This window comes from Triturus cristatus, chromosome 6 (assembly GCF_964204655.1).
Source record: "Triturus cristatus chromosome 6, aTriCri1.1, whole genome shotgun sequence".
NCBI classification, from domain to species: Eukaryota; Metazoa; Chordata; class Amphibia; order Caudata; family Salamandridae; genus Triturus; species Triturus cristatus.
Window position 1 is genome coordinate 307,138,350 of NC_140589.1, and position 72,089 is coordinate 307,210,438.

The following is a 72,089-nucleotide window of genomic DNA, read 5'->3' on the forward strand; positions in this document are numbered from 1 at the left end:
GTCGAGCAACTAATTAGAGTAGCCAAAACTGGGCTACAGAGGAAAACTAAGGTAATGCTGAGGCCAAGGATTCGCTTACCTAAAAAAGTGACAAACTTCGAGCTAAGAAATCAGCGGCATCCGCATCTCGACGGTGAACGGGAATAACCTGAGCGTTTTCCTTATAAGGACTACCACGTGGGCAATGCGAGTCTAATGCAAAAATAGAAGAAGGACTTAAATTGTTCAATAGAAACTGCTAGTTAGAGTGAAGAAATAAAGAGAGGACAAAAACAGCCTATGTACGCTTCTCAAGGTAAACCAAAATATGGGTAGCCATGTTAGAAATGGTTATTAAACTGAAACAGAATTATCTACATATCTCGTACGATGACAACCAAGTATGAAAATAAAGTAAACCATCACAGGAAATACAGCATATACAGATAAATATCTATGCTGGGGGATGTGTAAAAAACACAAAATCAAAAGAAGAACTACAATGTTCAATGAGAATTACTAAAGAAGGAACAAGAACGGTCTATATGCGTTTCTCGACCAAAAAAGTGTATGGCCATATATATAAAAGAATATATATATTTAAGAGCCAGAAGAGACTTATTTGCATACCTCGTATGGAGCCAACTAGATGGATGATGATATATAGTATCACAGAGAAATGCAACATATGAGACTAAATATGACTGCTTGCCAATGCTGAACTAGAACATAAACTACAGAAAGGGCTACAACCACTTATCAATCTAGAGTACCACGAGGTGTTCATAGGGCCCTACATAATTGCATTTTCCCACGGAATATGCTCATTCAGACCCCTTTCCTGAGTTTGAAGAGCATATATCCAGAACACTTCTCTTTTGCGTCTGAGGGCATCAATGTTGCCAACCCTAGGTGGATGGATATGTTCCAAAATGATCCAACGAAGGTCAAGGATGGTGTGTTTCTTTTCAATCCAGTGTGAAACCAGGGGGGCCCCAGGGTGTTGGTTGGAAATGGCCGACTTGTGTTCACTGAATCGAACTCGAAATTCCCTGCCAGTTTCACCTACGTAACCTTTGCTACATGGGCAAAGGATAAGGTAGACCACATGTTTAGTACGACAATTCGTCATGTCTTTAAAGGTAAAAATCCTTTTGTCCCACGTTAGTTTGTTTGTTACAATGGCGAATTGGAAAGCGTGACAGTAACCACATTTGTATGTGCCCATAATGGGTCTAGTGCCGGTAATAGATTTCTGGACGAAAGAGTTGTTAACAAATCCTTTAGATTTGACCAGCGAATTTTTCAAATTCTTATTGCGTCGAAACGCAAAGATGGGCTTAGGCAGAGTCTTTTTGCAGTGATCAGAGTTAAGAATGTGCCATTCGCTGCTGATGATTTGTCTGATCTTATGGTCAATATTCGAATGGGTGGTAACACAGACCAATTTGTCTTTAGTTTTAATTTCTTTGTTCTGCAACAATACTGTTCTATCGTAGTATTTGGCTCTTTTGTAGGCATCCTTAATCAATTTAAACGGATAGCCTCTATTACAGAGTTTTAGTTTGAGTTGTTTAGCATGCAGGTCATAATTCTGTATGGTGGTACAATTCCTGCGAAGTCGTATGAATTGGCTGAACGGGATATTGTCTTTTTGACTACGAGGATGATAACTGGAGTATTGGAGAAGAGTATTTTTGGCTGTGGGTTTCGTGTAGAGGCTGACCTCAATCTTCTCATCAACAATTTGAATCCAGATGTCAAGAAATTCAATTTTAGTTTTACTAATATTAGGACTAAATTTGAGATGAGCATCGCAGAGATTAATCCAAAGGATGAATTCATCTAACTGTTCTTCTGGGCCTCTCCAAATGAAAAAGATGTCATCAATAAATCGATGCCATCTTAGAATGTTCTCACTAAATGGGGCTATCTCATTAAATATAAACTTAGCTTAAAATTGTCCCATATAGATGTTGGCTACATTAGGCGCACAGGCCGCGCCCATGCTTACTCCTTGTATCTGTTTAAAAACTTCACCATCGAATTCAAAATAGTTTTCTTTTAGAACAATAGCCAAACATTCTAACAGGAATAACCGATCACCTGGGCTATTGTTATTAGTAAAGGTTTGTTTAACCGCTTCTAAAGCTCCTATTTGTGGAATATTAGTATAACGGGCTTCTACATCCATAGAGACCAAGAAGTCGGTATGATAGTTGAAATGGGTGCCCTCAATTTCACCAATTAGATGTCCCGTATCTTTGATGTACCCCCGCAGATTGGATGCCAGAGGTTGGAGAAATATATCTAGATATTTGGATAGGGGCTCCGTAAGTGACCCAATGGTAGATACAATAGGTCTAAATGGAGGTAGAGTCAAGTTTTTGTGTATTTTAGGAACCCCATATTAAATGGGTATTCGATGAAATTCTATATTTAGGTAGTTGAATTCTTGTTCACATATAGATCCTCTATCAAGAGCTTTCTGGGTGATATCTAGAATATCAGCTTTAATTCTTCGTTCCGGCTATGACCTGTATTTGATGTAATGTTCTGGGGTGTTAAGCATAGCCTGGATTTGTTGTTTGTATGTGGAACTATCAAGTACCACAATGCCTCCTCCCTTATTAGCAGGCTTAATAGTCAACTCTGGATTGTTGGCCAATGATTTAAGGGCATGGTATTCCGAGTAGTCTAAATTTTACTCAGGTTTAGGTACAAAGGTAAGCAGTTTTTGTATTTTGGAGCTAACCACTTTCTCAAAAATATCGATTTCGGTCCCAATCTGATCTAGAGTAGGTGTAAAAATAGATCTAGGCCGAAGACCAGTATAGTTATCATCAATTTGAGTAGGTCTATCCTCAAAAATCTTTTAAGTCTAATCTTACGGAAAAAAGACTGAATGTCAGTTGTCATTTTAAAGCGGTCAAGATAGGTAGTAGGAATAAACGTAAGTCCTCGAGATAACAGTTTGAGGGCAGGTGTATCCAATTCTATTTTAGAAAGATTAAAGACTGGGATCGTTTGTGGGCCTTTAGCGATGTCCTCATCAGGGAAACCAGCTAGTCCCTTCAATGTAATTTCCTTAGAAGTAGAAGGGATTGAAGTAAGTGCTCTGTTGGTAGATACATCCGGAGCGGTGTTCATGTCATATGTTGGTACTATTCTCTCCAATATTGATTCCTACGGGTCTGCAGGAATTGGGGGGAATTCTCTGATTGTTGATAAGAACCCCTCTCTGGGTTTCTGTATCGTGCTCTCATTTGGCCTTGCCTGTTGCCTTAAAAAATGGGTATTTCTTCTAGGGCCCTGAAAGTTGGTTCTTCTTTGTCCATAGTTGCCAAAAGAGCTAGGGCCACTGTCGGTATCTGATCCCGAGGTGTCTGAAAAGGTGATAATTCTTTTATTAGACCAATATTGCCGCTCATTTTGATGGGGATGGTCTTGTTCATTTCTATAATAGTTAAATGCCAAATAGGGATAGACTCTCTCCTCACTGAAATATCTAATGTATTTTCTTAGTTTTTCCGTTTTTTTCTTTATTAGATATTCAGAGAAAGAACTAATTTCCCCATTGATTTCTTCAAGCTTCTTTTTGGCCTCTTTTATTGGGTTATTTTTCTTTAACGTCTCCTCCATTTCTGCAATCTCTCTAAGTAAAGTTTCTACCACCTCTCTGGCCGTTTCAATGATAAGCATCATCAGATCTCTGGAACATCTATTTGCTATGAGGGACCATCTTTCCAAGAATTTCCTCACCTCAACAAATAGCCCTGGTATGTTCCTTACTCGGAGTCCATTGGGGATAACCCCCGCTTTCAGGTACTCCAACATAAATTCCGCATGGGACTCAGTTCTTCTGGTCTTTTTTTTGAGATTGAGCAATTTAAACCAATCATCATTTGAATTATTCCCGATAGTAAATTGTTTATCGGTAGTAGAACTGCCTCCCAGTAGTTTGGAAAAGTCTTCATCCGTGAACCCAAAAGTTTTAATTTTATCCATATTTAAATGTAAAAGGATAATAGTGAACAAAATGAAACAAAGGAATCAAGAATCTATAAGAGATTAATCTTTGAGGTGGTTAAAAAGGTACCCCAACTAAACAAGGAAAAGGAAAAAGGTTAGTTAAAGGATGAAACAACAATACATATATATTAAAAGAAAGAAAGTCAAAGGTGTGATAGACTCCAGCTTATGGAAAAACGAGAAACCCTCACGGCAACGTGCCGGGGAAATCTATGAACTACAACAGAGGGACCCTGAATATTTAAATGTGTGAGCAAGAAATCAGGGAGTTAAACTATACAACAACAAAGGACTTCCTGCACCTATATGCTTCAATATTAGGCACTATGTCCATATGAATAAGGCAATGCCCACAAAGACGGTGTACAAAAATAAACTACTTCATTTATTGGATAATTTTTTCATTTTTTTGTGAAAGACATAAAGATGTCCATTTTATATTAAGTGATAGATTGAATAGAATACATATAAATCACAGTATTAAGAAAACATATATTTTTTAAACATGTCATCAGCAACATACACCATAGTAACATTAATAAATAACATTAGGACATAACACAGATACAAAAACTAAAACAGTGAAGACAGAAAATCTCAAGAGAAATTTTAAACAAAAAAATCTAAAATACAAAGCAATTTTTTTTAAACAAAACAATACAACATAAGATAAAACACAAGACAAGCGCCAACGCGCGTTTCGGAGATCCTATATACTCTATATAGGCTCCTTCCTCAGGGCTTGTGAGATAGGTCTTTCAAAAGGCGACAAGTACTAGACACACTTAGTTTTCCAACGTCATATGGTGAGGGTGCTGGCAATAAATTCAGTATTCACAACCGTATGTCTGTGGGCAGAAAAACCAGGATAAGTACTTTTACTATATATTTATATAAATATGTGACTGGAGTAGAATGGGTTAGAGAGAATAAAGACTAATAAACAAAAACTAACCCAAGGATGAAAAAGTATTAAAATCACCACATCGTGAAAGAAAAAATGTGCAGAGCCAAGAAAAAGAATCAAGAAAATAACCTCTGTGAAGCAAATTAATAAGCAAATACCTACTTGAAGAGTAAATCTTTCAATGAAGGCAACAAGACTGAGATGACTTCATAACGGTCTAATTTTTAAAACTATATAAAAAAATCAATAATGAATATTTAATGATAAGAAACCAAATGATAAACTCAGCTACACTTTACAATACATTAAGTAATAGTTTACACACTAACAGTTGGGGCCCTTAATGATTAGCTACGAGTCGTAAAAGAACAGAAGCGCACAAAGTGATAAATGGATAGTGAAAAATGTTCCACTAGTAAAAGTAAACTCAATTATCATGAAGAATGGAGGGGAACAAAGACCTCACAGGAAGCACTGGCCCGAAGCAGACGGTGAAACTCGTACACTGTTGGACATACGTATCGCAGGCAGGAAGTTTAAAGAAACCTAATGTATCTGGATCCAAATACGCCACTTACCAATCTATAAATAACATGGAGGTTGAATCAGTGTCTTTGCCAGGCGGTAAAATAAAGAATTCACCTATATACTGATGGTGAAGCATGAAGGATTCTATCGAACTATGGTCATGCACTAACACGTTGCTGGCATTGCCTGAAAATACAAGGTTACATTGTGTTATGAAGGGTGTTCTGTAGTCTAAATCAACGAAAACCCAGACCAATATACTCAAGTTCACTTACAGGGGCCCGAAGTTCATCATTCCAAATACAGAGTCCTTATGTGAAAGTTATCCTCAAGTCTCCATCGGATGGACAGCAATATTATTTAAAAAAAAAAAAATTATTGCATCCATAAAATGAGAAGACTAACTAAGATGACTCATAACCAGAGCTAACCAAAAAGTACACGATAGGCCCGTGTTGCACTGAGTATAGTATAACATCGCTAATAGAGTGGACTGGTGACTTACATATGGCCCGATATGCGTCTATGGAAGCTAGCGTCCGTGTGATTCCAAATATAGAGTCCTTAAATGTTGTTCTTCCATGAGCTCCAGTAGTTTAGAATGGCAATATTATTTCTAGAGGAACGACAAAGTTACAACTATAAAAGTCGAGCGACTAATTAGAGTAGCCAAAACTAGGCTACAGAGGAAAACTAAGGTAATGCTGAGGCCAAGGATTCGCTTACCTAAAAAAGTGACAAACTTCGAGCTAAGAAATCAGCGGCATCCGCATCTCGACGGTGAACGGGAATAACCTGAGCGTTTTCCTTATAAGGACTACCACGTGGGCAATGCAAGTCTAATGCAAAAATAGAAGAAGGACTTAAATTGTTCAATAGAAACTGCTAGTTAGAGTGAAGAAATAAAGAGAGGACAAAAACAGCCTATGTAGGCTTCTCAAGATAAACCAAAATATGGGTAGCCATGTTAGAAATGGTTATTTAACTGAAACAGAATTATCTACATATCTCGTACGATGACAACCGAGTATGAAAATAAAGTAAACCATCACAGGAAATAAAGCATATAAAGATAAATATCTATGCTGGGGGATGTGTAAAAAACACAAAATCAGAAGAAGAACTACAATGTTCAATGAGAATTACTAAAGAAGGAACAAGACTGGTCTACATGCGTTTCTTGACCAAAAAAGTGTATGGCCATATATATAAAAGAATATATATATTTAAGATCCAGAAGAGACTTATTTGCATACCTCGTATGGAGCCAACTAGATGGATAATGATATATAGTATCACAGAGAAATGCAACATATGAGAGTAAATATGACTGCTTGCCAATGCTGAACTAGAACATAAACTACAGGAAGGGCTACAACCACGTATCAATCTAGAGTACCACGAGGTGTTTATAGGGCCCTACATAATTGCATTTTCCCACGGAATATGCTCATTCAGACCCCTTTCCTGAGTTTGAAGAGCATATATCCAGAACACTTCTCTTTTGCGTCTGAGGGCATCAATGTTGCCAACCCTAGGCGGATGGATATGTTCCAAAATGATCCAACGAAGGTCAAGGATGGTGTGTTTCTTTTCAATCCAGTGTGAAACCAGGGGGGCCCCAGGGCGTTGGTTGGAAATGGCCAACTTGTGTTCACTGAATCGAACTCGAAATTCCCTGCCAGTTTCACCTACGTAACCTTTGCCACATGGGCAAAGGATAAGGTAGACCACATGTTTAGTACGACAATTCGTCATGTCTTTAAAGGTAAAAATCCTTTTGTCCCACGTTAGTTTGTTTGTTACAATGGCGAATTGGCAAGCGTGACAGTAACCACATTTGTAGTATATATATAGTAAAAGTACTTATCCTGGTTTTTCTGCCCACAGACATACGGTTGTGAATACTGAATTTATTGCAAGCACCCTCACCATATGACGTTGGAAAACTAAGTGTGTCTAGTACTTGTCGCCTTTTGAAAGACCTATCTCACACGCCCTGAGGAAGGAGCCTATATAGAGTATATAGGATCTCCGAAACGCGCATTGGCGCTTGTCTTGTGTTTTATCTTATGTTGTATTGTTTTGTTTAAAAAAAATTGCTTTGTATTTTAGATTTTTTTGTTTAAAATCTCTCTTGAGATTTTCTGTCTTCACTGTTTTAGCTTTTGTATCTGTGTTATGTTCTAATGTCATTTATTAATGTTACTATGGTGTATGTTGCTGATGACATGTTTAAAAAATATATGTTTTCTTAATACTGTGATTTATATGTATTCTATTCAATCCATCACTTAATTAAAAAATGGACATCTTTATGTCTTTCACAAAAAAATGAAAAAATTATCCAATAAATGGAGTAATGGATGAATAAAAAGTGGAGAAGTGTAGCTCACTGGTTAGAGGAGGCATACCCTGAAGCAGAGGTCAGACCCGGGACCAGGGTTCAATTCCCGACGCGGCAGGGTCCGGAGCCCAATTGTCCACGGACTTGATAATTCTCGCTTCGGTGCCCACTCTAAGCACGAGTTCACACTATGCAGCTCTGGCCAACAAGCTTGCTTAATCTCCACAACGGCCCCCCCGCGGCGGGATGCCTGGCTTTCACCTTGGGGATGCCCAGTACGGGTTATCTCACAGGGAAAAACCAGGACGGGTTCCCAATGCAAGCGCCAAGATGCCCAAGGGTAAGTTGAGCGCTATATAAGAACACATAATAATAATAATAATAATAAATGAAGTAGCTTATTTTTGTACACCGTCTTTGTGGGCATTGCCTTATTCATATGGACATAGTGCCTAATATTGAAGCATATAGGTGCAGGAAGTCCTTTGTTGTTGTATAGTTGAAGCCGATTCTTGCTTGGGTATCTGCTCATGTGTGTAAGGATTGTGATGGGAAGGTCTGATGAGGAGGTACTAACTAGTTACTTACCGGTAATATTCATTACTCCGAGTCTTAGACCTAACTGTCACAGACCTGACCCCATCCCTCCCTCCCTGTTGCCGCTTCTTGTGCTTTTTGGTACAGGAATGTTGGAAGGTAAGGTCGGGGGTTATGTGCCACAGGATGTAGGTGTGGCCTGGAGGATAGGGATGGGAGCAGGGGAGTATCAGCTTGTAATGTCTTTGGGGAAGAGCTATCACTTATGTGTGTAAGGACTGTAACGGGGAGTCTAAGATTCGGAGTAATAATTATTACCGTAAAGTAACAGGTCATACCTGCCTAACCAATCCTACCATCTCTCTTCACTCCCCAAGCCATATTAACCTATAACACTCCTCATACAAAGATGGCAAAAGGCCCATGGAGTCCATAGAAAAATAGAAACACTCAGGGGCATATTTACAAGGGCTTTATCTCCGCTTTTTTGGCTTACAAAGACAAAAAAGCGGAGATAAAACCAGCTCCCTATTTACAAGAATATGCATGTTAGCACCCTTTTTCCCAATGCCTCACTTTGCATCTCCAATGAGATGCAAAGTGGGCGTTACTGGGCGTACCCAAGATGGACTACCTAGCAAATATCGCTGATGTTTACATCGCGATAGTTACAAGGCAGCCCACATGATTTTAGCACACATTAGTGTCTGCTAAAATCCTGACTTAGCCATCCCTAACATAGGGGGTGGATTATGCTGATACGACCCTGTGGAAAACCAGCGATGTTCTCTGCAAAAGGGAGATAACATCGCTATCACTGGAATTTTTATCGCCCTAGAGTAACGCGTTGTTAATAACGTGCTACCAGGGCGATAAATACTAAAGATAGCTTGCGATAATATAATTATTGTTAAGCACGGCCAGCGATAATTATCGCTAGCCGTTGTTAATATGCCCCTCAGTGCTGGAATCAGTCTAACTCACAACTGAACTAGCAGTCATTTGAGTAACCTAGAAAATCTTAATGCCCATTATTTAGATAAACATGTGGGCCACTGGCATGAGGCCACCTTTAAAATGTCTGCCCTTACAATGCCACTAGTAACAGTCCTGACATACCACTCGTTTGCACACTTCAGTACAAACTCATATTCACCCATAGCTAATCTCTCTCATGCTCCACCCCTATTGCAATCTTGGTGCCTACATGCTGCAGCTCACAGTCTCCCATCTTGCGAATAGAGGAACCAGAACACCTAAGTTGACTACTTACATCCAGGACTTGATAGACTTTATTTTGAACATGATCAACAAGTGTATTCTGAGCATTGAATTCTTGGTGTGTTTCCTTTGAAATTAATAGACTTGAACACCAGAAAATATGATTTGTATTTCACATCGACTGAGGTAGTCTACCTAAGAAAACCAGCTCGCAACCTGTCTTGCACAGAGCATAAATCTACAAGTTCATATCCTGCCATAAAAATGCCAATGCCCTAACAGGACCATCAGTATCTCATCAGAAAGGAGAGCACAGAGTACAACAAACGTTGGGAAATTCAATAGGTTTGGCTATGTGATTAATAATAAGGTGTTTTTTGTTTTAAGTTTTAAGTTCTAGCCTGGTGAGCAGTTGTTCAATATGCTACTGAAACTCATTTGTAGTGTTTTGAATTGTTTGTTTAGAAAGGCAATATATTGTGCTAATGGTGGTACTATAAAGCTGGGAGATTAGGTAAAGGACAAAGAAACAGGTGAGGCCTAAAAAGGGACTACAAATAAAGTATGAAAAAATATAACTGTTTTTAGATATTGTAAAAAAAAAATTTATGTACCAAAAAGCATGTAAAAAATGTATCATTTTAAAAAACGTTAGCTTATATAAAAATGCAATTACTATAAATGACTCATTTCAAATTACTTAACTTGTTATTTTTAGATTCAATTATTTAAAATTCTGAAATAAAACAATGGTTACTACTTTATTGATTTTTTTAAGTAACTATTGTAGCTACTAACCAATATTTTTAACATCAATTGCATTCATGGGGGTTTAAAATTATTATATTTATTCACTAATTAAAGAGTTTTCTAAAGTGTCAGCATGACCCAGGGGTTTTAGAGACCCGACAAGGCAAAACGAAAAAAAAAAACAAGTTCCACATTGTCAAAATAGTACATATAAGTTAAATACAAGTATAGAAGCATCATAGTATATCGTAGTCTGTTAGCTTCACACAATCCCAAACTCCTGCATGTGATGTAGTTTGGACAGTATTGGACAGGAATTTCTGTTTCAACCGTTGTGGTTCTTAGCATGGCAGAAGGTCTAGCCGCTAGGTGATCACTCATCTCCGTCGATCTTATTTTATTATTCAATGTATTTATTTACCATGCATAGTAAAAAGATTGCATGGCATAAATCAGACAGATTAAAACAACGAAACCCGTATAAAGTTCAGCATTTTCTGGGTATAGGCACATCTGTAGATGTTCAGAGATGAAGGTCAAAAAGTCCAAAGGCAAACTGCTGCAGTGGCTCCAGATTGGAGTGAGTGAGTGCCTCGCTGGGTACTGCATAGCATATGCAAATTGAACTATTGATGGACAGAATGCAGAACAGTGTCATACATTCACCCCAGTACAAAGATCTGGGCCTAAATCCATGTTTTTTTTGCTCACCATGCCATTCCAGGTTGGAGCCAGCCATATGCAAATCAGTCTTGACCCTGTGACCAATGGGAACAGTACAGCCCGAACTGCCAGGCCAGGTGCTCCCTGGATTGGAAACAAGCATCCTAGGACCGGTTTCGGAGGTTCACCCCTCTTCAGCCAGGATAGCTTGATTCCAGTGGCATGGAGAGCACGGGACTCACGTCTGAGCATACCCGTCCCATTCGGGGTGACAAATGCAAAAAGAACTATTGATAGACAGAATGCAGAACAATGTCATACATTAACCCCATTACAGAGATCTGGGCATAAATCCATAGTTTTTTTTGCTCACCATGCCATTCCAGTTTGGACCCAGCCATATGCAAATCAGTCTTGACCCTGTGCCCAATGGGAACAGTCCAGCCCGAACTGCCAGGCCAGGTCCTCCCTGGACTGGAAACAAGCATCCTAGTACCGGTTTCGGGGTTTCACCCCTCTTCAGCCAGGATAGCTTGATTCCAGTGGCATGGGGAGCACGGGACTCATGTCTGAGCATACCTGTCCCACTTGGGGTGACAAATGCAAAAAGAACTATTGATGGACAGAATGCAGAACAATGTCATACATTCACCCCAATACAGAGATCTGGGCCTAAATCCATCGTTTTTTTGCTCACCATGCCATTCCAGTTTGGACCCAGCCATATGCAAATCAGTCTTGACCCTGTGCCCCATGGGAACAGTCCAGCCCGAACTGCCAAGCCAGGTCCTCCCTGGACTGGAAACAAGCATCCTAGGACCGGTTTCAGCCCTCGTCAGCCAGGATATCTTGATTCCAGTGGCATGGAGAGCACGGGACTCATGTCTGAGCATACCCGTCCCACTCGGGGTGACAAATGCAAAAAGAACTATTGATGGACAGAATGCAGAACAATGTCTCTGAACTGGGGTGGCTTGGTGAGCAAAATAACGATGGATTAAACCCAGATCTGGGACTGGGGGTGAATGTTTTGCCAATGTGCAACATTCCGTCCATCATCTTGTGTGTTTTGCTGTTCGCCCTATGTGCCCAGACGTGGGTCCCGTGCTCACTACGCCACTGGAGTCAAGCTATCCTGGCTGAAGAGGAGTGAAACTCTGAAACCAGTCCTAGGATGCTTGATTCCGGTCCAGGGAAGACATGGCTTGGCAGTTTGGGCTGGACTGTTCCCATGAGGCACAGGGTCAAGACTGATTTGCATATGGCCATGTCTGAACTGGGGTGGTGTGGTGAGCGATGGATTAAACCCATATCTGTGACTGGGGGTGAATGTTTTGCCAATGTGCAACATTCTGTCCATCATTTTGTGTGTTTTGCTACTGCACAGCATACTTCATTGTATATCCGGCAGTGCTTGTGTGCCAAGGTGTCAGGTGGTCTTATGCCTTCTGCAGCGGTGTTTCTCATGCGGCGCCTGATTGAAACTGAGAGGTTCATGCACTGCAAGACAGATACCGCTTAAGAAGACGTGTAGTGCAGCTACAGGTGTCATGTTCGTTCTCTTCGTGCACCTCAGGAGCTTATCATGCTACACGGAGATAAAAGCACTTGATGCAAACAAGCACAATGGAATAGTTGTCTTGCTAAGACAACGTACAGGGTAAAGCGAGAACAAACAGTGCACAGCATGTAAACGATTAAAAACTTTAAAAACCTGCATATGTTGAGAATGACCATAGTGACTGGTGAAATAGTTGTGTTATGCTGAGATAAAAGTGCAAACAAACAATGCGAAGCACACACGATTAACAGCTTAAGGAACCCGGCGCGTTCATATACAACCACCCGCACAAAGTCACTTTTTATAAAGTGCGTGTTGTGCTGTGCAAAATACAGCTGTTGAAGTGCGAGCAAAAAAGTCCAGGCGAAAGAGTGATTTCGAGCTTCGTGGCCTTTGTTACTCCCGCGAGACAGCAACACATGCAGTCAGTGGTTCTTTCGTCAAAAGAAGGATCTCTTGTCATCACGGTCTTTGTGCTGTAATCCAGTGTGTTGATGACGGTATAGAACCTGGACTGTCATGGATGCATCTGCAAAGCATCCAGGTTTGATCAATGCGGCAATTTTGACAGTTATCCCTCAAATTACCTCCCCCTCTCGATTTTCCTTCAATGCCTGTTTTTTAATAGTGTTTCATCCCTGCAGCACAGCGACTGGACACCATCTCGGGTGATAAGCCATGCTATACAAGTTCTACTTCATTGTTTGATGTAGTGAGAGAGATTACATAAACTATATGAATAAACGCATACATTTAAACAAAAGGAAAAGCACAAAAGCAGGGGTGGGGGAGATGGGATCTGTAGCTACTGCAAGCAGCGACGGGATGGAGACTGAAGGGAGGACAGGGTAAACAGCAACAAATGCAAATGGGATGCTAGGATTGGATAGAGAGCCCGCAAAACGATGCAAAATAAAAACAGGTGAAGCCAGTCACACAGCTGCGAGGAGCGCAGCTCACTCTTTCTGTGTGGTCTGCGGAACAAATACCTTTGATTTTTTTTGGCAAGTATTTTTATTAGCATTTTCTTAAGTGAAACACGTAACATGAATGTACATGTGAACAGGCATTGTTATATGTGCTTCCGATCTGCGAAACCATAGTCACAACTTCAATTTGAAAGTTTTCTAATAAATAGTTTAATTGTTGCTAAACACGATGTCACCCAACCTTACATGTCTTTTCACATGAGGATATATCTCCATCCCTTTTATTGCCAGTGTGATAACCACTGGTTATGGTATTGAACTACTAACTGGAGGGGGCCTAACTGGGGTAGGGTTCTTAAGTTGCAGGGTATATGTATCAGACAGGGTTTCAAGGCTACTGCGTATCCTTCTCATGCTTATGGGTGATGTCATTGGGTCGGGAACCTGCCCACCCGTCGCCGTCTATCTGGTGATCTAGTATGTGGGTGATTACGTCGTCGTGCCCTTCTATGCCCTTGTATCTGTGTGGGAACTATTGTGCATGTTGCCAATCGGGGTCTGTGGTTGAGAGCTTGTCGGAGTATGTGGAGGGGTATCGGAATTGCCTGGTGTTGTTTGCTGTTTGAATTGATGTAGCAATAGGGTCCTTTCCATGGATATGGGGTGCTTACGTATCCCTTTTACCTCCTCCTTCCGAAGCGCTTCCTCTTCCGCTGCTGCCCATTTGTTTACTGCACCCACCCAGGATGCTATCGGGAGTCACCCAGGAGCACGCCAGTGCATAGCTATGCCTCTTTTTGCTAATAGTGTGGCTAGCGAGGCGAAGCGCATTGAAACTTTGTGCTGTTTCCGTTTCGAAGAAATACCTTTGATATATCTACAAAGGGACCTCTGCAAGTGCTGGCCTCTGCAACTAAAGGGAGCACTACAGTGGGTGCCTGCTTTGGCCCCAGGGATGGGACGAGTGAGTGTGAGTTGCCCAGGTGGGACTGGTGCGTGCTGTGCCAGAACTGAATCACAAATTCTCTTCTGACACCAGCACAGCATGTTGAGCCCATGACACTTGGGCAGCGTTGTAGCTTCACAGCAAGAGTGTAGGTCTTGTAGTGACAGCAGGGGTGCTGGCACAATTAAAAGAAGTTCCAGCAAAGCGGACTGAAAGAGCACTGGTGCTTCGGGAGATTGATAAGAGAAACACACAAGTAACAACAGGAAATAGTATGCTACAGCCAATAGAAATGGAATAAAAGTCAGTGGCAAGTACACATACCAATAAAAAGCAAGGGTGTAATGAAGCCCCTTTGAGATTTATATTAAATACAATAGATTTTACAAGCACAGTGAAAGGGATGTACAGGCGAAACCTAAAAAAGTAGTTGACCTGGAAGCCCTTGTGGAAAGGTTGATATTGCAATATGTATAGATTACTGGAAACACTGTAAGTAAGTAAATCCAACAAAAAGTGGTGAAGCCGGTAGCTAGACAAACTGTAACATCAATGGCAAAAGCATTTGACTAAAAATGACAAAATGATGTGCAAGAGACACAACAGGGACTTTGACAATCTGGCAAAAGTCCCAGCAAGGTCTCCCTTGCCAAATTCGTTAGCATTCAATTAAGAAACCAAGTGACACAACATGGCGATCATCATAAAAGTATAAAAAATAACATTCGAAGATAGCAACTTGCCACTAGTGGCTTTATCAGTACTTGAGACCCGATTTTGGCTAAGTCATTAGCAACAGGCGACCATCTTGGAATGGATTCTTCTACAGTTCTAGCCCCTGCACGCAATATGGGAACCATCTGCGAATGCTGCAGCAGTATTAATTTGGATGCTGGTTAGCACATCATTTCAAGATGACCATCACACTGTGTCTACACACAATGGGCCATATGTAGGTAAATTACATTTACCGATTCTTAAATACCGAATTTTACCGATTCGGTATTTATGAATCGGTAAATGTAATGTAGGTAAAAAAATACCGATTCGGTAAGTGTCGGTATTTTAGAATCGGTATTTACCGATTCGGTAATGGTAACTTGTTTCCCATTGATTCCTATGGGCCAGGAGGCCCATAGGAATCAATGGGAAGCCAGTTACCATTACCGAATCGGTAAATACCGAATCGGTAATGGGGGGAGCACAATCAAGGGTAGCAGGGTGTCACAGTGACACCCTGTTGCACCCCTGATTTCTGCATGTGTGCACATGTGGCACACATACATGCCCTAAGGGCATGTATGTCTGCCACATTGCACACATCTAAGGGCCACATAATGCATTTACTCAGACATTCGTCATTTACCACCAACTTTCAGTTGGTGGTAAATAACGAATCCACACTACACCCACACACTCCCCCTACATCTCATTTCAGGATTCGGTATTTACCGAATCGGTAAAATTACCGATTCGGTAATTTTACCGATTCGGTAAATTACCGAATCCTGAAATGTCCCCCCTACATACCGAAAGCCTGAATACCGGTCGGTAACGTGATTTTTACCGAAAATCGGCCGTTACCGACCGGTATTGGGCTTCCTACATATGGCCCAATGTGAGTAAACAAAATGAGAATCCAAGATCACCACCCACTATTATTGGTATTGCCAATGATTGCTTCTCATTTCTACAAGCACTACCAAAGCCAACACTGGCAGAGAATATGCATTGGCAAAGTAAGAACGAGCAGACTTGCCAATGCTTGTTTCGACATCTCAGCTCCTGTCCCTTTAAGGGGCAGCTTCTGTCATGTTGGCATTCTATGGATGTGAATACAGAAACTGATGTGTGGTGTACCTTGGAGGCATTCATCACTTCATACACAGTCCTGTCCCTAAGATTCACAGGAAAATCCTGCCTCATTGATATGCATGAGACACTATTATTATGAATCCTACTGTGAGACCATATTACACTGAAATGAATTAGTATATGTGCTACAATACAAAATAAGGAGACTGCTTTGAGACACAACCTTTAGTAGCTCAGGGTCTAAGTTCAATAAATTTACATTTTACTGATGCCTGATATAGTTTTAAAGTATATAAAATATTTTTTTAAAAGCCTACTCTATGAAGCATGCTTATTAACTCTGCAATTTAGAGAGTAATGGACAACTAATTTGCTAAAGTCTTGCCAGTACTTGCTAGACTAACTTCTGATTGCCGCTTGACATTAATTTGCACCATATATTTGTTCTACTTTGTTAATTAACAGTATATTGCTGAGTTAAGTCAAAGGGCAATATTCTGAATGTAAAAAAGCATTCTGTTCGGAAAATGCCTGCAGCTGTCCAGCAAACATACAAACATCTGTAATCTTTGTTAGAGTTTTTACTCTAATTAATATAGTTGTCTTTGCTCATAACACGCATAATTGGTGATAAAACAAATGAAAAATTGACCTCATTAAAATAATTTTTGACGTGCGCTAGTAAAAGCACATAATTACATTTTCTTAAACAATATATACCAGGAGTCAGACCCGCGCCAATACTTTACAAATACCAAAGTGATACAAAATTAATTTTTCACCAACGACAGAAGTAACAAGACAAATAGATATGCACAGACTACTTATCTGACTTCTCAAATTAGAATCAGGGATTCCAGATATCATAGCTAGGGCAGATGGCAAACTAGAAATTGGCATTGAAATAGAAACATATTTAACATGTTTTTTTAGGATATTAAAAAAGACCCTTATTTCTAGGAGGTCGAACTAGGGGATGTAATTTAACACACCTGGTACATACACTCACCCTTGTTGATGTATTCACTGGTTGGGGGAAATTCTGTCCTATTCTGAGCTTTTGTGTTCGCTGTTTATCTCACGAGAATCCACTTCTTTTCTTGCACGTTTTCTCTTGATAAAAGGTTGGACCTGCCAAAATTTCTTACGGAAAACGGCGATAATCTTCTCACAACTTGGAAGGCTGATAGCTGTTTGTGCAGGTATCAGAAGAAATCTCAAAACTTTGCATCTGTGCCAGAGTAGGGATTTATCAAGATGGACTGAGAGAAAAATTGAATTAGAGATCATGGGAGCACTCCGTGAGACATTAAGTTTAGTGCTTTAGTTTTTTCAAGGCCAGAATGTTTGTCAGAGTTCTGAAATGAGGGGGTGACCAACCACCATCCAAGAGGAACATCTAAATTAAAATCCTTCTCCATCCTGCCAAAATGTACATTATTATCCTCCTTACACTGGTAACAGGAATGCGGTAGTGAGTGCGTTGTAGTAGACTACTGAAGTATCCTGTGTGAGATTAAATTTCAGCCCCCGAGACGGATGTAGCCTACTGATGGGTCCAGTTGTGTAGTCTTCATGTGAGACCCCATTGGAAAGGGCCCCTTCTGAGGAAAGAGGAGCCGGCTGATTCCTGGCTGTCAATGAGAGTTTGGGGCACCACTGGTTATTCCTGTCCTTACAGGTGTGTCCCGCAGGATCTTGACACTATTATATTCAAGCCCTAGCGCCAAGGTGCAAATAAATGGCTACAGCTCTAGCCCAATCACTATGAGTAGAGTTACCCAGTAAGTGTGCCCTCTGCCTCCCTTTCTGTAGGAATTTACCAACTTTTGTGTGGTGTACCCCCAAATATATGCCCCACCTGTTGTTGCTAACTATAGTACTCTGTGCACATTACCCCTTCTAATGAGCAGTAAAGTCCCCATGCTCCTCCTTTTAATATGGTTGAATTGTTATACTCCTTATTCACATATTCAACATAATTATAAGTCCCTAGTATATATTGTGTCAGGTGTACCCCGGGCTTGTAAGTTTAATAGACTAGTCTGCTCCAGCACCAATTGTGTTATCCACTACAATGACAGTGTAAACATGGCTTCGGGCTCATCATTGTAGTTAGACTTAAATAGTGTAAAAATTCCAATTCGTCCAGTAAAATAAACTCTTTTGACAAGTTTAAACTTTCCTTTTAAATATTAATAAATTACCCTGAAGTAGGCCTTGCCACCCATAATGCAAGGTGCATGGAATATAAAAGTAGAATATGTAGAAAGTTAAGGTTATACATGTTCTTAAAGTGGCTAGCACCTAAAAGCTATTTTCACTGTATCAAGGCTGCTGTTCTACAGAGAAACACTGGTAGGCACTGTTGAATGTAATCATTCTATATTTGGCTATGAAACAGTTAGAAACCTTATTTAAGAACTCTTCGTAATATTTATTAAAAACCCAATTCACTGGTGAAGTCATAAATTTTAATAAATATTAAATAAAAGGCTCTTTTAGAATGTAACCTTTTCCCGGCCTAAATCCTCTGGAGGCTAATTTGCATTGCTCTCCAGCAGCAGACCTCTGTGTGTGGAATCTCTGAATGTGGTGTGAAAATGGATTCCAAGGCAGAGGCAAAAGCCTGACAGGATGACCATTTGAAGTGAACGCAGGAAATTAATTTACTTTAAAAGGGCCTCCCCTGTCACAAGCAGATGTCAGGTGACACTTGACATGTCCCTTCCTTTGATCCCTAATTCAGGCAGGCACCAATGTCAGTGGGAGAAGAGCTGCCCCCAGAGCTGGTTTAGAGTGACCACAGAGGACATGCTGCTCATTGCCCTAGCCAGGCGGCTGGGTTGGGCACAAATGGAGAAGGTTTTTATCGTTTTGCATTTAGCTAGACAGGGCAATGTGGAATTGTTTGCAGAAGGGCACACTGAAAATGCTACAAAGTGGGTAGGGTAGCCCCTGGAAACGTTTACCCCATTGGTTAGGGAGCAGCCAGGAGATATCTCCATCAACAACCTGATGCCAGGCATAAATGTGGCTTGCCCTACTCAGAACACTACTGAACTGAGGAAGACCAGAAGAGAACTGAACATGCTGTCTGTGACCTGAAAAGAGCCCCAAAGAACTGGTCTTGCTCTCTACTGTACCCAGGACAATGAAGTGGACCCCAGGGGTCATAATGCTGCCCTCCTTTTCAAGCTACAGGGGTACACCAAGCTACAAAAGGCAATTCCTGAAGAATCCCAGCTGCCAAGGTCTAACTGGACCTGCCTCATACCCTGCTGGTGCTCTCTGTTGGAGTGGGTTCTGACCCCCTTGTGCTATTCTTGACATCCTAGAACCTCTGGCTGGGTCTGGGTGGACTTCTTCTACCACCTCAGAAAACCTGGGACTAAAAAACATTTTGGCGCGAAAGACTGCTGGAGGACTGGGGCAAACCAGCTAAGCTAACCCACCCAAGGTGGCTTACTACTTTGCTGAAGATTCAGGTTTGTTCCTGCTCAGAGCTTCTTCATGGAGACAGTGTCCAGGCTTCAGTGTTGCCTCGTCGGAGGAATCTGAGCTCAGAAAAGTGACTAAGTACAAGCAAAGACATCTTGAACAGGCAAAAGCACCAACAGTATCTGGATTGTGAGTGTCAGGTTCTGTGCTCTTCGGTTTCGCTCGGGAGCAGAATGTTCCCAACGCCCCTTCCCAGCTCTCTGGACCACTCGCCGATTGATACAAGTAAGCCCAAGTGAACCGGTGGGGGGAAAGGGGAATTGGACAGAGAAGAGACAGTCACTACGTCTTTTTCTTTCTTGAGGGTTGTCGCTCTTCCTATCTTCCACTGCTGTGATTGAAGTGGATGTACTGTGAGGAAAAGAATAATCGTTAATTAAGCGCTCTACTCTACTCTCATTTCTACTCTGCCCTAAGTGACTATTCCTAGGTTATACCCACCCTAACTTTTAGTGACCGATGCTCCTCTTCTGTTGTGTGGTGGTGGTGTCGCCTTGTGGTGTAGTTTTTTCTGCAATACAAATGATCTCTCTTAGTTATCCTACTCTCTCTCCCTCTACTAGGCTTTTATTTCTTGCTTCTACAGACTAGCTTACCCTAGATACCACTGACGGCTCCTCTAACTGGATTCTGGTTCTTCTTCTTCTTCTACTTATTGTATGCTGCTACCATGTTTTTCTTTTCTCATTCCTCCTCGTGTCAATCGCTACTAAAGAGGGAGTTCTGCCCCACTATAATGATTCTAGGCACGGTTCTCTTTATTCACTACCCTGAGGTAATATCAGTTCAAAATGGCAATTCACTGTGGGTTGAAAGTCGGGAACTTTCTCTGACTGCTGACTGGATTTTTTACTGAGGTACGTAAGAGGTATATTTCTCGTTGTCACTGAAAATTCTCCTCACAAACTTCGTTACAGTAAAAAGGTACTAATACTATGACATATTATTCTAGGATGACGAGATACAACATGAGTTTTGTCTTCTTCCGCTAAGTTCGTTTTTTCGTAGGCAAGTAACTCTCACTAATACTCCGAGGGGAGTTACGGAACAGTCTTACTTAGTGCTCTGGAAACTTGGACTTGATTTCCTCTCAAAACTTGACGATGAATTCTCTTCTCAGACGCGTGGCACAAATAACGACTCTTTCTCCTCACGACTCCGGTGAAGTGCGCCTCTCCACCGGGCTGACACCTGGATCCTACTAATTGTCCTGGAACGCTAGAGCGCTAACTTGCTGCTCACGCGTTCCAACAGCGGCGGCCATCTTAGATTCCAGTCTTACTCCTTTTAGCTTGGGGATCACTGTAGCGCCTGCTCTGCTGATCCTGACAGTACCCCCTCTCAAAGGGCGTCCTACCATCCTGGGCTTATTAGGAAATCTCCTGTGAAATTCCCTAATTAAACGAGGAGCATGGATGTTTGAAGAAACTTCCCACGCTCTTTCTTCGGGCCCATAACCTTTCCAATCCAATAAATAGTACATTTGGCCATTTCGTATCTTGGAGTCCAAGACTCGCTGTACCTCAAATTCTTCCCCCAATTCAGTTTGGATTGGTTTTGGGGGTATTTTAACTCGTAGGTCTCTTGAAACCTTTTTCAATAAGGAAACATGAAAAACGGGATGCACCCGCAATCCTTTGGGTAACTTCAACTGATAGTTTACAGTACTTAGTTTTTTCTCAATCTCATAAGGCCCTATAAATCTGGGTTGAAACTTCCTAACCCCTTGACCCTAAGGTTTTTTGTGTTTAGCCAAACCTTCTCTCCAACTAGTAAATCAGGTTCCTTCCTTCTTCTTTTATCAGAATGGAATTTGTAAGTCGCCTTTGCCTTGGTTAAATTGTCTGTGGCTAGTGAATGCACTCTCGTCATGTGATCAACTAAATTTGTTACTGCTGGAACATCTACCTCTTGAAAATCTACAGCTTGATGGGGATGTCTTCCTGTATTTAAATAAAAGGGGGAATAACCTGTGGACATGTTTTTTGCATTATTGTGGGCAAACTCCGCTGCCCACAGATAATCCGGCCAATCTCCTTCCTGTTCTAATAAGCAGAGCCTTAGATACTGCTCTAACTCTTGGTTTGTGCGCTCCGTTTGGCCATCTGTCTCTGGGTGATAACTAGTCGTGTACCTAGAGTCAATACTTAATTTTTTAGTGAAGGCCTTCCAGAAATGGGATAAAAATTGGGATCCCCTATCGGATATCACCACCCTGGGTATGCCATGGGCTCGAACTATGTGTTGGCTAAAGGCATGCGCCAGAATTACTGCCGTGGGTACTCCCTTCAATGGTACAAAATGTGCCATCTTAGTAAATGCGTCTACACACACCAAAATAGTATCATAACCCTTACTGGATGGTAAATCTACTATTAAATCCAAGGTTATCGTGTGCCATGGGTGTGGTGGTGTAGGCAAAGGTTGAAGTAACCCTTGCGGAGCTTGCCTTTCCGGCTTTCCCCTAGCGCAAATGTCACAAGTGGCCACATATTGTCGCACATCCTTTGCCAAACTGGGCCACCAAAAGCGTCGCCTCACTAGATCTTCGGTCTTAGTTATTCCTTTATGGCCTGCCAACAGATCATCGTGACTTTCCTTCAAGGCCTGTTGCTGCATTTCTGTTGTCGGCAAGTAAAGGACCCCATGATGATATGGTAAACCTTCCCGAACCTCTCGACCAGAATCTTCTCTCACCCATTCTTCCAATTCCTCTTTGGTCATAGAGAATTGCTTCTTCTTGTCCTGTGATTCTCGTAAAACTGCTCCAATTATTTTCTCGGATGGGATGATGGTCTGATCCTTCATCTCCTCCATGACTTCTTCAGTTCCTCTCCTAGATAGGGCATCCGCCTTACCATTCTGAGCCCCTGGACGGTAAGTAATTATGAAGTCATAGTCCGCAAAATATAATGACCATCTCAACTGTCTTGGTGTCAAAGTTCTCTCAGACTTCAAGAATTTCAGATTTCGGTGATCTGTGTAAACGGTTACCACATGTCTGGCCCCCATTAGGTAGTGTCTCCAGTCCTTGAAGGCATCCTTAATGGCCAACAACTCCTTCTCAGTGATGGTATAATTAACTTCTGGTGCCGTCAACTTCCTCGAACGATAGGCCACTGGGTGCAGTTGACCAGTTGATTTGTGTCTCTGTGATAGCACTCCTCCTAGGGCCCAATTGGAGGCATCTGTCTCTACAAAAAATGGCTCTGATGGATCTGGATGCAATAGAATTGGGGCGGAAGTAAAATCTCTTTTTAACTGTTTGAATGACTCTTCTGCCTCCTCTGACCACTCAAATTTGACACCTTTCCTTAGCAGCCTTGTCATTGGAATTAACTTCTGAGAGAAATTTTGAATGAACCTCCTGTAAAAATTGGCAAATCCGATAAAGCTTTGGATTTCCTTCACAGATTTCGGAGATTCCCATTCCAGAACTGCCTTGATTTTACTCTCGTCCATAGTCACCCCACTGGGGGCGAGCACAAAACCCAAAAATTCCACGGATGATACTCCAAAGGCGCATTTTTCCAGCTTGACATAAAGACGGTGCTCTCGCAGTTTCCGCAACACCTTCTTGACATGCTCTTCATGTTCTTCCACATTGCTCGAATAAATGAGGATGTCATCTATATACACCAATGCATGCCGATCGATAAACTCCTTCAAGACATCATTGATGAAATGCTGAAAAGCTGCTGGGGCATTACATAGGCCATACGGCATCACTTGATATTCAAATAGGCCATGTTTTGTCCGAAATGCCGTCTTCCACTCATCCCCTTCCCGAATTCGGACCAGGTGGTAGGCCCCTCTCAAGTCCAATTTTGTATAAATTTTTGCCTCCTTCACCTGATCCAGTAATACAGAAATCAAGGGCAAGGGATACCGATTCTTAACCGTTATTCTGTTTATTGCCCTGTAGTCAATGCAGGTTCTTAATTCCCCATTCTTTTTTGGAATAAAAAAAAGTGGCGATGACACGGGGGACTGCGACGGTCTTATGAACCCGTTCTCCAGATATTTGTGCAGATACTCCTTCAAGTGCTCATCCTCCTTCTCAGTTAGAGCATAGATTCTACTACATGGAAGATTGGATCCGGGTTCCAATTCTATCTTGCAATCGAAGTTTCGATGCGGAGGAAGTCTTTCCGCCTCCATTTCACTAAATACATCTTGGTACTCTTCATATTCCTCAGGTAGTTCTACGGTGTTGATCACACAGATTGTGGATTTTCCTTCGCTTAAAAGAAGGGCCTGGGTTTTTTCTGGATGTCCGAGACCTCCCAAATAACAGTGTTCCTTGCAATACTCTGAGTTCAAGGACACCGTTCGAGCTCCCCAGTCTATCGTTGGGTTGTGTTCGGTTAGCCAAGGTAACCCCAAGATTAATTGGAACTGCGGAGCATCGATTAAATTGAATTGGATATCTTCTCGATGACCTTCTTCAGATTCCAACTCCACGATTTCAGTATGACTCACTATGGGTCCAGATGAAAGATTTGTGCCATCTACTGCTCGAACAGCCTCACTTCTTTCCTTTTTGATGGCCCTCAATCCAATTTTTTCCGCGAACTTCAGGTCACAGAAATTGCCTGTTGCTCCCGAATCTAACATCACTGCGACTCGCCGTAATGTTTGTTCCCGGTAACGCAGCGTCATCATTAAGATTAAGTGGGGAGCTGCAGACTGCAAGGTATTCGCCAGGGTATGAGCATTTGGAGCTGTTTCTTCATCTGCAACCACCAGTCCAGCTCCGCTTACTGGTGGTGCAAGGCGTTTCCCGCCGGCTTCTGCTTGGGCTTCTTCTGGCAATCCCGAACAAAATGCCCAGATCCTCCACAATATAAACATTGCTTGTTCAGCCTCCTTCTTTCCTTCTCCTCCTTGGAAAGTGGACCTCGAATTGTCCCAATCTGCATGGGCTCTCCCCCACGGGCAACGTCACCTTCCTTACTGCCTTCTGTTCTCACCCGATCAAACCGAGGCACACTTGGACGATAATCTCGCCTCCTTTCTCCTCTTCTCTCTCCTTGACGGAAGTCAATTTCTAAAACTAGATCGATCAATGCTGATATCTCCGTGGGTCGATTGGGTACTTGTGCTAATGCGTCCTTCAACTCGTCCTTTAGGCCTCGATAAAACACAGCAGCTCTCTTGTTCTCTGGCCAGTCCGTTTCTACCACCAACTTATTAAATTGAGCCAAGTAAGCTACTAGGTCTCTGCTTCCCTGTCTAATTTCCAATAGTTCATTGTCTGTGGCCTGGGATACTCTTCTTCTGTCAAAAATGCGAAGGAATTCTTTCTTGAATTCGTCCAGATCATATAACAATGGAGCGTTGCAGGTGACCAGAGGCATTGACCACGACGCCGCATCTCCACTTAAGTACGACAATATGAAGGCCACTCTAGACTGCGCATCGGGAAATAATGCCGGACGACACATAAAATGTAACGTACATTGGGTCAAAAATACCTGTGCCTTCTGGGGATCTCCACTAAAATGCTCTGGGGGCGCCAAGGGGATTACAGGTGACAAGGAATGAATTACTTGTGTCGTAACTTTAGGCTGAGTGCCCGAAGACTCACTGGAAGCTCCTTCTGAATTAACTGGGTACCTAAAACTTGGGTCCGAGGCTATGCCACTCATTTTTAAGTTTAAATCTGTGGTTTCCTTTCGCAATTCCCTATTCTCCTCTCTAACGGAAATTAACTCTCTTTGGATTCCTTCTAAAACCTCTCCTAATTTTTTCAAGTCCAAACCTTCAGCCATTCTGCTCAAGAGCGAATAAAAAACGTGGGCACTTCACTCTGTCAGGTTCTGTGCTCTTCGGTTTTGCTCGGGAGCAGAATGTTCCCAACGCCCCTTCCCAGCTCTCTGGACCACTCGCCGATTGATACAAGTAAGCCCAAGTGAACCGGTGGGGGGAAAGGGGAATTGGACAGAGAAGAGACAGTCATTACGTCTTTTTCTTTCTTGAGGGTTGTCGCTCTTCCTATCTTCCACTGCTGTGATTGAAGTGGATGTACTGTGAGGAAAAGAATAATCGTTAATTAAGCGCTCTACTCTACTCTCATTTCTACTCTGCCCTAAGTGACTATTCCTAGGTTATACCCACCCTAACTTTTAGTGACCGATGCTCCTCTTCTGTTGTGTGGTGGTGGTGTCGCCTTGTGGTGTAGTTTTTTCTGCAATACAAATGATCTCTCTTAGTTATCCTACTCTCTCTCCCTCTACTAGGCTTTTATTTCTTGCTTCTACAGACTAGCTTACCCTAGATACCACTGACGGCTCCTCTAACTGGATTCTGGTTCTTCTTCTTCTTCTACTTATTGTATGCTGCTACCATGTTTTTCTTTTCTCATTCCTCCTCGTGTCAATCGCTACTAAAGAGGGAGTTCTGCCCCACTATAATGATTCTAGGCACGGTTCTCTTTATTCACTACCCTGAGGTAATATCAGTTCAAAATGGCAATTCACTGTGGGTTGAAAGTCGGGAACTTTCTCTGACTGCTGACTGGATTTTTTACTGAGGTACGTAAGAGGTATATTTCTCGTTGTCACTGAAAATTCTCCTCACAAACTTCGTTACAGTAAAAAGGTACTAATACTATGACATATTATTCTAGGATGACGAGATACAACATGAGTTTTATCTTCTTCCGCTAAGTTCGTTTTTTCGTAGGCAAGTAACTCTCACTAATACTCCGAGGGGAGTTACGGAACAGTCTTACTTAGTGCTCTGGAAACTTGGACTTGATTTCCTCTCAAAACTTGACGATGAATTCTCTTCTCAGACGCGTGGCACAAATAACGACTCTTTCTCCTCACGACTCCGGTGAAGTGCGCCTCTCCACCGGGCTGACACCTGGATCCTACTAATTGTCCAGGAACGCTAGAGCGCTAACTTGCTGCTCACGCGTTCCAACAGCGGTGGCCATCTTAGATTCCAGTCTTACTCCTTTTAGCTTGGGGATCACTGTAGCGCCTGCTCTGCTGATCCTGACAGTGAGGGACCTTCCTTATGTGCAAAATTAAAATTTCCCCCATTCTGAGTTTTACTGACAAAAATCAGCACCTTCACTTGGACCTCTTTCAACAGCTATCTGACCGTGTGGAGCCCTCCTTGGGCTCCACTGAAGATTTTGGACTTCCATTTGTGAAATTAAGTCGTTTGCTAAAACCTCTGACCAGGTCAAATCCTGTTGCTATATCTGACCCGTGCTCCATTGCGGTCGGCCTCAAATCAAAGGGTGGGCGACTCTTGTGGATTTTCACTCCATGGAATTCAGTGGAGTTGCATGAAAACTCAGCAAGATTCCACGGAGTTCTATGAATGGGTGAGTTTGGTACGTCACACTGCTGGTGCTGACTTTTTGCGCTGGGACCACACGGTATGCCAGAGGGCACTGCTGCTCAAGTTGATGTTTTACTCAAGCAGCAGCTATCTTACTGTGAGAAGGTTGTGTTGACCATTGGCTGCCTGCATTGGGAAAATCTCACAGAGTGCCCTCTTGCCACCTGAAAATCATGCTAAGGGATGCTATACCCCCTCGCCAACTTATTGTTGGAAAGCCGTGCACGAGTTTGGCCAACTCCGCCGGCAAAGCAGAATTTATCACCCATCCCCACTCAAATCATGCCTAGGTCCTGGTCTACCTTGACCAACTGACCGCAGTTGACACTTAACACATTTCCACTATTTTTATTTAAAACTTTGAAAATTCATATCTCCAGTTACCCTTTTTGTGTCATTTAATTTATTACAATGTACTCTATTATTCCAAATAGGTGTGGAATTTTTAATTTGTTGTGTTTTGACTGTTTTCATACTGCATATATCCTTTAAACCTTCTACCCTTACTATATCAATCAACATTTATGCTTACATTGATATCCATGTACAGTTTTTCTGGCTCTAGTAACCAATGCTGTTAACTAATAATTACAACACCATGAAAAAACATGACTGTGCTGTTAACCGATACTCATAATATTAGCAGTAAATACGAAAAAGCATACCTTTGATTGCAAAACTAGCTTCATATTAAAATATTGTGGAGCATGTCTCTGAGATTCTAAGGCTCCAAATGTAATGAACAGTAATGTAATGTTTTGTGAGGCAGCATCAGTCCTCAAGAATTATATTTTATGTTCCATATTTTAAAACACCATCCTTTTCTTATCTTTATTAATATCTGAATCTCATTAGTACTGACCCATAGGGCATTGGGTCATGTGGAGTTGAAGTGAGTCAGCAGAATGCAGAATCAAGAGAACAGATTCAGCTGAATTTGCACTGCGGCTCACAGCAACTTAAGGTGTGCTCGAGGCAGCGTGTCCAGGACAAAGATAGACTGAATGTAGACAAAAACATGCAGATGAATACTACCAGTATAGAAACGCACTGGGAAGGTCCAATGGCCTTAGCAGACTTCTGGTTAGGTGTAAAAGTATATACAAGACTCAATCAGTGTTGATTGGCCACATTGGTTCCAGTCTATCTGACTGGAAATGATGTAACCTCACAATATGTATACCAATAAATAAGATCTAAAAGTGAAATGTAAATATACAACAATACATAATCAAATCAATTCGTGATACCACAGTTGTCTCTGTAAAAATCCTAAATGTAATGTGATAATGTAATATATTCTCTCAGTTGTTTTGCAACATTTATGATTGCATCGGTTTCATTAAGGTCACAGGCATTGCATTTGGTGGGCGAGTTATGGTTTGCATGGCTGTTTTGCGAGTTGTGAATTGTGCTCCTAACAATAACTTGTGAATTTCAAAGTTTATTTCAAGTTTAATTCATAAGCTCAATGATTTTTATACAGAAGTGTACATAGTAACTCAGACACCAAAAATATATGCACCTTCCTCAATACTAGTTGGTCTGGAGATATAGTAGTACATCTGTAATCCTCTTTTGTTGTAGGCACTTTCCCCAGTGTTTGTGTACTGAAGATGGAATGGTAAAGTTGCCCTTTTTAAAATATATGGACTTGAGAATTAGAATACAAAATCAGACCCCACCTCAAATGTATGGACTTTCCGCAGTGTTAGTGGAGTTGAAGTTAGAATGTTAATGATGAGAAAGTTAGTTTTATTGGAGTTAGAATAGTAATTCTGAACTCTCCCTTTTACCTGCAAATTCATGCACTTTTCCTACTGTTAGTTCGTCTGGATTTTGAAAAGTAAATTATGCTCCCTCTTGTGTAATCTCAATTGTATGCACTTTACTTAATGTTATTAATCCAACTCAAATATATACACTTTGTCCAAGGTTAGTGGGATGGGTTGGAATAGTAAATATGACACCCACCTCCAGTCAAAGACTCCTTCTCTAATGTTTGTGGGTCTAGAGATAGAATGGTAAATCTAACCACCTCCCCCCAAATATATACACTTTTTCCAATGTTCCACAATGCTCTCCAATGTTCGCAGAACTGGAGCTAGAATAGTACATCTCTTTGCACTTTCTGCAATGTGAGTATGTAGAGGCATTTAGGGTCTACTAAGTATTAAAATCTTCTGATGGTGCCACTTGCCTATCAGTTTGAGGCCTTTTTCTGGGTTCAGTTCCTGTGGCAATGAGTGGTTTATGGGCAGTGTCCCACTGTTATTTACCTCTGGTGTCCAGAGTTGTATTATTGGTGAGCTCCAGGTGTGGCACAAGTCTACATTTTATTATAGCTACTCATTGGTAGACACTATGGGGGGGATTTACTTACATTTTTAGCTGTGTTTGCATCACAAAAGTGATGCAAATTGGCGCAAAATCTTTTTTTTTCAATTTACTTTCCAGCGCTAAACTTGTTGAGCTCTGGAAATAATGTGAAAGTAATGCAAAGCAGCGCATAGTGCTGCTTTGAATTAATTATTGCCAAGGGGGCGTACCATAAGTGGAGTATGGGCATTCCCATACAACCACCAAGGTTTCTGACACTAAACCCAATTTAATAAATAAAGTACACAGGGTTTGGCCTGAGAAAACTGCACCCTTTTGAAGTAGGGGCAAGTAAAGAGAATGCTTTAATTTCTCCTTCCTTTTCTGATGTTGTACGTGTGCTGCACTGTACGGCAACCATACAAAGAGGAAACATGGTTTAAGGCAATCTATGCATAGCATTTTGTACGGGAAGGATATCCTTTCAGTACAAAACCTATACTATACTCACGGAGAGACCCTTGCACCATGGCACAAAGGTGTCTCCGTGGCACAGGGCAGCTGATTTCAGTGCCGGCGTGACTAAAAGGGGAGGGGAGTCCAATTTTTCAGTAAATTTGCCACTCTACTCTTCTCTCCTTTTCACGCAGCTCAGCATTTGCGGCTACTGCACTGCTCTGCATGAAAAAGTGGTAAATCTGCCCCTGTGTTTCTGATAACAATAGCCAATGTAGTCATATTGGACTTGGCTGTTGCTAAATCAGGAAACATTGTAAGGACTCAAGTGTCTACTTCTTAGCAGGAACTAAGTGCCAGATGTACGTATGGTTTGCGATGACCAAATAGCAAATTTTTGTGATTTGCTATTTGGTAATTGCAAACACCCATGTAACAAAAGTGTGTTTAAGACATTTTGCGTTTCACCGTGTATCGCAAATAGACCTACCTCATTAATATTTATGAGTTCGGTCACGTTTTGCGACCCATTGGGTATCTCAAAAATCACAGTGATAGTGGCCTGCTGGGGTCAGCAGACCACCATGCCTGTGATTGTTTTTCAATAAAGCACTTTCTGTTTCTTAAATGCAGCCTGTTTTCCTTAAAGGAAAACAGATTGTATTTCAAGGAGAAAAATGAAAAGTTTTCTTTTAATTTTTTAAGAGTAGGCAATGGTCCCTGGGACTACTGCCTGCTATTCAAAAATGTGTTTACAAATATTCAAAAAGGGTAAGGTGTCCTTTGGGAATTAGGTATAAACCGCTGTTCAGAGTCTTTCACAAATGTGTAGGACTGACGTGGTGCTGTATTCAGTCACAAAAGTAAAAAATAACTTGGTACACTATTTAAGATTTCAAGAATAATATATTTTTGACCTATTGCCAGCACTGCAAACTGTTAAAAGGTTGTGCACATTTATGATTCTTTGACACAAAAGGGTTTGATACATTAAGCATTTTCTTCCATAAACCTTTATTTGCCTCAACGTTAGCCTTTTAGGTTATTCACGAAATGGTACATAGTAGACCCAAATGTATTAACTATTGTACAAGTGTACAGTAGGGTTACCTTAATGCGTGGTTGTATCCTGCATAAAATTCCACACTGAGAAAATGACAATTCGTAAAAGTGTTAATGGAAACGTGAGGCAGGTGGACCTTTCCAAGCTTAGTGGTGTTAATGCTTGTGAGTTCCAAACAGTAGTAAGAAATAACCCCTTCATAGGAATATTTTCCAGGCTAGAAGATAACTTTTTGTGAATTGGGGCAAAAAAAAAATAGTTAGGAGGTCATTAGCACAAAAACATAACTGATAATTGTGGTGGAGCATTAAGTGGTTGCCATAGACTTTGAATTCAAGATTTTACTGACGTGTTAATAAGCAATAATATTGGAGTCTGATCTGATGAGAAAGTACTGGTAATGTCACTAGTCCATTCCATGGAGATTGAACAATCACAAATGTGGACATTGGAAGCAAAAACAAATATTGCCCTGATTGGAGTGTCTGTTTCACCAATTATCCAGCAAGGAGGTTTGTGTGCATAGGGAAACTGTTTCAATCTATTGTAATAACTATATACCGCTGACTTTTTGCGAGAAAGAGATTATGCTTTAATGCTGAGTCTGTGTGATAAAGACAATCTTAGACAAGAAAATAAGTTGAATTGTAAAATATTCATGCACAAATTAGTATAAATAGAAGGTATGCCTGCTTATTCGCGTAGTTTGGGTCAGGGATAATAATTCACTCAGCAGGAAGGTATGACGACGTTTAAATTACATTCTTTTGGTATTGCTGGACAGAACTTCGAGGTCTTAACGAGGCCACACTGTTAGGAAAGACAAATGTGAACAGGGAAAAATTTACGAATAGGGAAACTTTCAGCTAATTTAATATATACCCAGTAATGTCCTGTTCAGTGTCAAGGGGGAATTGCCCACTTTGTTCACTGACACATGCAAGAAAGATTTCTCTGAGATAGCTGAGTGGTTATTTTAGCTTTCAGTTACATTTCCTACCAGCAAGAACAAATACTTGCATCTTTGCTCTGCCAGGTTGTTTTGGTAGTTTGCCATCCGTTACTATGAAACAATGATATGATTGATCCAGTTGGCTATACCCACTTTTCCTAAATTGGTGTAGAGATCTGCCAACCAGAAGGTGGATTTAGAAATCAAACTTCATCACTTAATGACAATTATTGTTACTGCATTTAAATTCTACTTTTGGCATATATGTCATCTATATTACAATTATTATTGTCCAATTTAACCAACTGATGCAGAAGTTAAATGTATTTAATGTTTGTAATGCATTCAAAAGTAAATGATAACATACTAGACAAGGGTAAGGATTTTTACAAGTGTCTACGTCACTATCAGGAAAGACAAATGTGAGTTTAAAAAAAATCAGAAGTGGAATTTCTAACTCATGCCATATTTGATGAAACCTGATTCAAACTATTATTAAGTTAAGATTCAAAAACTGTTTGTGGACAAGAAAGAGCATTTAAGCTCTAATAAATCCGTGCAATATTTAAGTGGTTTAATGAAAGGGGTAGGTGTTCCAAGTTGGGATGCCTGAAATTTTGGAAGTTATTTTTATGGAATTGTTTGTGCCATAAAGTGTGTGCTGTGTTATGCGGGAACTCAGTATATGCTTGCTAGTAAAAGTTCAACAGAGAAAGCTAATGTATGTTACTTCTTTCATCTTACATACTGAAAGAAAAGTATCCCATTATAGAAAAGAATGATGCTGGTCTTTCAATGGGCACTAGAGAAGTTCACGCCTTTTACTTGGGAGTAGTTGTTTGTGAGTAAAACCAATCTCATGCCCCTTGTTTATTTTGTGGAGGTAAGGAGAGCATGGATACCACAACATTGACAGATTTGACATATAAGTTGTTGTTATATCACTTTCATTTTGAGTATGTCCCTGTTGGGGAGATTGCAAAGGTGGGTTGTCTGTCCCATTTGTCAGTGCATATACGGCAGAAAACATTTGAAAGGAAGGGAATGAGATTGAACATATTGATGTAACCCTTTGAGGTTTACATTTAGGCCATTTATTTGGAAGATGCTTCACAAAGGTCCTCCGCACTCATGGAGGAGGCCCTGCAGTCGTGGCAGGGGCTGCACACTCGTGGCGGGACCTGTGCACTTAGGTAACTATGGTAAGGAGGTCCTGCCACCAGTGGGAGGCCCCTGCCACTACTGCTGGGCCTCCGTCATAAGTGTGGAGACTCTTCGTGAATCGGCCCCTGGGTGCATTGGTGCTGATTCATCTAAGCCTGAGTATTTTATTGAGCAGAGATCATATTAGGTTTCTGTTATGCCGTGGGCTGGAGTTAGTTTGCTCCAGTGGGAGAATGTTTAAGTTGTATTCCATTGTTCTAGTCCTTGCATAGGAGTTCCACAAAAGTCATTTTTACTGCTGGATAGTGAGCGAGTACCATATTCAAGCCATTTCCTGGAATAAACAATACTTTTCTTGACTATGAACCAGTGTCTTTATAAAAGTGGTTATGAGAATTACAAAGAATCTTTTGAGAACAATATTTTAGGGTCAAGGCATCAGGATACCATAAACTGCATTCTATAGGGGGTGGGTGAATTAGTTTGAGACAGAGTGAACATTGGAATCAATTGGAATATAGGTGGAAGTGTTTTAGGATTTATCAACCTGCATTTGAATTAAAGCAGCACAGTGAGCGTGCATGTCCATTTCTAGTATAAACAAAGCACTGAGAGCCAACACAAGACAGCACATCCACCACGCATCATTCACATTTCATGTAAAATCTAATCATGAGTCGGGCACATGCTCTGAAAGTGTCAAGCCAACCCAGAGTGAGCAATCTTCATCACGTGCAGTGTTCGTTGACAGCAACTGAGTTTTTAACACACATTACAGACAGTGTATCGAGTTATATTTTAACAAAATGTTGGCATATCTCACAACTAACTGGAATTGCCTCACCTATCCAGACTCCATTTTTGATAGTCAGCATGTCTTCGACTCATTATCCGCCTGCTCTGGTTAACTGGTTATAACTTCAGAAATTAGACAAGGACAACCGCTCATTAAACTCTGGATATCAAAATAAAAAGGGGACTATTGCTTTATCAAATAAAGAACATAATACAGCATGCGATCTACGAATTTGGCAGGAATATAACCCCAACACTGTTTTTACCTCAAGCAGGGTACCCACCCATCGATTGGGAGGAGGAATGGGTAGACATGTTTGAGAGTTATTTGGAGTGGCTAGATGAACAAGTCTGTTGTCTATCCAAGAAGGCCTTTCTTTTAAGCACTCTTAGCACAGAGGAGCAACATATTTTTAAGTTCTCACCCTCTGCTTTGGATGGGCAACAGTTCACTGATACCTGCAAGGTAGAGGCAACGGGTTTTTAAGTACTTACCCATTGCTGTGGATCAAGATGGACAGCAGTTCATTGATACCTGCATGGAAGTAAAAAAAAAGATTGGAAAGTCGATTTTGTAAGGATTCTATCATAGTTATCACTACGTTTAAGCAGTCCCACATGCTCTATATCTGTTTTACAGAGATGAGCCACACCCTGGTAGATTGCAAGCTGACTGACCCCAGGATGCTTGCTGAGGATGCGGACCTCTTGGTCAGTCCTAGAGTGTCCAAGAAGACATCTTGGGCACTCCCAAAAGGGGTAATCAGGGTTCCCACCAGAAGAAGGAGGGGGAAGTAAAAAGAAGAAGTTCTCTCAAGGCCCTCAAAATTGTTCTCAAGGGAAAGAGTTCCAGTCCCAATCTGATCACTAGAAGAAATGCTTCTCTGATAAGAATGATAGCATGCTTCACCAAGTGTTATGAGTGTTATGATTATGGGCATTACAAGGGTGATCCCAAGAGCCCCAAGAGGGCACAGCCTCCCATTGGAGGAAAAACCCCAGGGATGGCTTGTGTAGTGCTTCGGGAGGAGATGGCCCCAGTTAATGGGGGGGAGTCTGTGAGGTTACCATAGTGTCCCTGTGCAACATGGAGATGGTGCCCAAAGTCCACATGTCATCCAATACTGAAAAGTATAGGCAGTGGGTCACAATCAGTGAGCAGAGGGTCGAGGTTCAGAGGGACACAGGAGCCAGTAAGATTATGGTAAAAATTACCGATACATTCCACCAAGTTGTGGTAATAGCCAATCACTACCTTTTGGCCCTTTTTCACTTTGAGTGGGGGGTCGCCAGGAATGGTGCTGTGAGCCCTTTCATGCCTGTGGATCATTTGCTAGGTAATGATCCGGTCACACCTGGAAAGGTTGGGGCTGCCTTAGTGGGTTTATGCAACCACCAGGGCCATGGCTGACCGGGAGGAGAGTCAAGGAAGTTGGGAGCCTGGGGAAATGACCCAAACAGCTGCTAGGAGAGGGAAGGGCAAGGGGTGTGAGAAACCAGCCCTTGAATGTACCATAGATGAAGTGGATGGGCCATCAGAGGAAGTTGCCCTAGAGCCCACTGGTGAGGACATTGCTTGAGTTTGTGGAATGGCAACCAAAAAGAGGACCCGCCACATAGGAGTTCTGTAAGGCACAGAAGGTGAGCCCAACCCTGGAATGCATGAGGCAACAGGCCAAAGCCCAGGCCGCTGGTAATGCCTAGGGAGATCACCACATCTACTAGGAGAATCACCTAAGTTACAGTACAGTGAGACTAAAGAACCTGTGCATGAGGCAAAAAGGGCACTGGTAGTTCCCCAAAGCTACATAGCCTTTCAATTGGGGCTGGCTCATGAGATACCCCAAGCAGGACATCTGGAGCAGGACAATACCTTTGCCATGCTTGTCTCCTTTAATTGTCCCAGGATGAAGGTTTCCTCAGATACATTCTTAAGGACTTGCTTAATATGCCAGGCCAATGGGAAGCTGCCAGGCCACTGGGAAGACAAGTAGAAAGCTGAAAGCTCCCCTGATTTCCTTACCTGTTCTTGGCAACCACTTTGAAAGAGTGGGCATCAACATTGTAGGGCCCCTGGACTCCAAGGCAGCCTATGGCAAAAGGTTTGTCCTGGTATTGGTGGACCATGCCACTGGGGTCCCAGAAGCCATACCTCTGAGGTCTGCAACATCACCTGTAGTGGATAGGACCCTGGTGGGGAGTTTTACTGGAGTGGTTTTGCCGAAGGAAGTGATGTCTGATAGGGGCTCCAACTTTTTGTCTGAATATGTGCAGTCCATGTGGAAGGAGTTACTTACAAGCTTTCCATACCCTACCACCCATGGACAAATGGGCTTGTTGAGAGGTTCAACAAGACCCTGAAGGTCATGATTATAGACTTACCTGAGCCCATGCGGTGGAAGTGGGATGTTCTTTTACCATGCTTGCTCTTTCCTTACAGGGAGGTACTACAGAAGGTGGTTGGATTTCAGCCCTTTGAGCTTCTGTATAGTCACCCTGTGAGTGGACCTCTCAGCTTGGTTAGAGAGGGGTGGGAGCAAGCTTCCAAGAAGCCTTCCCAGGGTGTGGTTAGCTACATGCCAGCCCTCCGGATGCAGATGACCAAGTTCCAGAAGAAGGCTTCTGAGAATGTGAAGGCACACCAGGAGATAATGAGCAGTATTATGACCAGGCAGGTACCCCTGTGAAAATTCAGCATGGGTAGCACGTTTGGGGGATAAAGCCAGTGGAGTCAAGGGAACTTCCAGGCTCTTGACAGGGCCTTATGAGATAGTCAGGAGGAAGCAGGGGCACCTACTTAATGGACCTCAAGACCCCCAGTCACCCCTTAAGGATCCTCCATATTAATAATCTCAAACCACACTGTGAAAGGTCTGAGGTCACCATGCTGCTGTTGACAGATGGTGGAGAGGAAGAGGGGGAGAGTGGGCCTCTCCCTGAACTCTTATCATCAAAAGAGAAGAATGGGTCAGTGTAGGGTATCAATCTCTCCCCTACCCTGACCCTGAACAGCAGGTGGACTGCTGCCAATTGTTGGTATGGTTTGCATCTCTGTTTTTCCTCACTCCAATGCTTACACATTTGTGTACCCACGGCATTAATGCAGGAGACAGCCCCCCTGTCAAAAACAGAATATACAGGCTGCCTGACAAAGGGAGGGCCAGCATCAACGATGAAGTCTCTAAGATGTTGGAGCAAGGGGTGACTGAGCACTCCAGTAGCCCCTGGTCCAACCCAGTGCAGCTTTTACAAAAAGTTGCCCCACCAGGCACTTTACCAGAACTTTGATTCTGTGCACTCAACTCAGTCACCAAGACTGATGCTCACCCCATCCCCAGAGATGGTGAGCTCATTGCCAGGTTTGGGGCTCTCATGTTCCTGAGTACCTTTTGTTTTACTTCAGGGTACTGAAAGATTGCCTAAACAGAAGAGGCTAAGGAGAGGTCAGCCTTTTTGACACCAGAGGGCCACCTTCAGTTTAAAGTGATGGCCTTTGGACTGTCAAATTATCCCGTGACCTTCCAGAGGATTGTGAACCAGGTTTTGCTGGGTATGGAGGCTTTCAGTGCTCCTTATCTGGATGACATGGCTGTCTTCAGTAGCGGCTGGAAGGACCACCGCTTTTACCTGCAGGAAGTGCTTTAGGCATTGCAGAACACAAGCCTGACTACCAAGGCCAGGAAGTGCCAGATACGGCAGGGGTCTGTGGTGTACTTAGGAAACCTTGTGAGCTGAAGTAAGGTGAAGCCCCTGTAGGCCAATATAGAGACCATTAGGACTTAGGAGCTCCAAAAACTCTGATCGAGGTGAGGGCCTACCTGGGCAGGTTATTACTAACCCTAGATATAAAACTCCGCTTGTGGAGTTTGTGGCAATGCCACATAGAACGCAGAGTTGCCGGAAAACTCCGCACTCCGCAATGGAGTTTTTTTGTGTTTGTGCACCCAAACCGTGTTTTTGCGTGTGCGGGAGTGACTTACCGGGTATGTGCAATCACCAAGGAGATTTCCCATTTGTTCGCGAGTGCCACGAGATTTGGTAGCCGGCTGCATGGCCCCGCGAGAGTTTGCAATGGCGAACACATCATTCGGGCGCGCCATCGGACTTCTGGCAGAAGTTTTGTAAAGAACGCGATCAGGAACACGCAAAACCTGCAATCTGGAGAAGGTCCTCTCCAAAGCAGCATCAAAACCTTCTCGAAATGATGATTTGGATTTTAAAAAAAACTCAGATTGACATTTGGCTGTACTTTTTTGTGCAATGAGTCCTTTTTCTTCTGTTACTTTTTTTTAAGAGGAAGGAAGTACCCCAGAGTCTCCAACTTACAGTTCCTGTCCAGTAGGCTCTTCCCAGTGCTTTGTCCATTGTCTGTTCACTTTTCATTTGGATTTGGAGCTGGAAGGATCACTCTTTGTGTGTGCTGCATCATATATATCATTGGATTTGAGGACTCTTGAATTTAGATTTCACAAGTAAGTTTGAAAATTGGTGTTGTTCGTTTAATTGGGGCATTGCACCTACATTTTTTATATTTTTCATAGTTTTCTATTTTATTTATTGTGGTGGGTGGCCTGCAGTTTCAGTAGGGGCCTACTTGTTTCTTTGTAAGTCATTTTTCTTCATTTATAAAGGAAACATGTTGCACAGTTCACCACCTTTTCTCCAATTTTTGAAATCAATTTGCAATATTTATTTAATTCACTAGCCCAGTAGTCTGCCAATAGGCCTTTCAGCTAGTAGGCCCATAGCTACTCATGGGTGCATGAAACAACTGTTTCTGTGGTGTCTATTGATTGTAAACATCATTTAGGGCATGGATGGCATTGGAGTGAAATGCAAAATGGGTTTTTGTTGGTATTTAACTTTTTTCATGTGTGTTAAATTAATGCCTTTGTTGGTTGTGTGTGGTTGTTGTGTATCTTGCAAACCTTCTTTAGCCCTGTGGATTTTCGTTATTGGCATTGTTTCATTAAAGCTGTGTTGTTTAGCATGCCTCCTTTGTCTGGCCAGAGTGTGAGTGTGTTTGTATTAGTGGGCCAGCATTTTCTTTGGCCCAGGGGCCATTTTGGGCGGAATTTGCGAAAGCGACTTTCGCAAATTATCGCGAAAATGTTAAAAATCTCCGCAAACACGCGGAAAAATCGCGAAGATGCGGAAGTTTTTTTCCCGCCCGTTTGCGGTATTTTCTGCGTGGTCGCGGCTCGCCAATTTACCCAAGCGGTTGCTCGCGGGCGCGGCCATCTTGTTTTCACTCTTCTTGCGGTGCATGATAGTGAGAAGAAAGACGTGATCGCACGACGCATGACGTTACTGCGGGCGCGAACTGTCGCGAGACAGCGCAAATGGCTACCAACAATCCAACATCTCGTGGAGAACGCGACCGGATCGGGAAAACTTGTCGGCGAACGCGGGGATTCAGGTAAGGTGATCGTAGCGCGAGCAAGAAACAAATTATCGCTAAGCTGCGGAATGCGGAAATTATGACATTTTCGCGCTCTCCGCAGAACGCGAAAATGTCAAATTATCGCAATTTCCGCGAGCGGAACAGAAATTTAGCCCATGCCTAGTCCATATAGGCCTGCTTGAGTTTTCCTGGCCTCCTGCTTGTTGTTGTTGTGAGTGACTATGTGGCTGGTGGCCTTTTTGTGGTGGTAGTTAGTGTGCTTTTTCCATTGGCCTGCATATCTTCTTTCCTTTGTTCCTCTTGGCTTATTGCTTCTTGTTGTGGTAGCCTGGCCATGTGGCTGGTGACCATTTTGGAAAGGCAGCCAGTGTGCTTTTGCCATAGGGCTGCATTGTCGGTCTTCCCTTTCTTATTGTTGTGGCCTGGCCATGTGGATGTCGGCCATTTTGTGAAGGCCGCCAATGTGCTTTTGCCATAGGCCTGCATTATTTGTCTTCCCATTCTTGTTGTTCTGACCTAGCCATGTGGCTGACGACAATTTTGTGAAGGGGCAGCCAGTGCGCTTCTGCATTAGGCCTGCAAGCCTTCTATGTGTTGGCCATGCCTTCTTGATGGTTGTTGTTTTGCATGCATTTTTTTCTTCTTTTATCCATTAGAAAATTTAGCACAGTTCACTTCATTTTCTAATAAATTTGCAATAATATTGATTTGAATTGATTCACAATGTGGCCTAGTCTGCCAATAGGCTTTCCAACCAATAGGCCAAGAGCTACTCATTGGTGCATGAGACAACTGTTTCTGTGGTGTCTGTTGAATTTAAACATCATTTAGGGCATGGACGGCATTGGATTGAAATGCAAAAAGAGGTTTTTTTTGTAATTTCACTTTTTTGCCTGTGTATTAAATAAATGCCTTTTTTGGATGGGTGTGGTGTTAACTTGCGAACCTTTTTTAGCCCTGTAGATTTTTGTTTTTGCCATTGTTGCATTAAAGTGGTGTTGTTTAGCATGCCTCCTTTGTCTGGACAGTGTGTGAGTGTTTTGTAATAGTGGACCAGCATTTGCCTTGGCTGAGCCTCCCTATGTGGCCAGGGGCCATTTTGTAAAGTCTGTGTCCATATATGCCTGCTTGAGTTCATTGTTTTCCAGGCCTCCTGCTTGTTGTGAGTGACCGTGTGGCTGGCGGCCATTTTGTGGTGGTAGTTAGTGTGCTTTTGCCATGGCCTGCATGTCTTTCCTTTGTTCCTATTGGCGTATTGCTTCCATCCATTGTCAGATGCAGCTCCCTGAATGCTGCATCCCACATGATGCAAAATTCCAAACCGGTTCCGTTACATTTGTATTTTTGTTGTTCTTCTTCTTCTTTCCTATCCTTCCTAAGTATACTGTAAACTAGAGTACACCAACCATGAAAGCCCTTGTTGTTGTCAAAGTCTCACAAATGGCTACACTGTATTGTTATTTTTTTTTAATAACTGAGGTAAGAAATGTAATATTATTAATACCACTAACAAGTGTGACTACACACTAAGTTATATATTGTATTTGTTTGTTTGTACTATTAGTAATTAAACCACAAAAATGAATTGCACGTTTCATTGATGTTCATTGATGTTCTGCTTGCTTCTTTGCTTTTAGGTGCACAACATAACCCATTATACTGCCAGACTGACGTTCTGCTGCGCACGACGTCACATGACGTGTGACCACAGATATCTCTTCAACTTGTGCCACTGTGTCCTGCTGACATCTTTAAGATGGCCCTAAAGAAAGGTACCAGGTCCAGTACCAAGAAAGTTGCCAGTGAGAAGAAGGCACTGCCACTTACCAAGAGCGGTTTGTCACCCAAGACCTTTTTTGGAAAACCAAAAATTGCACCTGCAGCAGCGATGTCCGGGGAGCAAGCTGGGAGCAGCACCCCCGCATCAGTGGACCCAACCAGCCAAGGCCTAAGCCCATGTCTGTTGCAGAGGCAGCCAGTCTAATCACGAGTCCAACGCCAAGGAGCAGTGATGTTGAAATTCACTTATCGTTATTGCAAAGTAGCACCCAATCAACTTTTTCTAACATCTCCCCTTCTGATGATCTAGACACCACTTGGAAGCCACCTCAGTCAAAGAGTGAGACACGCCACAAGACAAGGGTAGAGAAAAGTAAAGTTCCAGAAAGCCTTAGAGTTATGGAGGTAAATGTAGAAGAGGAGGATGAAGATGAAACAGTCATCATGGACATTAGTCCCACCCAAATGAAGACCGACATTACCCCATCCCAAATTGCTGTGAGGTATGTGGCACAGATACCACCAACACCACCTCCACCTTCCATATTTCGCTAGCAGTGACCTACATCCACCAAATGCACCTCATTAGACGTGGGTACTGTAGAGAGTCAAAAGTCACACCCACCTACCAGTTCATCTGATATTGCAAGTGGCACCAGCAGCGCCAGAAAATTGACCTCCCTAGTTTGGGACTTTTTATCGTTTAACAAGAAGGAGGTGAACATTGCTATATGCTCCATTTGTGGGGAAGGTGTTAGTCGGGGTAAGCTTGGTACAAACTATGGTACCGGAGGCCAAACAACCCATCTGAGAAAACACCACTTGATACACTGGGAGGCGCACCTTAGTGGCCAAATAACTGCATGTGTTGTTGGTGGAGGGGATGAAGAAGAAGAACCAATCACGGTGGAAGGTGTACAAGAGGGAGACATTTACACAAAGCAGCCCTATTCCCAGCAGTGCAGTGGTACCGCTCACATCATCATCAGCAACATCGCAATGGCACAAGAGTCAGGCTGAGACACCAAGGGGTCCAAGGCAAGAGAGTACTGCAATGAAAACGTGCATTGGGCCTAACATCTGGTGCCAAGAAGTCACCGGAAACAGTGGCACCAGAAAAGAAAAAAATCCAGGCTACCATTCTCAACATGTCTAGGTCAGAGGTGCACTATGAACACAACCACCCAACAGCAAGTTTGTACAACATGAAGCTGGCTAAAATGTTAGCGCTGTACCTCATCCCTTTTTCTTTTGTGGAAGGAGTGGGTTTTCTTGAATTTGTGGGAGCCATCTGCCCAAAATAGAAGGTTTTCGTGAGAGTTGCTGTTCCAGCACTACATCTCGAGATGCTGGAATTGCTTGAACAAGCCTTGCAGCAGAGTGCTGTTAACACTTTCCACCTGACAACAGACATGTGGAAAAGTTGCCAAGCCACATGTGCATCACTGCACACTGGATCTCTTTTGTGGGGGTTAGAGAAAAGATATCTGCAGCAGGTGTTGTTCACACTGCTGAGGTTTTTGATGCCGCTCGGAAAGATGCAACTGAAGCCATGTTCGCCATGGAGAAATCTTATACTGCGGCAAACATTTAGGGAGACTTTGACAGCAAGGTCTTTGAATGCTACAACCAAGAGGGCTTAATATTGGTTTTGTCGCAACGGACAATGGCAGTAATAAATTTAAGGCCATGGCCGATGATGGTTATTTCAGGGTCCTGTGTTTGGAGCACTGCATTAACATCATTGTTCAAGACTTTCTGAAAAAGGAAGACTGACTCTGCAACTTAGTGACCACCTGCAGAAGAACCTTCACACATTTCAGCCATTCTTTTAAAGCCCGGAAGCAGCTGAGGATCATTCAACGTGATAATAGAATGCTAGTTAAAGCACTCATCCAGGAGGTGCCATCACGCTGGAACTCAACTTATTACATGCTTGAACGTCTGTTTGAGCAGTACAGACCGATCGATGAATATATCATGCAAAAGGGGGATGCTACTGTGAAAGGCGTGATCATTGAGGTGGACCAATGGGTCCTAGTTAAATGCCTGACAGAGATGTTACTTTCTTTCGAGGTCTTCACACGTGAAGTCAGCAAGGAGGAGTGTACTATGGGCCAAGCTATCCCATTGTTGCACATGCTACAGGAACGCATCACTGACATAATATCGAAGTCAAAAATATAGAACACAAAAATATCGAACTGAAAACATCGAGTCAAAATATCGCCATCCTATCTTTAAAATGTAAATGACAAAAATATCGAAAAATATATATAATGTAAAAAATATCGATGTCAAAAATATCGTCTTTTTTAATATATAAAAAAAGTTAAAACAATTATATTAAAAAAATTCACTTTAACACAATTACTTTAATATAATATACATTAAAAAATATAATAAACAAATTTAATTTATAAAAAATTAAACATACATGTATAAAAGGTAATATATAAATGTATATTTACTGTACAATTATTAACAAACTAATAATTTTAATTTATTGTAAAACATTATAAATATATAAAAAAATACTATTATATATATATATGATGGGAGCTGTAGTCTCTACTCACCTGACGGCAGCTGCAAGTAATCCGGAGGAGCCACCTGACTTCCCGCCAAGGGGGAGGACCTTAGCAGCACAAAAGGGAGGTGAAAGTGTGATCCTTGTCGTGTGAAGGGCGTCTGAAGAAGGCACACCTAAACGCCGAAATGCATTATGCCCTGCACTCTCCTAATAAAGAAAACCTTCCGAAAAGTCCCCGCTGTGTCCTCTGATCTCTTCCACATGGGGTGGTATGTGTTGGATATTTTGATGTGCTTGCTGGCAGCACGTCTAAGAGGACCCGTTCTTAAAGAGGACTGCGTATTGCTGGCATCAGTGGAAACACTTTCTTCTTCCGAAGAATCGGATCAAGCAGACCCGCCTCAGCAACCAGTTTGGACATGCGGCCTCTGCCAGGAGCAGTGCGTGACTTCACGTATCAGCAGGATTATTATATCTGTGTTGTGTGGCCCGGTCAGACTCTGGTGTAAGAGGCAGAACGTTGGGGACCCAAGGAAGACTCGGAGTGACTCAGTGTGAATTCACTTTCCTCAAGAAAACCCCCTTTTGCCAGGTATTACAGTGCTCACTGAGCATGGACTCTGCTTAGGATACTTTCCACTGTGGTGCATGATGGGGGCTGTAGTCTCTACTCACGTGACGGCAGCTGCAAGTAATCCGGAGGAGCCACCTGACTTCCCGCCAAGGAGGAGGACCTTAGCAGCACAAAAGGGAGCTGAAAGTGGGATCCTTGTCGTGTGAAGGGCGTCTGAAGAAGGCACACCTAAACGCCGAAATGCATTATGCCCTGCACTCTCCTAATAAAGAAAACCTTCCGAAAAGTCCCCGCTGTGTCCTCTGATCTCTTCCACATGGGGTGGTCTGTATTGGATATTTTGATGTGCTTGCTGGCAGCACGTCTAAGAGGACCCGTTCTTAAAGAGGACTGCGTATTGCTGGCATCAGTGGAAACACTTTCTTCTTCCAAAGTATCGGATCACGCAGACCCGCCTCAGCAACCAGTTCGGACATGCGGCCTCTGCCAGGAGCAGTGCGTGACTTCACGTATCAGCAGGATTATTATATCTGTGTTGTGTGGCCCGGTCAGACTCTGGTGTAAGAGGCAGAACGTTGGGGACCCAAGGAAGACTCAGAGTGACTCAGTGTGGATTCACTTTCCTCAAGAAAACCCCCTTTTACCAGGTATTACAGTGCTCACTGAGCATGGACTCCGCTTAGGATACTTTCCACTGTGGTGCATGATGGGGGCTGTAGTCTCTACTCATCTGACGGCAGCTGCAAGTAATCCGGAGGAGCCACCTGACTTCCCGCCAAGGGGGAGGACCTTAGCAGCACAAAAGGGAGGTGAAAGTGTGATCCTTGTCGTGTGAAGGGCGTCTGAAGAAGGCACACCTAAACGCCGAAAAGCATTATGCCCTGCACTCTCCTAATAAAGAAAACCTTCCGAAAAGTCCCCGCTGTGTCCTCTGATCTCTTCCACATGGGGTGGTCTGTATTGGATGTTTTGATGTGCTTGCTGGCAGCACGTCTAAGAGGACCCGTTCTTAAAGAGGACTGCGTATTGCTGGCATCGGTGGAAACACTTTCTTCTTCCGAAGTATCTGATCACGCAGACCTGCCTCAGCAACCAGTTCGGACATGCGGCCTCTGCCAGGAGCAGTGCGTGACTTCACGTATCAGCAGGATTATTATATCTGTGTTGTGTGGCCCGGTCAGACTCTGGTGTAAGAGGCAGAATGTTGGGGACCCAAGCAAGACTCGGAGTGACTCAGTGTGGATTCACTTTCCACAAGAAAACCCCCTTTTGACAGGTATTACAGTGCTCACTGAGCATGGACTCCGCTTAGGATACTTTCCACTGTGGTGCATGATGGGGGTTGTAGTCTCTACTCACCTGACGGCAGCTGCAAGTAATCCGGAGGAGCCACCTGACTTCCCACCAAGGGGGAGGACCTTAGCAGCACAAAAGGGAGGTGAAAGTGTGATCCTTGTCGTGTTAAGGGCGTCTGAAGAAGGCACACCTAAACGCCGAAATGTATTATGCCCTGCACTCTCCTAATAAAGAAAACCTTCCGAAAAGTCCCCACTGTGTCCTCTGATCTCTTCCACATGGGGTGGTCTGTATTGGATATTTTGATGTGCTTGCTGGCAGTATGTCTAAGAGGACCCATTCTTAAAGAGGACTGCGTATTGCTGACATCAGTGGAAACACTTTCTTCTTCCGAAGTATCGGATCACGCAGACCCGCCTCAGCAAGCAGTTCGGACATGCGGCCTCTGCCAGGAGCAGTGCGTGACTTCACGTATCAGCAGGATTATTATATCTGTGATAGTGGGCCCGGTCAGACTCTGGTGTAAGAGGCAGAATGTTGGGGACCCAAGGAAGACTCGGAGTGACTCAGTGTGGATTCACTTTCCTCAAGAAAACCCCCTTTTGCCAGGTATTACAGTGCTCACTGAGCATGGACTCCGCTTAGGATACTTTCCACTGTGGTGCATGATGGGGGCTGTAGTCTCTACTCACCTGACGGCAGCTGCAAGTAATCCGGAGGAGCCACCTGACTTCCCGCCAAGGGGGAGGACCTTAGCAGTACAGAAGGGAGGTGAAAGTGTGATCCTTGTCGTGTGAAGGGCGTCTGAGGAAGGCACACCTAAACGCCGAAATGCATTATGCCCTGCACTCTCCTAATAAAGAAAACCTTCCGAAAAGTCCCCGCTGTGTCCTCTGATCTCTTCCACATGGGGTGGTCTGTATTGGAGATATATATATATATATATATATATATATATATATATATATATATATATATATATATATATTCACTGAAAAAAACCATAGGTTTCAGGGGCGTTATAGTTAGCTGGACTTTTCACTCGTACAAAATCATTGAAATTCCCCCGTTATAGTTAGTGCAGCTAACTATAACTCGCGCGCCCGCAATGCACTGCTGATAACGTCACATATTACATCACTCATGACATGGTCAGTGACATCACTCATGACATCACTGATGACATCTCAAATGACATCACTGATGACATCATCCTTATGATAGAGTGGCAGACCTCCTCTCCCCCTAATATAACCTTTGATACACACATTCAAAAATAGAAACTAACATTTTCAAAACAATGGACATACCAATATCAGTTACAACAACCTATTCAGTAATTCTAAGATCCACATACACATCCACTCATTCACAAACAGTCCTATACAGTCACTCATACATGTACTCACTCATCATATGTACTCATACACCTATACATCCTGTTACACAACGCCACTCATCCATAGAATTACTCACACACATAGTCTCTCATGCTAATAAAGAATCAAACATCCATTTACTTGCATATACAGTTATACACACACCACCACACTTACTTCTACAGAAACTTACACATACTTAGTCTTTTAAACAATCACTTATAGAAACACATACTTATTCATACAGGAACTCTTTCAATCTCTCACTCTCACATATACTCACTTATATACACCAATAGTCACATATACTAGTTTAAAACATATGTAGTTACTCATACAGACACTATTGAGACAGTCATTCACTCACTAACACACCCATGCACACACTCATCCACCCATACAGTCCAGCACACATGCTGTCTTCAACACATACAAATAGTGAGTTACTCATTCATGCACCTATGCACTACGTAATACCCACCACCGAACCATACAGACACTCAGACACTCATACTGATACTCAAAAAACCAACTAATAACCTGTATAGACACTCATGTAGCTACTCACCAACCCATGCAGCCACTTATACACAAAGTGAGAGACTGATACAGATATTTACATATTTAAACATTACTCACTAAGCCATGTATTCACTAAGATACACTTAATCAGTCAGTTATACAATCAATTTTTCAAAAACAAATCATCCATTAAGACACTTATATACCCATTTATTCTTCCATCGAACTTGAGATATACATATATAAAACATATGTAATTTTGCAGAAAAACACACATTCACTGGATGATGTCATCAGTGATGTCATCAGTGATGTCATTTGAGATGTCATCAGTGATGTCATGAGTGATGTCACTGACCATTTCATGAGTGATGTAATATGTGACGTCATCAGCAGTGCATTGCGGGCGCGCGAGTTATAGTTAGCTGAACTAACTATAACGGGGGAATTTCAATGGTTTTGTACGAGTGAAAAGTCCAGCTAACTATAACGCCCCTTAAACCTACGTTTTTTTTCAGTGAATTTCTAAGGTTTTTTAAATGCTAATTCCTAACTATAACGTGCCTGAAACCTTTGGTTTTTTGAGTGAATATATATATATATATATATGTATACATACATACATACAGCATAAATCTATATATATATATATATAAATTCACTGAAAAAACCATAGGTTTCAGGGGTGTTATAGTTAGCTGGACTTTTCACTTGTACAAAACCATTGAAATTCCCCCGTTATAGTTAGTTCAGCTAACTATAACTCGCGCGCCCGCAATGCACTGCTGATGACGTCACATATTACATCACTCATGACATGGTCAGTGACATCACTCATGACATCACTGATGACATCTCAAATGACATCACTGATGACATCATCCAGTGAATGTCTGTTTTTCTGAAAATTAAATATGTTTTATATATGTATATCTCAAGGTCGATGGAAGAATAAATGGGTATATAAGTGTCTAAATGGATGATTTGTTTTTGAAAAATTGATTGTGTAACTGACTGATTAAGTGTATCATAGTGAATACATGGCTTAGTGAGTAATGTTTAAATATGTAAATATCTGTATCAGTCTCTCACTTTGTGTATAAGTGGCTGCATGGGTTGGTGAGTAACTACATGGGTGTCTATATAGGTTATTAGTTGGTTTTTTGAGTATCAGTCTGAGTGTCTGCATGGTTCGGTGGGGGGTATTACGTAGTGCATAGGTGCATGAATGAGTGACTCACTGTTTGTATGTGTTGAAGACAGCATGTGTGCTGGACTGTATGGGTGGATGAGTGTGTGTATGGGTGTGTTAGTGAGTGAATGACTGTCTCAATAGTGTATTTATGAGTAACTACATATGTTTTAAACTAGTATATGTGACTATTGGTGTATATAAGTGAGTATATGTGAGAGTGAGAGATTGAAAGAGTTCCTGTATGAATAAGTATGTGTTTCTATAAGTGATTGTTTAAAAGACTTAGTATGTGTAAGTTTCCGTAGAAGTAAGTGTGGTGGTGTGTGTATAACTGTATATGCAAGTAAATGTATGTTTGATTCTTTATTAGCATGAGTGACTATGTGTGTGAGTAACTCTATGGATGAGTGGCATTGTGTAACAGGATGTATAGGTGTATGAGTACATATGATGAGTGAGTACATGTATGAGTGACTGTATAGGACTGTTGGGGAATGAGTGGATGTGTATGTGGATCTTAGAATTACTGAAGAGGTTGTTGTAACTGGTATTGGTATGTCCATTGTTTTGAAAATTTTTGTCTCTATTTTTGAATGTGTGTATCAAAGGTTATATTAGGGTGAGAGGAGGTCTGCCACTCTATCACAAGGATGATGTAATCAGTGATGTCATCAGTGATGTCATCAGTGATGTCATCAGTGATGTCATTTGAGATGTCATCAGTGATGTCATGAGTGATGTCACTGACCATGTCATGAGTGATGTAATATGTGACGTCATCAGCAGTGCATTGCGGGCGCGCGAGTTATAGTTAGCTGAACTAACTATAACGGGGGAATTTCAATGGTTTTGTACAAGTGAACAGTCCAGCTAACTATAACACCCCTGAAACCTATGGTTTTTTCAGTGAATTTCTGAGGTTTTTTAAATGCTAATTCCTAACTATAACGTGCCTGAAACCTATGTTTTCTTCTGTGAATTTCAAAGGTTTTTTAAATGCTAATTTCTAACTATGCCTACAGAGATAGGACATGTAAAGAAAGAAGAAAAAATGCACAGAAACAAAAAATAAGAAGTGCAGAAAGAAGCAACAGAAGTCCTCAAAGACGAAGAAAAGAGCAGGAAGAAGGATAACGTGCAGAAAGAACAAAAAGAAGAGCAGAAACAATCCTTGTTGCAAAATCATCCTGTACCCTCAACTTTTTCAGACGGATACTGGTGGTAACTGAGTCTGACTAACCAGTCCTAGAGCCAGTGCTATGTTAAAAGACACTTAGAATACATCGAAAACACCTACATACACTTGTGAACATTATGCGTTGGGGTCCCCCTGTGATTAGCATGACCTCCTCTGTAAGCCCCTAGTATATAATAGGGCAGGGGGATTAAAACTACCTCTTAAAACAGGCCACAGGTCGTTTTTGCACACGTTAACTCAGGCTCCGTCCCCTCCCTTCACCACTGTGTAAACAAGCCCTGTGTCCGTTTTTAGTTGGGAGATTAAGTTCATTTGAATGCTGAGGGTCCCTAGGGTCCAACTAGCCCACTAGGTACCTCCAGTAAGTGCCACAGAGCTGCGTTGCAGAGAGGTGTAAAAAGTGGCACAGCCTGGACCACCTCTCTGCAATGCAGCTCAGTGGCGCTTACTGGAAGCACTTGGTGGGCTAGTTAGCCCCCAGGGGCCCTCAGTATTGAAGGGAAATTATATCCCCAATTTAAAATGTGCCATAGTGCGTGTTTGCACACGTCACCTCAGGCCCCGTCCCCTACCTGCACCACTGTGTAAACGCGCCCTGTGGCTGTTTTAAGTTGAGAGATTAAGTCCCCTTGGATCTAAGGGTCCCTAGGGTCAAACTAGACCACTAGGTACCTCCAGTAAGCGCCACAGAGCTGCGTTGCAGAGAGGTGTAAAAAGAGGCTTGGCCTCAGAACACCTGTCTGCAGCGCAGCTCCCTGGCGCATACTGGAGATGCCTGTTGGGCTAGTTGGCCCTCAGGGACCCTCAGTATTGAAGAGGAATTAATTCCCCAACTTACAACTCGCCAGGGGGCGCGTTTGCAGAGTGCTGCAAGGAGGGGGGTGGCCTCCGGCACGATGCCAGTCTTTTATTTATTTTAATTTTTTAAGAAGGGGGGCTAAGTGGTTCCCCTTCTTATTCTAATTTATTGGCCCTGATGACCCCATCCCCCAGGGCCTGTCTCCTAATTATATTTTTTTGACCCCAATCCCGAGGGCCGGCCACTGTTTTTTATTATTTTCAAAAAATATATATTTATAGGCACACCTAGGACATGCTGGACAAACCGTACGTACCAATCACCATGACGATTTGAGTGAAATTCATTAAAAGGCGACTATGCATACAATGAATCCACGTGGAATGTATTTACACCACTAGTGAAGCTCTGACATGTCTGATGCCCTACCGTGCCTAATCCCGGTAGACACCCTTGTCGTTTATTTATACAAACATGGGTAGCTATTGACGGGCACATTTAATACACATCCACACCAAGCCATTCAAAGGGGATTCGACAAAAAATCGACAAAAACTATGTAAGAAACCCCCCTCACGGTTAATAAAACACACATCCACTGCCGGATGTGTAATACTTTTTATTTTACTCTCTGGAAAGGGGACGAACATCACTTGAGAGTCACAGCGCGCTCCTGGCAGAGCCCAATGCTTTGTTACAACCACCATTGCCTGCCGAGTGCCACACACCTCTGTGTCGTATTCCACCAGCTAGTGCATGTCACTCTCTAGCCCATGTGCACTGTAACACCACCCCGTGAATATGTCATGCCACACTTGTCTTCGCACGGGTTATATTGCCCCATCTAACGTGCCTTCCTCGATGCCTATGTTATAACGCACAGTGCTATGCCATACATATTACAATCTGGGATCCATATCTTTGTCACAGTGCATATGCAATGTTACACTCCCCTGCACATATTTTATATTACAACTTTAGAGACTAGTTAGGTACACAACACTGCCCTGTGCATATTACACTCCAAGGCACACATCGCATAGCACGCGCTAGTGCCTGTGCTATCTCGCGCTCTCCAATAAATCTGTCATTGCGCACAATGTATTCCATATTATATTTCACGCCCGGTTCATCTTATATCACACTTTTTGGTGCATAGTTTATACCATACACTATATCTAGTTTTCATTTTCAATCGTGCTCTCAGGTCTATGTTCTATATAACACTGTGTTCACCTACCCTTTTTACGGGCATTACATTTTGCGATAGGGGGTGGAGGGTCAGGGGGTGTTTCTGCCAAGTGAGCCCGGAGTCACAGTCACAAACTTCCTCTTCTTCCTGAATAAAAGTGAGATTATGCTGCATACTTGTTCATATTTTAAGTAGTTCGCACAGACACACGTTTTAAAAACAATAAAGTCCCTAATACCCGCCTTCTCTGAACAGTTAGCTTGCTGCCCCATCCCCCTCCTCCCTCTCCTCTGTTGTGTGAATCCAAGGACTAGCCTCCTTCCTCCTGCCATGCATGGTCTGATGTGCTGCCACTGCCCTCAATTTAGTATGATGTACCAGCCCCTCCTCCTGCCCTCCATTGCCCAATTCCATGCCCCATCATTGACCTCCTGCTTAAACTCTGTGCTTAGCTTGCTGCCCCTATTCTCCTTCCCCCTGCCCTCCGATGTCTTTGTGCATGCCCCTGCTCCATCCTTTTTGCCCACCATGTTCCATGGACCTGCCACTCCTATCTACTCTGAGTGTTCTGTTGAGCTGCCACTCCCCTCCCACCTGCCTAGCATTGTCAGATGACTGTAACCTGTCCCTGCCACCTCCACCCTGCCTGTCCACATGCCATGCCCCTATCCTCTTCCTCCTGTCCTACATGGACCAATGTACTGCCACACCCTTCTGCCCTCCCTGGTCTGTTGTGCTGCAACTGCTCCTCCTGCCTGCCCCATGCGGTCTGTTGTGAGGCCCCTTCCCCTGAACTTTCTTGTCTGTGCACAGGTCCTGACCCTCCCTTCTATCCTCCATCGTCCTTTGTGCATGCCCCTGCACCCTCCTTCTTGCCCATCATAGCCATTGTGCTGCCACTAACCCTCCCACTTGCCATGCATGGTCTTCTGTGCTACCATGGCCCCTCCCACCTTCCTTGTGTGGTCGGTTAGCTGCCCCTGACCCTTTCCCACCTTCCCTCCATGGTCTGTGTGTATGCCATCACAGTCTCACTGTTGCTCTTCATGGTGTGTCTTGCTTCTAGTGCCCATCCTGCCTGACCTCCATGGCTATCGTGCTGCTCCTGCCCTGCCCCCTTGCCCCCAGCCCTCTGTTTACATGTGCAGACCCCTACTCCCTCCCTCCTGGCTTGTCTGTTCCATTGTAATGCCCCTGATGTGCATGGTCCTGTCCCCTCCCTCTTGCTTTCTATGGATTGTTGTGCTGCACTCCCGTCCTGCATGCCCTGTGTGGTGTATTGTGCTGCTGCAAACCCTGATGCCTGCCCTGCAGGGTCAGTTTGGTGCACCTCTCCATGTCCCTCCTGTCCTCTGTTATCCAAGTCCATGTCCCTATCCCATTCCCTTCCATGATCCAATGTACCATACTTGCGAACATTTTGAACTTGGTAAGAGGGAGATTTTGAAAAAAAACTGGGGTATTGATTTTCCCCTTTGAGTTACATTGAAAAAGAGGAGATTGTAGACAGGAGACAGATCAAATAAAGCCCATTTGAGCTTAAAAACATTGGACGTTTCCTGGCTGACTCGGGTCTGTTGGCATGTATGGTTGTACTACCATTGCCTCTTCCTTCTGCCCACAATGGTCTATTACATTGCCACAGCCTCTCTTGCAAGTCCTGTATTGTTGGTTTGTTGCCCCTGCCCCCCTTTCCACTGCCCTCCATAGTCTGTTGTGCTTCCACGGCCCTTCCTGCCTGCTCAGTGTGGTTAAAGTGTTGCCTTTGCACCCTCCTACCTGCCTTCAATTTTCAGAGTCCGTGCCCCTGGCCTCTGCCTCTCAACAGTATCCTAATGAACAACTAGATTGCTAACATTCTATATTTATTACAAAAGTGTGGAACGCCTGACATCATCTTGATGTAATCAAAACTATAATACCTAGAGCATTTCCTTTAGAAATTACATATATGAGAGGGTCTTATTGCATCAAAATTATGGTTAGTGCTCTAAAAGAATAAAATAAGGACATATTTTCTGAGTTTTCAAATAGCGACAAAGCACTTTTAAATTATTTGTTATCTTTATGTTTTTTTATCCAGTTGACCACTTGATTAACTGTTGCACTTAGGGGAGAGGATGTGGTGTTACTTCCAGAACTGCAGACTTTGCAACTGGGGAACCAGGTTGAAGTTTCTGCTTCAGCTCGACATTCTGTGATTCTGGTCAAATCACTTAGTCTCCCCATGTCTACAACCAAAATGAATTTGTTCTTGTGAGATGTAACCAATGCTCATGTAAATCACTCCAATACCTGACAAGTCTGCACTATATAACACTGCAAAAACACAAAATAATAAGTGTTTTGCACACTTCTGTCATTGGGCTATATTTGGGCTACATCTGGGTGATTTTGGGCTACATTTGGGCTCTTTTGTCTCCGGTGGCCATCTTGGGAGATTTATTTGTTATGAAGTTTCCTAATTTCCTCATGTACTGCAGTCTCCTCAGTAGGAAATGCTTTCAGTTTTTTACTTTGATTCCATCATGAAGGTATTCAGATATGTCACACATTTGCCATAAATTCTGAAAGTTAGCACTCTAGTTGCTCATTAGATCACTGTAGTAAAACTACTGTTCACCATGGAAGTCTGCTCCTGGTATTAAAAGTGCATGTTTCAGTCTGCATGTCAGAATTTTTTAATGAAATAGAAGAGGATTTGAGAAGTCACTCAAAATGTGCCCTCATTTTCTTTCTTCAGCATTAATCATAATTTCTATGGCAAAATGAACCCCCTCATTGTGTTCCTTTTTAAATTAAATGTTTTAAGTGTTACCAGTTTATTCCAATGAAGATGGCTTCAGGTGTGCCATACTTTTGTCATAATGAAGACAGTAAGCGCTCTAGTTGTTTTTAAGAACACTCTGGGACATTCTGTCATTGGGCTATACTTGGGCTCCATCTGGGTGATATTTGGGCTACATTTGGGCTCTTTTGTCTCTGGTGGCCATCTTGGGAGACATATTTGTTATGAAGTTTCCTAATTTCCTCATTTACGGCAGTCTCCTCAGTAGGAAATACTTTCAGTTTTTTACTTTGATTCCATCAAGAAGGCATTCAGATGTGTCACACATTTGCCATAAATTCAGAATGTTAGCACTCTTTTTGCTCATTAGATCACTGTAGTAAAGCTACTGCTCACCAGGGAAAACTGCTGCTGGTATTGAAAGTGCATGTTTCAGTCTGCATGTCAGAATATTTTAATGAAATAAAAGAGGATTTCAGAAGTCAAAATGTGCCCTAGTTTTTCTTTCTGCAGCACTAATCATACTTGTTATGGAAAAATGAACCCCCTCATTTTGTTCCTTTTTAAATTAAATGTTTTAAGAGTTACCACTTTAATCCAAGCAAGATGGCTTCAGGTGTGCCATATGTTTATCATAAGTAAGACTGTTAGCGCTCTAGTTGTTCTTTGGAACACTCTGGGAAGCTGCAGTAGAACACAAAGGAATCAACTGACAGTCTCTGCCCTTGTTGGATGTACATGTTTTACTGAGAATGTCAGACTTCATTCTCACATGACTGAGAAAGATAATGTGAATTTACAGAAAATAAGCTCTCAGTTTAGCTTATAGATCACCTTCCAAACCTCTGTGGGAAAAACATGAGAAAATATTTTTCTCTCAATCATGATATCCCAGCAGAAGGCTTTTTCACATGGTGAAATCACCTTAGAACATACCACAATTCCTAAAATGAGTATGGTACCATCAACAAATGATTTATAATGTAACTAAAGTCTTAAAACCTTCTATTAACTGCAATGCTTTTTAATGAGGTGCTATCATGTATATTGGTCCCAAGATGGCTGCCAACACTTCTTGGATGAAGTGCTGACAGCCAATCAGATCTCAGGATGAGATGTGTGGTTAGGCTCCGCCCACATATACATATGATTTTACTTTTGATTTTCTCAGGAACTACTGAACAGATTGACACCAGACCTGCAAAAGGAACTTCCCTGAGCTGAGGACTACCTCTCTGCCAAATTTCAAGTAATTCTGTTCAGCCGTTCGGGCTGTACCTTGGACTAAAGGTCCCTATGGAAAATTGCATGGGGAAAACGCGTTTTGGGACCCCCCTTTTTTGTCAGCCCCCGCTTGACGAATCCCCCTGAGACTTTCAGGGTAGGAGCAGAGCGGAGCGCCCCACCTATTTTGAAAATTTCGCGAGGATTTGTTTACCGGCGCCAAAGTTATTCCAAATAGAATGTTGCGGATTTCCTATGGAAACACGGTCCTAACTATAACTACCTACTGGCGACCGCCAGTAGATAATATATATATATATATTCACTGAAAAAACCATAGGTTTCACACACGTTATAGTTAGGAATTAGCATTTAAAAAACCTTGCAAATTCACTGAAAAAACCATAGGTTTCAGACATGTTATAGTTAGCGGAAATTTTACTGATAAAAAAACAATGAAATTCCCCCGTTATAGTTAGTGCAGGCAACTATAACTCACGCGACCGCAATCCTCTGCTGATGCTAATACTGTATTTAGACACTTATTTGCCCATGTCTTCTTCCATAAATTTTTAGCTATACATATATTACAAATATTTTTTTTTCATAAAGACACATATGTCATCAGCAGAAGATTGCGGTCGCGTGAGTTATAGTTGCCTGCACTAACTATAACGGGGGAATTTCATTGGTTTTTTATCAGTAAAATTTCCGCTAACTATAACATGTCTGAAACCTATGGTTTTTTCAGTGAATTTGCAAGGTTTTTTAAATGCTAATTCCTAACTATAAGGTGTGTGAAACCTATGGTTTTTTCAGTGAATTTGTACGTTTTTTTAAATGCTAAGTTACTTTACGCCATTCGTGGCGTGCACGCCCACTTAACGCAGTTCGTTCCGTGCGCGCACGTGGCGCTTCGCGCACCGTGCGCGCACAGTGAGCACGCGGTGCGCTTCGCGCACCGCGCGCCCACTTTACGCAGTTAGTGCCGTACACGCAAGGTGGGCACGCAGTGCCCACGTTACGCACATGGAGGACATATTATGCGCTTCCTTGTGATAGGTAATCTGTTAAATTTAATTTGTAAGTGATGACAATAATATGCCATGCACAGAGAGTGTTTTTTTTTTTTTATTAAAATTTTTAGCGTAAGCGCACCGTACGCGTACGGTAAGCGTAATCGGCGAAATTTTCAAAAAATAAAAATTTACCGTTTTTGGCCTTGGGGGATCTTTGAGGACTCAACTAACATGGCTATGTGCATGGGCGCTGTCTAAACAGCCCCTTTATATGTTTTTTGCCTTTGTTTACAGCCCCCCCCTCAGAGTGCGAGAGAGAAAATGGCGGCCGCCGCTTCCTGGTTTCGACCGATTCGAATGTTTACTTAGATGTAACAGCCAATCAGAATCGCGCTCGCGCACGCCAGCGTACGCGTACGGTAAGCTTACGGTAAGCGTACCGTAAGCTGGCTCAGATATATATATTGATTTAAAGGCTATTTTCTCAGAATCTACTGAACAGATTTACACCAAACCTACAAAAGGCACTTCCTTGACCTGAGGACTACCTCTCTGCCAAATTTCTAGTAATTCTGTCAGCCGTTCGGGCTGTAGCCCTGTCTAAAGGTCCTATGGAAAAATGCATGGGAAAAACGCGTTTTGGGACCCCCCTTTTATCTCAGCCCCCGCTTGACGAATCCCCCCGAGACTTTCAGGGTAGGAGCGGAGCGTAGCGCCCCACCTATTTTGAGAAATTCGCGAGGATTCGTCGACCGGCGCCAAAGTTATTCAAAATAGAATGTTGCGGATTTCCTATGGAAACAGGGTCCTAACTATAACTACCTACTGGCGACCGCCAGTAGGTAATATATATATATATATATATATATATATATATATATATATATATATAATATATATATTACTGCTCCCTTCGCACCTTCATCCGAGTCACTCACGGTCGGGTGCTATAGTGCGGCGGTGCCTGCCGCATAACATTCTCGCTCCAAAATTCTCTAGTAGTAAAGAATTAAGCACTCACAGGTAGCGTGTCAACGGGACTTTATTCCCAGAACAGACGCGTTTCGGCGATCTGACTTCCTCGGTGTTCACAGCACACCATAATACGCCATTATTTAAATCTCTCAGTGCATCATGCATTTAAACATAGAAAGAGGACAGCGTTAATGTGCATAGATAATACGGCGCCATTTTGTAATGTGTTCAAAATCAAGTATATGAATAGATAAACATATACATACTGGTTAAGTAAAAATTAATCACAATTGTCAAAATTGTCAAAATCAACAAACTTGATAAAGGCTTATTGCCTCATGTACCAGCACATCAATATTTTGAACATCAGTTCTACGTAAGTATTAGTTCATAAAGCCGTGTATCGGCTTACGCTTTGTGGCACCTACTCTACTACACAAAATCAAGCCGTGTATCGGCATGGCAATCAATCAAGCCGTATATCGGCCTTACTGTCCAACTATATTCTACAAAAGCAGAGAGGTAATTGAAAAAGGCAATGTTAAAAGCTCACCATAGTGGTCATTGCCCTACCACAATCCACATATTTACATTGATATCGTTGTTACTATAAACAGCTCTTTACTAGGATCCCAAGTGTACCGATAATTCCTCATTACTATTCAAGCCACGAGGGAACTTAGTTTGTAAGTCTATAATGTAGCGTGATTCTAACCTGCGTAGCTTTTTGAGACGATCCCCTCCTCTGATGTTATCTGGAATATAGTCAAGGCCAAAGAACTGTAAAAAGTTCTTACTGTTGGGATGTTTATCATCATAGTGCCTTGCTACTGGATATGAGGCGTCACTTTTCAATATTGCTCTCCTGTGCTCCAATATTCGGATCTTTAATGAATGAATGGTGCTGCCTATATACAACAATCCACACGGGCAGACGAGGCAATAGACTGCATAAGAGGTGCTACAGGTTAGAAACTTGGGGATAGGTCTTTTCAAATTTACATAGGGCACTGTGTATGTCAAAACCCTCTTACTATTTGAGCAGGCCTTGCACTTGCCACAGGGAAAGAAACCCTGCATATGTTTCAAAGTGCCCTGCATAGTAGGTTGTTTTACTAGATGACTACTGACTAGCCTATCCTTAAGTGACCTCGCCTTTTTGAAGGTTATCATGGGGTAGTTTGGAATATCTTCCCCCATGATGTTGTCACTTTTGAGAATATGCCAATTTTTCTTTAACATTCGTTTAAAAAAATTGGCTTCTGCAGAGTACGTGGTAATGATTCTGAACTTGGCTTCTTGGGAGTCAACTGACCCTGCACTTTTGCTAGTTCCACTCTTTTCCTCCAGCAACCGCTGTCTAGGGATCCCCCTGACCTTGGCTAATGTGTTCTCCAGATGTGTCTTATCATAGCCCCTTACACAAAATCTAGATATACAGTCTTTTGCAGCAGCCTCAAAATCACAAGATCTGGAGCTATTCCGTTTTAATCTCAAGAGCTCTCCATATGGAATGCTCTGGATTAATTTCAACGGATGATTGCTGGTTGCAAAAAGAATGGAATTGCCCGCTGTACTTTTGCGGTAAAGAGCAGTTTCCAGCTTGCCTGCGGAAACAAACACTTTCAGGTGCAGATAGTCCACTGCCACTGGACTTACTGTACCCGAAAAGTGTAAGTTGAGGTCATTGTTGTTTAAGATTTCTATATAACCTCTAGCTGATTCTACTGTGCCTTCCCAGACAATAAACAGGTCATCGATATATCGATACCATGCTTTGACCTCACCCTTGATGTTTCCTCTCTCATAGGTTCTAGGCACCTGCCCCTCCCACCAGCCTACAAACAAGTTGGCATAGCTGGGGGCGAAACAGGTGCCCATCGCCGTGAGTGAGACCTGTTTGAAAAATTGATCCGCAAAGACAAAAATATTGTTCGAGAGGCAGAAGTTGGTAAATTCTATTAGCATAGAATTATGCGCTGCAAATCTCAATGATCTTTTATTAAGGAAGAATTGGACAGCTTTTAAACCGTCGTCATGTTTTATACATGTGTATAAACTGGTAATGTCCAATACCATAAGTCTGTAATTGGCATCCCAAATTAAAGTGTTTAGCTTGCTCAGGAAGTCTTTAGTATCTTTCACATAAGAATCAAGATGTGACACAAATGAAAACAGAAAATAGTCAATAAACATGGACATGTGTTCTGTTAAGCTTCCTTGGGAAGACACGATTGGTCTGCCTGGTGGTTTCACATTGTCTTTATGAATTTTTGGTATGTGATAAAAGGTTGCCACCACAGGAGTAGTGTTTCTTAAAAATAGATATTCATCAGTCTCCAACATCTGTCCATCATACCATTTTCTGATCAAAGTCTCATAGCTCTTTACACTTTCTTGATAGATTTCCCGGGTAGATTTTACATAATAGTTGCTGTCTGACAACTGTCTCAAGGCTTCACTGCAATAGTAGTCTCTGGTTTGTAACACTATGTTTCCGCCTTTATCAGAAGGCTTTATTATGATAGATGTATCACGTAATAGACCATCGAGAGCTTGCTTCTCCTCTTTGGTCAAATTATCACAATTCTTACACCTTCGAGTGTTACACCTGAATTTCAACAGGTCCTTGACCATTGTATCCGAAAATACATCTATGGCATCAAACGGTAACTGCGGTACAAACGTCGATTTAGATTTAAAAGGACTTACTTCTGATTGTTGTTCGATACCCACAGCTACTGCCCTTTGCGCCATATCTTCAGTGATACTTGATTGGGTGGGTGCCCCTGTGTTAAGATTCTGCAGAAGTTCAACTCCTGGTAAGTCATTGCAGGTAAGTGTATCAGTTATCGTGATTCTTTCTCCCGCCATAGTAGTTCTGGTTGATACTGGTCTTGTCTTGAAATATTTGTGTAGCTTCAGTTTCCGTACAAAATTATACAGGTCAATCCTCGTCTGTGTAAACTCCAGTTTACTAGTAGGGCAAAACGTTAGCCCTAAAGTTAGTACCTTGATTTCATGGTTTGTTAATATTTTCGGAGTGAGATTGACAATAGTTAGGTTGGTTTCTTTTACTGGCGTTTCTGATTCCTCTTCTTGCGTGACATCCATGTGGGTTTGCCTCTGCCTCTTCCGGCCCCACCCTGATCGACGTGTTCTCCGGACTGATACTCGGGTGGTTTGTTTTTGCCGCCCCGCAGCCATGATTGCCTTATGATCTGGAACTCGTCGTGAAAAGGAGTCGCCCTGGAAACCCCTTCCAATACTTGTATATTCCGTTCGTCTCCTGATTCATTTTCGGTTAAGTCGGATTCTGAAGTTTCCACTCGTATACTTGCTATTGGTGTTGTCCTTTGTGTTAGTTCCCTCCTGGGGCCATCGAATTTTCGTGCAAATGTAAGCACTCTGCCTTGCAGGTAATCCTTTTCGTCCCGCTCAAATTTCTCTTGTTTTCTAGCCTTGATTTTATTCTCATATTTTAACAGACGTGCTTTCATTTGTCCCATTAGTTCATCCACTTTATTCTTGTCCTCTTCTTTAGTTAGAAGTTCCTCTAGATCCTTGATCTCCAAAAGGGCCTTCTCTCGGTCGCTCCAAGCGTACTTGACCAAGATTTCTAATGTGCCCTGGCAATATCGCGCTGTGTGTTCTGCCCATTCAGTGAGCAGATTGGGATCAGGGTTTTCATATGATGGGACTGTGTAGACTCTAAGACCCCTGGGAACTCTATTTGTATCCACATAGTTCTGCAGGGAAGTGGCCTCCCACCACTTCCTTGTCTCTCGCTCATACAGACGTTCTAGTTTGACTAGGTTATTGTGTAGGCTGCTGGTAGGTTGCGATGATTCACCAGTGGCAGCTTTCCCATTGCCTGCCTTCGTTTTAAACATATCCTTCGCCGCTTCACGGCGTGCCGTTTCACTGAACATAACGATGCTGCTTAGTTCGGTGATTTAATCCTGGGAATATGCCCGTGACAAACGTCCCTCGACCTGCCGCTAATTGAAGACTTGCAACTATAATTGTGTTGCCGGACCGACTCGGCCGGTCATAGCCCGGATAGCTCTCCTCTCGACACAGGCTAGACTCTTCCGTTCGGTGACAGTTAATTAATGATATATCTGCGGCGGTGCTGCTCGGTTATACCGAGCAGCACCGCCGCAGATATATCATCAAGGACCTGTTGAAATTCAGGTGTAACACTCGAAGGCGTAAGAATTGTGATAATTTGACCAAAGAGGAGAAGCAAGCTCTCGATGGTCTATTACGTGATACATCTATCATAATAAAGCCTTCTGATAAAGGCGGAAACATAGTGTTACAAACCAGAGACTACTATTGCAGTGAAGCCTTGAGACAGTTGTCAGACAGCAACTATTATGTAAAATCTACCAGGGAAATCCTTTTATCACATACCAAAAATTCATAAAGACAATGTGAAACCACCAGGCAGACCAATCGTGTCTTCCCAAGGAAGCTTAACAGAACACATGTCCATGTTTATTGACTATTTTCTGTTTTCATTTGTGTCACATCTTGATTCTTATGTGAAAGATACTAAAGACTTCCTGAGCAAGCTAAACACTTTAATTTGGGATGCCAATTACAGACTTATGGTATTGGACATTACCAGTTTATACACATGTATAAAACATGACGACGGTTTAAAAGCTGTCCAATTCTTCCTTAACAAAAGATCATTGAGATTTGCAGCACATAATTCTATGCTAATAGAATTTACCAACTTCTGCCTCTCTAACAATATTTTTGTCTTTGAGGATCAATTTTTCAAACAGGTCTCAGGCACGGCGATGGGCACCTGTTTCGCCCCCAGCTATGCCAACTTGTTTGTAGGCTGGTGGGAGGGGCAGGTGCCTAGAACCTATGAGAGAGGAAACATCAAGGGTGAGGTCAAAGCATGGTATCGATATATCGATGACCTGTTTATTGTCTGGGAAGGCACAGTAGAATCAGCTAGAGGTTATATAGAAATCTTAAACAACAATGACCTCAACTTACACTTTTCGGGTACAGTAAGTCCAGTGGCAGTGGACTATCTGCACCTGAAAGTGTTTGTTTCCGCAGGCAAGCTGGAAACTGCTCTTTACCGCAAAAGTACAGCGGGCAATTACATTCTTTTTGCAACCAGCAATCATCCGTTGAAATTAATCCAGAGCATTCCATATGGAGAGCTCTTGAGATTAAAACGGAATAGCTCCAGATCTTGTGATTTTGAGGCTGCTGCAAAAGACTGTATATCTAGATTTTGTGTAAGGGGCTATGATAAGACACATCTGGAGAACACATTAGCCAAGGTCAGGGGGATCCCTAGACAGCGGTTGCTGGAGGAAAAGAGTGGAACTAGCAAAAGTGCAGGGTCAGTTGACTCCCAAGAAGCCAAGTTCAGAATCATTACCACGTACTCTGCAGAAGCCAATTTTTTTAAACGAATGTTAAAGAAAAATTGGCATATTCTCAAAAGTGACAACATCATGGGGGAAGATATTCCAAACTACCCCATGATAACCTTCAAAAAGGCGAGGTCACTTAAGGATAGGCTAGTCAGTAGTCATCTAGTAAAACAACCTACTATGCAGGGCACTTTGAAACATATGCAGGGTTTCTTTCCCTGTGGCAAGTGCAAGGCCTGCTCAAATAGTAAGAGGGTTTTGACATACACAGTGCCCTATGTAAATTTGAAAAGACCTATCCCCAAGTTTCTAACCTGTAGCACCTCTTACGCAGTCTATTGCCTTGTCTGCCCGTGTGGATTGTTGTATATAGGCAGCACCATTCATTCATTAAAGATCCGAATATTGGAGCACAGGAGAGCAATATTGAAAAGTGACGCCTCATATCCAGTAGCAAGGCACTATGATGATAAACATCCCAACAGTAAGAACTTTTTACAGTTCTTTGACCTTGACTATATTCCAGATAACATCAGAGGAGGGGATCGTCTCAAAAAGCTACGCAGGTTAGAATCACGCTACATTATAGACTTACAAACTAAGTTCCCTCGTGGCTTGAATAGTAATGAGGAATTATCGGTACACTTGGGATCCTAGTAAAGAGCTGTTTATGGTAACAACGATATCAATGTAAATATGTGGATTGTGGTAGGGCAATGACCACTATGGTGAGCTTTTAACATTGCCTTTTTCAATTACCTCTCTGCTTTTGTAGAATATAGTTGGACAGTAAGGCCGATATACGGCTTGATTGATTGCCATGCCGATACACGGCTTGATTTTGTGTAGTAGAGTAGGTGCCACAAAGCGTAAGCCGATACACGGCTTTATGAACTAATACTTACGTAGAACTGATGTTCAAAATATTGATGTGCTGGTACATGAGGCAATAAGCCTTTATCAAGTTTGTTGATTTTGACAATTTTGACAATTGTGATTAATTTGTACTTAACCAGTATGTATATGTTTATCTATTCATATACTTGATTTTGAACACATTACAAAATGGCGCCGTATTATTTATGCACATTAACGCTGTCCTCTTTCTATGTTTAAATGCATGATGCACTGAGAGATTTAAATAATGGCGTTTTATGGTGTGCTGTGAACACCGAGGAAGGCAGATCGCCGAAACGCGTCTGTTCTGGGAATAAAGTCCAGTTGACACGCTACCCGTGAGTGCTTAATTCTTTACTACTAGAGAATTTTGGAGCGAGAATAAATATATATATATATATATTTATTACCTACTGGCGGTCGCCAGTAGGTAGTTATAGTTAGGACCGTGTTTCCATAGGAAATCTCAAAATTCTATTTTGAATAACTTTGGCGCCGGTTGACGAATATTCGCGAAATATTCAAAACTAATGGGGCGCTCCGCTCAGCTCCTACCCTCAAAGTTTTGGGGTGATTCGTCAAGCGGGGGCCGAGAAAAAAGGGGGGTCCCAAAATGCGTTTTCCCCATGCATTTTTCCATACGGACTTTAGTCGCAGCTACAGCCCGAACGGCTGAACAGAATTATGTGAAATTTGGCAGAGAGGTAGCCATAAGGTCCATGAAGTGCCTTTTGCAGGTTTGGTGTAAATCTGTTCAGTATTTCCTGAGAAATTAGCATTTAAATCAATATATATATCTGTAAGCGCACAGCGTGCGCGCACTGAGCAAGTCCTGTGCGCGCCCCTTGCCGTGCGCGAGCGCACTTCTGATTGGTTGTTAGATGTCAGTAAACATTCGAATCGGTGGAAATCAGGAAGCGGCGGCCACCATTTTGTCTCTCGCATAAAGAGGGGGTGATAAACAAAGGGGGAGAACTTGAAAAGGGGGCAGAGTGGGGAGATATTGACCCACTAGGCATTGTAAGGGGGTCACAGTAGGACCTTGTAGGGCAAAAAAAAGATTTATATTTTGAAAAAAAATATCGCCGAGTGCGCGCACCCAGCGTGCACCCGAAAAATTAAAAAAAAAAAAAAAAAAAAAAAAAATTGCAATTAAGTAAAAAGATATAAGGTGGCTCTAAAAAGAGCCCTTGTGTTTATTGTGTGTTTTTTGGTACCTACAAGTAAGTACCGATGCAGAGTCTAAAGTTCAAGAGGAAGACTCTGTTGTCTTCATCAGTGAAGTGTACACCATCTCCTCTATAAATGTCTTGCATGTTGTAACGCAAGTTGTTGTGGTATATAGAACCCATACCATAGTCTCTGAGGAAAGCAGAAATAGATTTGTTGACGTGCTTCCTTGCTTTGTCAATCTGCGGACAAAATTGGTTGGACCAGTTCCACTTTTGCCTTTGGCATATGTTAGAATATACAAAGGCAGTTTGTGGAAAAAGCGACATCAATTGCACAAAGGTGTCCTTAATAAGCATTTCCAGACCTACCCCATTTAAAGTGCCTAGGTCATTACCACCACAGTGCACAATAATAAGGTTAGGCTGTGGGAGATGTAGAAAGGTTTTCACCAAAGGCATTAATTGGTGCCACTTTAACCCTCTCTGACCAATCCATTTAAATGTCTACATTTGGCAAAGCAAGGTCTCTCACCATACCTCTTTTTTCTGCAAATTTTTCACTCCAGAAGACATAGCTATGACCTACAATCCACACTGTGAACATCTTCCAAGGAGATCTGGATGCACTCAGTAGGTGTCTTTCAGTAGAAAGGCAATATGAAATGAAAGACAGTTGTAAAATGGAGGCATACATATTTTTTTAAATAAAAAGAACTCATTGGCTGTTTCAAACCATTCTACACTAAAAACTATGCTGTATGTTTACATTTTTAAAAGCATCTTTTGGATTGGTTCAGAAAAATGTGTAATGATTCCCAATTGATTTTCAAGCAACGTTTGCCTTATGATTTACCCAATTCTTATTTAATTATTCTGAAACCTAAATTTTGAAAACTAAAAACTGCATCTGAACAAAGCATTTTTTGTAATTTTAAAGGATTATAATTGAAGATATCACTTAAAAAGGATTTTGAAATTACTATTTGGCCTAAAGGAAAAGTAATAAAAAAATTGTGGACTCCTTTGACAGAAATTATTTTGGTATGTGTGCTTTTGCGACAAGGTTTAAATACGGTTTGTCTAGAAAATTTTTATTCATCTAGAAAAGTACTTGTAATATATATGTAATATTTCTAACAAGGTATATTATAGTGAGGAAAGTTTTAGGGCTTTTTTTAAACAATCTTTCAGATTTTTGCCCGCTGTTAAATGATGAATACAATTGTTTTCACTATTTTAAGTGAAAAATAAAAAATTCTGAAAACAGCAAAAAAAGCGCAAAAAATTGCTTTATAAAATATGTAAAAACATGTAATGCTTTTTGTAATGTATGATTGAATATTAATACTTTTTTTCTTTTTTTGCAGAACTGGAAAGAAAAAAAAAAAAAAATTCTGTTCCCTTGCAAAATACTTTTAAATTTTTAAAAATTTTTTTTTTTTTTTTTAAATAAGTGAAAATATTAGTATTACTCAATCCTCCCTTTTCATGATTCCATTTCTTCACCTCTTTTTGTACATTAATTCTTTTTTTTTTTTTTTTTTAATTTTTTAAAAATAAACATTGGGTGCGCACAGGGTGCGCGCACCCCAAAAAAATAAAAAAAAATAAATCCCCCCCAAAAAATTTTGGGGTTTAGTTTTTAAGTGGCTCTTAAAAGAGCCCTTGAGTTAATGGAGGGAAACAGGAAGAGAAAAACGAAAAAAAAGAAAAAAACATCTATGGCCTACTGCAGTCATGGGCATCAAATTTTCTCTGAATGAGATCAAGACTGGTCTCACACACAGAAATAAGTTTACCGCAATCAGTGCAGCGTGTGGACAACCTCGCAAAACAAGGTGGTCCAAAACGAGGTGTGGAAGAAGGCAAAGGCACCACTGCAGAAGAAGTGCTCGGCTGAGCTGCCGAAGATGTGCTCGGCTGAGCTGCTGCAGATGTCGTCGGTTGAGCAGGTGGAGGGTTTGCTCCAGAAGCTCGACGAAAAGTCACTGGATGCATTTTGTCAACATGCCTCAACATAGTGTGAATGCTAAAAGAATATTTCTTGTTAGGATTCCCACGTGACAAGACTTTTTGACAAAGTACACATGTAACTTTAGGTGCATTTAACTTTTTTTGTCCCTCTGGAAAAGTGAAAAACTGCCATATAAAGCTGTCTTTCTGCTTCCTGCTCCTCTGCCTCTCAAGAGTGTCCTGGTCACTGTCTGAAGATGGTTGCTGTTCAGCCATTGTCTCTCAACAACAGAATAGCTCCTTCTCCAAAGGAATCAGAACTAATAATGAGGGGAGTAGGTGTGGTTTGGGAAGAATCTGGAACTGAAAGTACTTCAAACCAATCAAAAGTGATGATTCTTGATCACATGACTTGCCATGAGGGGATTGGGTGTGGTGTTGAAACAATCAGAAACTGAAAGTAATGATAACCAATTAGAAGTATTGTTTTATTGAGCATAAAACCCGAGGTGCGCGCACTGCGCAAGCTCCGAGCGCGCACCTCGTGATTACGCATGCGCGAACGCGTAGGAGTGCATGTACATACGTCATATGCGCGCACGTAACGCGCATACGTTGAACACGCGTATACGCGAACGTTATTGCGCGTAATTTAAGCGTATGCGGAAGTGAACCGCGTGGAGAGCGTAGGACGCACGCATGCATGCGTACTTACGTACGCATACGTACTGGGTGCACGCTCCCAGCGCGCACTATGACGTATATATGCGTACGTAAATAACGTACGACGGTATTCATAAAAAACGTACGAAATTGTACTAGGAGCGCGCTCAGAGCGCGCACCCCAAGAATTTATATTTAAAAAAAAGTGGAGAAAAATGAATTGCAAAAATTAAAAAAACTGTTCAACTTTATCCTATTTGAAATTTTTAAAAAAAAGCAAAAACAAATAAAAGAATACAGATAATATATAAATGGATACATAGGAATTTTATTTTTAAAATAAAAAAAAAATTAATTAAATAATTCAAAAATTAGCATTAAAAAAACCATACAAATTCACTGAAAAAACCAAAGGTTTCACACACGTTATAGTTAGGAATTAGCATTTAAAAAACCTTGCAAATTCACTGAAAAAACCATAGGTTTCACACATGTTATAGTTAGCTGGACATTTCTCTCATACAAAACCAATGAAATTCCCCCGTTATAGTTAGTTCAGCTAACTATAACTGGCGCGCCCGCAATGCACTGCTGATGACGTCACATATTACATCACTCATGACATGGTCAGTGACATCACTCATGACCTCACTGATGACATCTCAAATGACATCACTGATGACATCACTGATGACATCATCCTTGTGATAGAGTGGCAGACCTCCTCTCACCCTGATATAACCTTTGATACACACATTCAAAAATAGAGAGTAAAATTTTCAAAACAATGGACATACCAATACCAGTTACAACAACCTTTTCAGTAATTCTAAGATCCACATACACATCCACTCATTCACCAACAGTCCTGTACCGTCACTCATACATGTACTCACTCATCATATGTACTCATACACCTATACATCCTGTTACACAATGCCACTCATCCATAGAGTTACTCACACACATAGTCACTCATGAAAATAAAGAAACAAACATACATTTACTTGCATATACAGTTATACACACACCACCACACTTACTTCTACGGGAACTTACACATACTTAGTCTTTTAAACAATCACTTATAGAAACACATACTTATTCATACAGGAACTCTTTCAATCTCTCACTCTCACATATACTCAGTTATATATACTATTACATATAATATTTTAAAACATATGTAGTTACTCATAGAGACACTATTGAGACAGTCATTCACTCACTAACACACCCATACACACACTCATCCACCCATACAGTCCTGCAGACATGCTGTCTTCAACACATACAAACAGTGAGTCACTCATTCATGCACCTATGCACTACGTACTACCCCCCACCGAACCATGCAGACACTCAGACTGATACTCAAAAAACCAACTAATAACCTATATAGACACCCATGTAGCTACTCACCAACCCATGCAGCCACTTATACACAAAGTGAGAGACTGATACAGATATTTACATATTTAAACATTACTCACTAAGCCATGTATTCACTATGATACACTTAATCAGTCAGTTACACAATCAATTTTTCAAAAACAAATCATCCATTTAGACAATTATATACCCATTTATTTTTCCATCGACCTTGAGATATACAATTAAAACATATTTAATTTTCAGAAAAACACACATTCACTGGATGATGTCATCAGTGATGTCATTTGAGATGTCATCAGTGATGTCATGAGTGATGTCACTGACCATGTCATGAGTGATGTAATATGTGACGTCATCAGCAGTGCAATGCGGGCGCGCGAGTTATAGTTAGCTGAACTAACTATAACGGGGAATTTCATTGGTTTTGTATGAGAGAAATGTCCAGCTAACTATAACATGTGTGAAACCTATGGTTTTTTCAGTGAATTTGCAAGGTTTTTTAAATGCTAATTCCTAACTCTAACGTGTGTGAAACCTTTGGTTTTTTCAGTGAATATATATATATATACACCTAGAAAATAGATTATCATAATAAAAATACTATTATAAAAAAAAACTAAAATATTTATACATTTTCAAACCTATATTTTGCACTCCATTGAGTGTAACAGTAGGAAACTTGTTGAATAGTATAAGGGTAAACATTTACTATTTCCACTACAATTACTGCAACAGTAGGGAAAGAGTTGGATAGCATAGGGGTAAAAATTACTACTCCCGCTCCATTGAGTGCAACAGTAGGGAAAGTGTTGGATAGCGTAGGGGTAAAAATTACTATTACCACTCCAGCGAGTGCAACAGTAAGGAAAGTGTTGGATAGCGGATGGGAAAAAATGACTATCCCCACTCCAGTGAGTGCAAAAGTAGGGAAAGTGTTGGATAGCGAAGGGTAAAAATTACTATTCCCACTCCAGAGAGTGCAACAGTAGGGAAAGTGTTGGAAAGCGTAGATGTAAAAATTACTATTCCCACTTCAGCAAGTGTAACAGTAGGGAAAGTGCTGGATAGCAGAAGGGAATAATTTACTATTTCCACTCCAGCAAGTGCAACAGTAGGGAAAGTGTTGGATAGCGTAGGGGTAAAAATTACTATTACCACTCCAGCAAGTGTAACAGTAGGGAAAGTGCTGGATAGCAGAGGGGAATAATTTACTATTCCCACTCCAGGGAGTGCAACATTAGGGTAAGTGTTGGATAGTGGAGGGGTAAAAATTACTATTCCCACTCCAGCAAGTGCAACAGTAGGGAAAGTGTTGGATAACGGAGGGGAATAATTTACTATTCCCACTACAACAAGTGCAACAGTAGGGAAAGTGTTGGATACCGGAGGGAAATAATTCACTATTCCCACTCCAGCAAATTAATTAGCATTAATTAACAAACTATTAATTAATTAAAAATAATTTACCTCACACAATATTCCCCTTTAAATGACACCATCAATGTCGCAAAACATGACACAATTAACATCATTACTTAACAATTAATTACTCAATTTATATCAATTAACAAGCAATTTATAAACAATTATTAATAAATTAATTCACACAAGTAACACTATAAAACTGAGCCTGGGTTGGTGAACTCCGCTCCTCTCGCGGAGTTTGTGGAGTTTCCCACACTCAGCGATACGCGGAGCTTGCAGTTCCCAAAAACTCCGCTTCGTGGAGTTTTTTTCCTCGCTCGCGTTCACCAACGTCAAATTAGCGAGCGCGAGCGAGGAAAATCCACCTCCCGGCGAGATTTTTCCTCGTTCGCGATCGCCAACATCAAGTTGGCAAGCGCGAGCGTGGAAAATAAAACTTTCAAGTGAGATTCCTCAATGGGGGGGTTAGGTTTCTCATTGCGAGTGGTCACGTATGCTCGCAACCGCTCGCGTTGGCAGTATGGTGTTTATTACCTGTATCTGTGACTTTACCAGTTCTTGCTGGTCTACTGGTTCACTTGTCAGCTGCAAGCAGGAGATACGGATTTGAACCCGGGCTTCCTCGCGTGACCAGAATGTGTGTTGTTGGACAAACCACTTTATGTGCTCATGGTTCTAATATCTGGCAAAATGCAAAGCGATAAGAAGTGGGCTAAAATGTTTAATAAGCGCTATCCACAACAAAACTTCCAACTGTCTAGCTGGCACTTTATCTAGTCACTTCTCTGGTACAAACTACCTACTGACCTCAATGTTTATTTCTCACCTTGCGTGAAATGATTGTGCCGTTTTATAAATTATCCAACGGGGCAAAGTGCTCTATAACTACATACATTTAAATAAACAACTGGATAGTTTCATATAATGAATTGTTCTCCTGTCAGGTCTTGGCTGTTTGCTGAAGGCAATAGTGCCTCATCCAGATCAGGCGTCTTCAAGCAGCACGTTCCCACCATAATGCCTCGTTTAAGTGACCGTGCAGAGGTGTCTGAGGGGAGCCAGGAAGGGCAGCTGGGCTACTAAGCTCTGAAAAGAGGCTCCAACGTCAGAAAGGACGTCTGGGTCCTTCGTCCAAGCAGTGCTTGTTTTGAGCCGATGGTTGCAGGTCGCGCCTACCAGGAAGTCACTTGTTCTGACTGAGACTTATTTTGCATCATCAGATTTTGACCCAAACAAACCCTCTAAGAAAGATGAAGGGGGCAGGGTGATAGAGGCATGAGGTGAAATCAAGACTGGACATGGTATTCAGCAAGCCTGACATTCAGCGGCGATAGGCTTGGGAAGAAAGGTTTGGGGCCTGGCATGCATTTTTGTAGACATTAAGCAGTGGCTTTGCATTGCTTTCTAGTTCCCTACCCTGTCCACGAGGATTGAACATGGGAGCAACTGTCATCCGTGCCCTGCCAAAA